The sequence below is a fragment of the Petaurus breviceps genome, unplaced genomic scaffold (assembly GCF_028583685.1).
Source record: "Petaurus breviceps papuanus isolate PSGF00001 unplaced genomic scaffold, PetGlider_PUasm1.0 90822, whole genome shotgun sequence".
Taxonomy (NCBI): domain Eukaryota; kingdom Metazoa; phylum Chordata; class Mammalia; order Diprotodontia; family Petauridae; genus Petaurus; species Petaurus breviceps.
The window spans coordinates 5,102,698-5,174,786 of record NW_027187351.1 but is presented as its reverse complement, the minus strand read 5'-3'; the positions used below and the strand labels follow the sequence as shown (position 1 = coordinate 5,174,786).

The following is a 72,089-nucleotide window of genomic DNA, read 5'->3' as shown; positions in this document are numbered from 1 at the left end:
AAGTGTCTGAGGCTAGATTTGAACTGAGGAAGATAAGCCTTCCTGACTCTAGGCCCAGCACTCTATCCTCTGCTCCACCTGGTTGTGGACCCTAACTAGCTACATAATATTGGCCAACTCACTTAACCCCTCTGAGCAAAGAGGCAGATTTCATCATGAGGTAAGGAAGAATTTCCAAACAGAAATAAAGTGGGCATCCTTGGGAGATAGTGGGGCTCCCCTCAGTGGAAGCAAAGACTGGGTGAGCCCTTGGATACACTGTACAGGGCTTCATCTTATAGATATGGATTGGCCTTGGTGGCCCACAGAGTTCCCAGCTCTGAAATTTTGTGATTCTACAATTTTATTTTTTAATACTTATAACACAATAGTTATTCTTGTTTACTCGATATTGGTTATTTACTGAGACCCTGCTGTGTGTCAAGTGCTGTTCTTAACACTGAAGAGAATATAAAAGTAGGAAACATGGTCACCGCTTTTAGAGAGCTTTATGTTCTGGTTGAGGAGACACGAGGGGATAGGCAGGGCAGTGGGTAGAACACTGGACCTAAAGTTAGAAAGACCTGCCTCAGGCACTTACTAGCAAAATGACCCTGGGCCAGTCACTTGACCTCTTTTTGCCTCAGTTTCCTCATCTGTAAAATGATGGTAATACTAGTACCTACCTCCCAAGGTTGGGTTGAGGACCAAATGAAATAATAATTGTAAAACACTGAGCACAATGCCTTGCTCATATTTGGTCCTATATAAATGTTAGCTATTATCAGTATTGTTACACAGGAGACAAATGTAACACAAAGTAGCATCAGAAAACACACAGAATGCTGTGTAAAAGAAAATATCTGTGGAAGCCCAAGAAAGAGATAAACAAGATTTGGGGTACTTAGAAAACTCTTCCTAGAGAACATTTATTTCTTGGTTCACCAAAGCTACCCCATAAATAGTTCATTAAAAAACAGAGATATTCTGATTATCCCTTTTTATATATAAAATGATGTGGGGTTTTTTGCCTTTGCCTTTTTTTTTTTTTGGTGGAGGGAAGGCAGGGCAATTGGGGTTAAGTGACTTGCCTAAGGTCACACAGCTAGTTTTGTATTAAGTGTCTGAGGCTAGATTTGAACTCAGGTCCTCCTGACTCCAGGGCCGGTGCTCTATTCACTGTGCTACTTAGCTGCCCCTAAAAGTATCTTTTTTCTCTCCTCATCTCACTTTTGCAAAACATTTTTGACTTTGAATACATTTCTTGAAGGACCATCAAAATGTATTTTTAAAAGAAAAAGCAGTAAGAGTTCCACTTAAAGTGGGCAGTGGAGATTGGTACCTGGCTTTGTTTTAGCCTGTATAGCATGGAGAACAAGTTTTCTCTAAATGAGGCAGCAAGCAGAAACTTTTAATGCTGTCAGTCCTTCAGTGGCTGCTGGTCTCACTTCATTGTGCTGGCCACAATACTAGGTTCTCTGAGCAATATAAAAATGATACTCCATTGCCTTCAAAAAATGAATCTTTTGGTTAAAAAAATATAGAAAAAAGCAATTGATTCTACGCAGTTAACAGATAGCAATGCAATCTATCCCAGTCAACATTTATTAGGCACCTATGGTATGCCAGACACTGTGCTAATAAGTGCATGGGGTACGATTAATAAAAACAAAGACAGTTCCTGCCCTCAAGGAGTGGGAGAAACTCCACAATGGGAGGCTAGAAGGGGGAGGGATTGGTGATGTAGCGGTACCTGGCATGGGAGCATCTTGTTCCATGGAGTTGAAGCCAGGCAGGACAGCAGATGTGAAGTGGGGTGAATGGAGTCCAGTTTCTACTCTCAGTAGAGGAAGGCAGTGGCAGGAGTCTGGTACTGGGACCTGCGGCTCTCCAGTCAGAGGGGAAAGGAGGCTGAAGGAGGCGGTGTCAAGGCTTGAGTTACCAGCATGGTGGGGAGCTTAGAAGTGGGAAGCTTAACCTGAGAGGGCTCTCTTGTTCTGTGGATTGAAACTAGGCAGGGCAGCAGATACAAAGTGCAGTGAGGAGAGTCCAGTGTCTGCCCTCAATAAAGGAAGGCAGGGGCCGCTAGGTGGCGCCATAGTGCAGCGAGTGCTGGGCCTAGTGTCAAGAAGGCTCATCTCTCTGAGTTTAAATCTGGCCTCAGATACTAGCTTTGTGACCCTGGGCAGGTCACCTAACCCTGTTTGCCTCAGTTTCCTCATCTGTAAAGTGAGCTGGAGAAGGAAATGGCAAACCACTCCAGTGTCTCTGCCAAGAAAACCCCAAATGGGGTCAGGTGGGGACACAAGTGAAACAAGGGAATGGCAACAGCAGCAAAAAAGGAAGTCAATGGAAGCAGACAGTTCTTAATAAGAAATTCTAGGGCAGAGGGGAGGATATTGTATGTTCTATTTCCTGATTAATTAGCCCAGTGTTCATATGGGCCTCTACACCAGATTTGTATGCCCTTGTATAAGTGATGATCTGAATTGTGCTAACTCAAATAAGGAAGGGGTAAGAAACTGGTTTTTCTAAAGCTGTAAGGAGTCATTTCTAACTTTGTGCTAGTTAATTATTTATGTCATTACAGCCTTCCATAGTTGGGAAATGATATATTATCCAAGATCCAATTATCCAAGATCGAGATAATAAGTCTAAGAATCCTCTTCCTCATTATAATTACATGCAATAGCCCCAGTCCTGTTTTTATTAGAAGCAGTATGGTATAGTAGACAGAATACTTGATTTGGAGGGAGAAAACCTGAGTTCAAATCCTGCCATCGACCACCCTGTGATCTCCCTTCTTCCAGCCCCATGTAAATAAACTTTCAAGTCTTTGCAGCTTTAAATCTTGTATCCTGGGTTTGTTGACGAGGGGATAGTGGTGACTGTGCAGCTTGGCATAGTGGATTGATTGTTAGACTTTGAGTCAAAGAAGCCAATTTCAAATGCTGCCTCAGATACTTAGATATGGGCCCTGGGCAAGTCACACATCACCCTGCACATGATAGGCACTTAATAAATGTTTGTGGACTTTACTTGACCTCTCAGCCTCTGTTTCCTCGTCTGTAAAATGAAGTTAATAATAGCACCAACCTTCTACTTGCTGTCTCTCTCTCTTGTGTTTTGTTTTGTTTTGTTTTGTTCTTTCTTTCTTGTTGTTCATTCCCTTGGTGATAATTCTTCTTTACAACTTGAGTAATGTTTAATGCGAAGGCATTTGTAGAACCTATATCGGATTTTATGCTGCCATGGTGGGGGGAGAGGGAGAGGTGGAAGGAAAGGGAAGGGGAGAAAATTTGGAAAATAATAGCACCAGCCTTACAGGATTGTTGTGAGGATCAAATGAGATAATATGTGTAAAATTCTTTGAAGACTTAAAAGAGTTATCTAAATGCTGCTTGTTATCATTAATAACAGAAATTAACTAAGCACTACGATGTGTTAGACCTTGTTCTAGGAACAAAATAGCCCTTGTCCTCAGAGTCTACTTTGTTCTAAGGGGAAGGGGGGGAAAGAGCATCAGCTCAGATAAGCAAATATAAAAAGAATAATAATTTGAGGGTGAGTGGGGAACACTAATAAATACTAGAGGTGTTCTTTTAATATTGAAGGTTATCTTTTCCCCCCTTTGTATGTTTACAGAAAATTCTGGCTGGCATGGAGCACCCAAATGGTGAAATTAAGCCAAAGAGTCGGAGGTGGGGCCATGCTTCCAGGTCAACAAAGGATTCTGATGATTGGGATGACTTGGACGACCTCGATTTCAGCCCTTCCCTCACCAGGACTGATCTAAAAAATAAGAAAAGACAGAGTGATGAAACTCTCTGTAGGCAAGTTTGATATTATTTTCTTCATTTTTGTTATCATTTATATATTTATATTATCATTTCTCTGAGTTTATGCATATGGTATACAAACTCTGGAAGATTCTCCCCAATTGGAAAGACTTCCAGAAATAATCCTGATAATGGATTGTATTTCTCTTTTGCCAAGGTCCAGTCTACCAGCCTAGATAAATTCAGAGGCTCATTGCTGGCCACTGGGCTGCAAAGGAATGAGTCTTCTATCCTAGCAGCTGGCTAAGGCCATCCATTGAGTGGTACAGGGGCTTTGATATGTATTTGTAGAAAGAGTGACCATCACAAAATCATAGATACCTGAAGTAATGATCTTGAATTGGTGAAAATCACTCTGTGAAGATCATTACTTTGGTGCTAAAATAAAGCATGTTCTCTTGTTACAGATTTGAGAGTGTTTTGGACCTGAAACCTTCAGAACCCTTAGGTACCGGCAACAGTGCGCCCACCCATACTTCCTATCAGCGACAAGACACCCCAACACTGCGATCTGTAGCCAAGCAGCATTACTTGAAGCACTCTAGATACTTGCCTGGTGAATAGAAATTTTTTACCTATAACACTATAGGCACTTAATAGATGCCTATTGATTGGTTGGTTGATAATAAATCAGTGATGTTCCTTGTCCAAAAAAATGTACTTTAGAAGGCAAGACGAACCTTTAGTGGACTGTGTAAGAGCTAATGAGAATCCTAGAAGAACAGCTGTTGGAGCCCATGAGTCATAAAGCCATCCTATGCCACCTAGTCAGAATAAGATAGAGAATTTGAACATGGGTACCTTGTGGAGTATTCCTACGACTACCCACTTGGATATCATCCTGAGCTGCCGTTTAAAGTCCAGTGAGCAGAAAATAAACTCAAATTTCCATTTCCCTGCTCCTAGATTTAGTCTTATATCTAAGTAGTCTTACATCTTAGATTTAGGTATAATGATAAGAATGTGGGGCTGTGTTTTTTAAGAGTTAATGATCATCTGTGCTTGAGAAACAGGGGAGAAGAGTGAACACATGGAATAACATTCTTAGAATAAAGGAAAGAGTTGTCTTCTAGTCAGTTTAGAAAAACCTTCAGAATAATCTTTTTGTTTGTTTGTTTGTTTTGCCTTTTGGAGGTCAACTGGGGTTAAGTAACTTGCCCAAGGTTACTTGGCTAGTTTTTTTGTGTGGGTGATAAGTGTCTGAGGCTGGAACCAAACTCTGGTCCTTCTAACTCCGGGGCCGGCACTTTACTCACTGTGCCACCTAGCTGCCCCAGAATAATCTTTCATTGTACACATACAAGCTGTCTGCCTTTCAACCTCCTGAGAAATATTATTTCAGTTGGGAAACAGTAATAGACATTTTTCTCATTCAGTCATTTTTCAGTCACCTTTGACTCTTTGTCATACCATTTGGGGTTTCCTTGGCAAAGATACTGGAGTGGTTTGCCTTTCCTTCTCTAGCTTATTTTACAGATGAGGAAAATGAGGCAAACAGGGTTAAGTGATTTACCCAGATCTAGTAAGTATCTGAGGCTAGAACTCCAGAAAATGAGCCTTACTGTCTCCAGGCCTAGCACTCTGCGCATGGTGCCACCTAGCTTTCCACTTATAGACATTAAACATCAGTCATGAGAATTATTATATACTGCTCTTAAGAAACTTTTCCATTATATGGATCAAATATAGGTTGATATGAGTGGTTTCCAATTTGGATTAAGTATATTGAGTCAGAAAGTCAGGCAGATAATCAAAGGCATAGAGAGATAATATGCATGGAAGGTCAGTCTTGGATTCAAGAAGATTCAAAGGTGTAACCTTTGACATATTAGCTAAGGGCTGCTGGGTGGCCCAGTGGATAGTGTGCCAGACCTGGAACCAGGAAGATGAGTCAGCCCGAGTTCAAATCCAGTCTCAAACACATACTATCTGTGTGACCCTGGACAAGTCATTTAACTCTGTTTCACTCAGTTTCTTCATCTGGAAAATGAGCTGGAGAAGGAAATGACAAATCACTCCAGTATCTTTTCTTTTCTTCTTTTCCAAGAAGACCCTAAATGGGATCACACAGAGTCAGACATGACTGAAAAATGACCAAACAATAGCAACTGCTATTTAACCATTGGCAAATCACTTAACTTGTCTATTTCTGTTGTGGCTCACTCTTTCTTACTCTCAATTTCTGTCTATTTTTATTGAATCCAAATATAATCACCATCCAGCAAGGCTTCTGTCTGCCCTGCATATCATTCTCCCATATTTCCTATGGCCAATAAAGTGTATATGTAAAATATGTAAATTCGTCCAAAGAAATATGGCGGAATTAAAAATTGATGAGACTTGGCAGCTTTCATGGTTGGTTTTATAGGAAGTGTTTACTTGTTCAGGTTTTATGTTATTGCTTTTCTGAACCTTGATGAAAGACTAAATATACACATTACTTTTTATTTGTTTCCTACTAGGGATAACTATTAGAAATGGCATACTTCCCAATCCAGGCAAGGATTTTCTTCCACCTAATTCATGGTCTGGGTCTAGTCTCTCTGGAAAATCTTCAGGGTCAGTATCAGGAATCAGCAGAATGAATTCAGGTGAGTAATAATGAAATGCTAAGTGGTAACAAAGAAATTACACTGGATTTAGAAAACTCATGAGAAGTGCCTCATGCAGTTAATGCTTTTGTTTTTGCCTTTTCCCATTTTACTGTGCTGCACTTAGCATTACTTTCTCCCTCTCTTATGTAGTCCATGGAAACTACTATGACAATATCCCTTCCCTTCCTACCTCAGTTGATTCCCCATCCAAATATTCTCTGCCTTGCTTTCCTTTCTAGTTTCTATATTTCCTCACATGAACATGTCTTCTTAATATAAAATTCTACTCTATTTCTCCTTTTGATTAAGATCTCCCCATAAAGGGAAATTTTCCAGTCATGAATTCTGTCCACCTATGAGTTTGAATTTGCTTACCAGTATTGGAAAGTCATAGTTAACCTCGTCATAGTATTTTATGCATATATGTATAAATATTTGAGATGATGTACTTTATTTCTGGCTTTCTTCTTGGGTATCACCGCCTATGAGTTATTGGTCCTCTCACTAATACATTCTTGGCTGATGGGTTGTTGTCCTTTGTTCTCAGGTTTCAGTGTGTCTGACTGTGGATGATCAGACCAATATGAGCTCAGAATGCTTGACCACAGGTTGGGCACAAGTAGTCCTTGTGAACATTTTGGGTTCTCCAAATTTGTGCATCCTGTGTTTCCTTTGAGCTGTTTCCATTCTATTTTGCTGATAGAGCACAGCACCTTCTCTGATGTGGGCATGGCATGCTGAGTGGTCCTATGCAAGTGTTTCTTATGTCATACACTCAATTCCAAAGTTCTTGAGAGGGACCTTATATCGCTTCTTCTGACCACCATGTGAACACTTGCCCTGTTTCTCCACAAAACAGTCTTTTTGGCAAGTGTATGTTTTGCATTCAAATGGCGTGCCCAGTCCATCAGAATTATATTCTCTGAAGCAGAGTCTGAATGCTTGGCAGTTTAGTTCGAGTAAGGACCTCAGTGTCTGGTACCTTATCCTGCCAGGTGATCTTCAGAATCTTCCTAAGACAATTCAGATGGAAGCGATTCAATTTCCTGGCATGGCACCAATAGACTGTCCAGGTTTCACAGGTATACAACAATGAGGTCAGCACAACGGCACTGTAGACCTTCAGTTTGGTAGTCAGTCTAATACCTCTCCTCTCCCATACTTTCCTTCGGAGCCTCCCAAACACTGAGCTAGCTGTGGTAATGTGTGTCAACCTCATTATCAATATGTACATCCCTGGAAAGTACACTACCAAGGTAAGTAAACATATCCACAGCTTTCAAAACTTCTCCATTTGCAGTAACCTATGATTCCACATATGGATGGTGTGCTGGTGGCTGATGGGGCACCTAAGCTTTCTTGGTGTTGTTAGGCCAAAATTAGCACAAGCAGCAGAGAATTGATCCATGCTTTGTTGGATCTCAGCTTCAGAGATTTTATTGAGTGTGCAATCATCTGCAAACAGAAAATCATGCACCATCACTCCCCTCATTTTGGTCTTGGCTCTTAGCTTTTTCAAATTTAAGAATTTACCATCAGTGCTGTAGCTAACCTTCATGCCATGTTCATCCCCATTGAAAGCATTTGACATCATGGCCAAAAACATGCTGAAAAGCATTGGAGTAAGCACAGAGCCTCGTTTCTCTCCATTGGTGACTGGGAAGACATAAGAGCACTGCCCATTATTTATGACCTAGTCAAGGATGCTTTCAAGAAATGTACACCACTTTTGTAGATCTGACCTTTGATATTCTTAGTCATGAGGTCTCATGGAAAATTATGTCAAAAATTTGGCTGCCTGGAGAATACATTCTTTTTCCTCTTTCATATCTTCTGGTTGTTTTTTTTGTTTGTTTTTGTGGAATCTGGCTTGGCAGATGTGCAAAAATAGTTTTCTAATTTCCCTTCTTTTCTTTAGTGTAATGCCTTCCTGATAAGATTCATGAGAACCTTAGATTTCTGACTGAAAGAAATTTTTTTTTCTTAGATTTAAGCCTTGGTCCAAAAGACTGAATTCTAATCTTAAATTCAAACTTCTATTACTGCCTAAAAGTTTGTCTTTCCTATATTTTAAGTGACAGGAAATCCAAATCTTGTTTTCAGATACCATCTTCTTTTAAATTTTTTTTTATTTTGCATTTTGTAATTCTCCTTTATTTTTATATCACTTTTATTGTGAAATATATTCCTCCCCTATCGAGTGAGATGTTTCTGTAACAAAGAATAAGAACAGAAAGAGAAAAACAAAATATTTCGGCTAAACTGAAACATTAGTTGAATCTGACAGATTATATAATCTTCTGCACTCATAGTGTCCTCCTTCTGTAAGAAAAAGTAGGGAAGTGAATTTTCTAATATCTTCCCTGAGTCCAGTTAGTCATCCTAATTCCACGTTATTCAGTTTCTTTCTTATTGTGGTTCTTTCCATATAGTTACTGGGTATGTTGTTTTCCTGGTTCTTTTGACTTTACTCTGTATCTTTCTACAAAAGTCTTCTAGTCCCTCTCCAAATTCTTTGCATTCATCATTTCTTATAGCATGGCTTTATTCAGATACCACAGTTTCTTTAGCCTTTCCCTCAGTTGATGGGAACCTACTTTATTTCTTATTCTTTGCTACTCTAAGTGTTGCCATGAATCTTTTGGTGTACATGGGAGGTTTCTGTCTTTGACCTCCTCAAGGGGTATGTTATCTAGTAATGGGATCTCTGGGTCAAAGATTATGGCCATTTTAATCACCTTTTTAACCTAATTTTAACACATACCAATCAATTGCCAAATCTTGATGTCTCTACACAATGCCTCTCACAAAACTTTGTTAGGATTCATATATCCACCACTTTAGTGCAGTTCAGCTGCCTGATCATCTCTTGTATAGAGTATTGCAAAAAGAATCTTAACTGAACTTCTTTCAGGACTCACTGTTACAATCTATATTCTACCTGTGCCCAAGTGATATTTCTTTTTTTTTTTTTTTGCTTCTTTTTGGAGGGGGTAGGGCAATTGGGGTAAAGAGATTTGCCCAAGGTCACACGGCTAGTAAGTGTGTCAAGTGTCTGAAGCCAAACTGGAAATCAGGTCCTCCTGACTCCAGGGCCAGTGCTCTATTCACTATGACACCTAGCTTCCCCCCAAGTGATATTTCTAAAGCTCAAGTCTCAACATGCCCCTCTCATACTCAGTAAATTCCAATGGCTCCCTATTACTTTTAGGATAAAATATAAGCTTCTCTGGTTTCAAATCACTTGTAGAGGCTCCTAAATAATTCTGCTAAAGTCTGCTAATAAGAAGTCTTAATACAGTTTAGCACAGTCTCTTAAATTTGGTTCTCCAAACATGAAACTTCAGAGAATTTCAGGTTATTTTTAATATACTTCATATACTTTTAATATACTTCATATTTTTATCTTTACGTAAAGCCTGTACCTCATATAAGAATCGTAAAAAAAATATTCATGGGAGGGCTAAGGTGGTGCAGTGAATACAGCACTGGCCTTAGAGTCAGGAGGATCTGAGTTCAAATTTGACCTCAGACACTTAACACTTACTAGACCTGTGACCTTGGGGAAGTCACTTAACCCCAATTGCCCTGCATTCTCCCCGCCAAAAAAAGCAAAAGAAAGTAGATATTCTTGAGGGTCTAACTTGTAAAATGAACTCTTCTGTCTTTTAAAATTATCAGATACTTGGAAAGTGGAAAAATAATTTCCCTTTCTTTGTAATTATTAATGCAATTTTTATGTAAAGCCCTTAATCCAATTTTTAAAACTTATTATGAAAACATAACCAAAATGAATTTTCATACTAGACACATTAGGAAGCCAATCATATACATTTGTATATAGTTCTTTGAAAAAGGAAATTTAATCCTGTTCCTTTCTTAAAATTTACAATTCCATTTAATTAGAAAACTTTTACATTATCTTTTTGTCTTATTACTTTGTCTAATTCCATCTTTATTGGATATTATGCCTATATTATACTTTGACAATAATTTCTGATTAAAATTATAACATTTTTCATATTTGTATCCTATTTTAGTAACTCAGAGATGTTTCAATATCATCTATTAATTAGTAGATTTAGTATTATATTTATAAAACTTCTACTGCTCACCTGCCCTTATTATAGAAATTTGCTATGAAAGGAAAAGGAGAGACATAGTTATAACAATGTCAAAACTCATCCCCTTGAAGACACAGACTGACCTAACATATCCCATAACAGGGAAAAAGCTCTTAGCTCTGTTTGATTCTAGGCATGAGTCACAGCTGATAGCCAGTCATGTAGTCACTGGGTATCAAAAGCTAAGGCTCAGGATTAACCAGGTGGAGAAATTTCCTGCTCAGCAAGGAAATAGCACAATGAGGAAATTGAGTCAAAGGGACTCATGCCAAGGTTATCCCCAAAACTCTTCCCAGGCACAGACATCCTCCTTTAGCAGTTCTTAGACTTCAGGACATGACATTTTCTAAATTACCATGACAACCATCAGACAACCATCCCTTTAATCAAAACTCAAAACAATAATAAATTATAGTCCCAAGAATTATAGTCCCTTCTACATCTTTGCTTTTGCTTCCCTTACAGTTGATATTTTTTTTATCCTTTACTTATAAATTAAAATAATCACATTCTGGGGTTTCAGAAATACATCAAATACCTGATAATTAACTCATATTAATATATTGAAGTTACATCTTTAAACCACCATATACATTTTCATAATTTTTATAAGTGATAGTCAAAAAGGCCTCCCTGCCTCAAAAAAAAAAAAAACAGATCCCATAACTTGCAAAGTATAGGAGTTCCAGTGGGATCTGTTGAAACTTCCTTTGACCCAGAAAATCTTGAAAAGAGTGTACAAATTTGGCCTGGGCCTTATCTGTATCTGCCAGAGATCTATGTGTTGAGCAGCCTCTAGCACATTGAAAGTAAGAGAAGCTGGCAAGCTGGTAAATTCCAGGTAAATTTGTCTCCAAGGGATAGATTGGTCAGGCTAACATGTGAAGTGGAGCTGAAGGGCAATCCATTTTGTGCCCCACCATGAGCTCACTCCACTGAGTTCCCATCTCCCCCCTCTTCTAAGTAGGACAGCCACAGGGTAGGAGGCTGGGAAATGTGGTTTAAGGAAAGCCAATCCCCTGGAGAGCATTTCTCTTTCTGTGTAGGGGAAGAATGGTGAAGAGGATTGAGTGCTGGACTCGTATCAAAAAAGACCTGTTGGGACAGCTAGGTGGCACAGTGAATGGAGCACCAGCCCTGGACTCAGGAGGAACTGAGTTCAAATCTGGCTTCAGACACTTGACACACTTACTAGCCATGTGACCATGGGCAAGTCACTTAACCCCAATTGCCCTGCCCTCCGCGCTCCAAAAAGCAAAAAATATAAAAGCAAAAAAAAAAGAAAGAAAGAAAGACCTGTCTTTGAATCCCGCCTTGGATGTTCATTAGCTCTGTGACCCGGAGCAAATCACTTAAGACACCTAACCTCAGTTTCCTCATCTGTAAAATGAAGGGTGGAATTCGATGGCCTCTAAGGTCTTTTCTAGGCCCAAATCTCCGACCCTTAGCCAAGGGAGATTTTCACACTATTGGAGGCGTGGGGGAACTGAGACTGATGAGGAAACAGTGCATGTGTGTCTCCTGTCATACCGCTCACAGAGTGGATGCCATTCACAATTGCTGGTGCTCTCACAATTGGTGTTTCTCTTTTCCTTTTCTTCTGAGTTCATATAATTGAATTTGAATAAGTTATATGTGTGTATGATGACACTCTACAGTGCACGCCTTCCCATCCTCTGCATTCTAAACACATTTTCCTACTTCTCTACACATAACATTTCATCTCCTGCCTTTGCTTTTGCACAGGCTTGTGACCCATACTTGGAATGCCTTCCGTTCTCACCTCTTAAAATTCCTTGTTTCCTTCAAAGCTGAGCTCAGACACCATCTCCTACATGTGACCCTTCCACATCCATCCAGCTCCAAGGGGCAGCTAAGGTGGCACAGTGGAGAAAGTGCTGGGGCTGGATTCAGGAAGACTTGAATTCAAATTCAGACATTTAGTAGCTGTGGGACCCTGGGCAAGTCACTTTACCTTTGTTTGCCTCAATTTCCACAACTGTAAAATAGGGATAATCATAAAGCTTACCTCCCAGGGTTGTTGTGAGAATCAAATGAGATAATTGTAAAGTGCTTGGCAGAGTAAGTTCTTTGTAAATGTTAGCTATTAGTAATAATAGTACTCTCTCTCTCTCTCCTTCCTTGTAGAACTTCATCTTTATTTACTTTTTGTATATTTACTTACTGTGTGCATGTTGTTACCTCCCAATGTAATATGGGCTCCTCAGGAAGTCCCACAGTTTACATGGCACCTCACTAATGGACTTCCTTTCCCTTGTTGCCTGCCAGTTGTCTCTGGCTATACAGGATCGGGTAGACTGACTGGTAGCTATCTCCCTTCATTTCTAAAAAAAGAAGTGGGTTCTGCTGGACAGAGAGTGCACGTTGCTCCTATTTCAGATCCTTCTCCTGGTAAGTTCAGTTACCATGGTGCATTAATTATGCATGCAGTATTCCTTTTATATATCCCATAACAGCTAAACAGAAGCCTCATTTCCCAACAGGGAAGCCTCAATATCCGTTAGCATTCCTGAGCACTGCCATCATCCCCCTGACCCCAAAAGGCTAGATGAAGAGAGGCAGTGGGGAGTGTGGGGTCAGTGAGGCAGCCAGGGAGAGCTGTGGCATCAGGCATTTCCCAGAACACAGTGCCTGGAAGTGAATGGTTGGGTTTTTGGAAGATAGGATTTTGCCATCTTCCCTGCCTTTCCTGATGCAGAAGAAAGTAGTTCACATGCTTCTTTGAGTGAATATATGTACAAGACAGATACATTGTTTTATAAGCAACTTGTTTTGAAGGACATTCACTCCTCACCTCTGAATCTTAGAATCTTTGATTTCCTTCAAAGCTACCTCTCACAAGGGGTCTTTCCTTATCCACTATGTTGTCTTAGCCAGCTTGGTGGCAAAGTGAATAGAACTCTGGTCCTAGAGTCAGGAAGACCTGAGTTCAGATTCAGCCCCAGAGACTTATTAGCAATGTCACCCTGGGTAATAATGCAGTATTGCAATAGAGGTGCTACTAGGTGGTAAGGTAGAGTGCCAGGCCTGGAGTCAGAAAGACTTCTCTCCCTGAGTTCAAATCTGGCTTCACACACTTACTGGCTATGTGACCTTAGGCAAGTCCCTTGACCCTGTTTGCCTCGGTTTCTTCATCTGTAAAATGAGTTGGAGAAGGAAATGGCAAACCACTCTAGTATCTTTGCCAAGAAAACCCCAAATGGGGTTACAGAGTCAGACATGACTGAAAAACAACCGAACAGGAGAGATGCAATTTAGGGCTATATGATATAGCATTCACTGACCCACCTGGCTATTTTGTGAAATGGTTAAGTTGCAAATATGGTACATTAGGCAAGTCACTTAGCCTCTGTCTGCCTCAGTCTCTTCACTATAAAATGGGGGGAATATAATAGCATCTATCTGCCAGGGTAGTTGTGAGGATCAAGTAAGATAATGTTTGTATTGTATTTATCACTTATGTTATTGTTCAGTCGGGTCTGACTTTCCATGACCCCATGTGGCATGGCACACCAGGCCCTTCTATCCTCCCCATCTCCTGAATTCTGTCCAAGTTCATGTTCATTGTTTCCATGACATTATCCATCTCACCCTCTGCCCTCCCCTTTTCCTTTTGCCTTCAGTCTTTCCCAACACCAGGGTCTTTTCCAGTGAGTCCCACCTTTTCATCATGTGGCCAAAGTATTTAAGCTTCAGCTTCACCATTTGACCTCCCAGGGAACAGCCTGAATTAATTTGTTGCCTAAGTTATAGTAGCCACTTAATGAATGCCTGCTTCCTTCCTTTCTCTCTCTCTGGAAATTACTTTGGATATACTTTGTATTCAGTCACTTGTGTTCATGTTGTATCCCCCCAGAAGAATGTAAACTCCTGGAGGCTAGGAACCATTTAGGTTTTGTCTTTGTATGCCCAGCACCTCCCACAAGTCAGTACTCATAGTAAGAGCTCAGTTAATGTTGTTGAGTACAAAGAGCCAAATAAAACCAGATTCCATTTCTTTTCTTTCTTTTGGATGGTCATCATTCACTTTGCTTTTTTTTTTTACAGGTTATGCTTCACTGAAGTCTGTGAGACCTCATCATAATCGACCCCTTTTCCATACCCAGCCCAGGAGTACACCAGGGTTATTGCCTCGGCCACCTGCAGCCCAGCCAGTCCATGGACGTACTGACTGGGTTTCAAAATATGCATCGCGAAGATGACAGACGCGAAGCATTTTGCACTAAAAAGCAAGAAACTTTTCATCAGATAATTATGGTGAAGGAAACTGTCTCACCTGCAATAAACATGAGAAATGATAAGCAAAGGCCTCTCCCCAACATATTATAATTATCTTCTGCAATCAAGATATTTCAATATTCCTTTTTTTTAGTTTTTTTTAAATATTCATTTGAAACCAATGTTGTACTTTTTGTACAAAATTATTTTGTTCTATAACTGGGTCCTATTATTTTCTTAAACAGCAGCATTTTGTATATAGGAAATTACGTTTTGGCATTTTATACAGGAACCTTTATAATGAACTTAAAAAAAAGACTTTTATTTGGGGGGGGGTGTCCAGGCAATATTTTATAAAATAGTGAAATATAAAAATACAGTGAAATTAATGCAGTATTGCAATATAGGTGCAATTTAGGGCTGTGTGATACAGGGGCATTCACCTCCGCCTTGTGGCTATTTGTGACATGGTTAAGTTGCAAATATGGTACATTAGGCACATTTAGTCTGCTCTGAGAAACCGGCTTGGTTTTAGTACTGTAAAAGTGATTCTCAGTTTTTTCAGATGCCCTATTTTCCTTGGTTTGGGTTTGTAGCCCTATGATTCCCCTCTCCTAAAAGTATTATAACATTTCTTGAATTTCATTTTGAGAATTTGCTAGCATCTTTTGAAATTATTGGAGACACCCTAAGGTATTGCAAAGTGAGGTGTGGAGATCTCTGTAAGAGACCTTTCTATTTCCCTTCCTACCCATTTTTGAAACAGATTAATCCACCAGGAGAGGTAGCCCTATAAATAATTGTGCACACACACAAAATTTATTGGATAGGCAAAAGCCTCTTTAATCTAAAGGCTAACACAGACAATTGGAGTCTATATTTCTGCCCCACAATAAGAGCTAAAAGGCATAATCAGTGGTATTTCACTGTGGCAGGGGAATTTTCCCTCCTCAAAATTCCAAGTGGAATTTTATATACATTGCATATCTCTGGGTCTGGTTAGGATCAGACAGCATGTAATCCCACTGTCCTTGCCAGATACTTCATGGCAATCTGATCAGGAACAAGGACTTGGGCTCTCTGATTTGTTGGGAAACCAAGTTAATAGTAATGTTAGTGTCAATAATGTATCACATTTGAACTTAACCATTAATTTCTCTCAAGCAAAGGGAAGATGAACTGTATTTGTCTGGCAGAGGCTGTTCCTGGGAGAGGAATGTTTACAGCAATATTAAAAATGACAAAGCTGGTTTGTATGCAGAAAACATAAAAAGTTAAGACCTATTCTTGACCCATCTCTGTAGGACTTTTCTGCTCCCTTAATGGGTTTCCCTAAGGGCAAAAGGGAAAGTTATTTCTAATGAAAACAAAAATATTTATGGTTATTTGGGTCCAGGACCTGTGATTTCCTCCTCATAAGGAATTCCCAGTGCAGAAACTCCCTTTACAGAGACAAGCAACTTACCTGCAACTCATAGTCACTAGGGGGGCAGATCTTAAATTCAGATCTTTCTGATTCAAAGGCCAGTCTCATCTGCCTTTAACAGAATGTAGTTATTTCTATAAGTTATTTTCTAAAGCATTTGAATCTTATTAACCTTTTAAAAGTAAGTGAACTCAGACTCAAAACCTAACTATTTCTTTTCAGATCTCCCAAATTCAAGGGTCCCTATTATAAATTGTCATTTTATTGTATCAAGTTGTGGAATGAAAAAATGACTATGACTTAAAAAGGTCTTTAATTTAAAACTGGGTGTATCTTATGCACTGAGAGTAATCTGACTCAAAATTTGTAGTCAGCTATTAACCAATCTTATGCCCTTCACTGAACCCAAGGGAGTAAAAAAAAAAACACACACACACAATTTTTTTTAAAACAGCACATAGTGGATATGGGTTTGGTCTTTGGACTGTTATGTTTTATTGCTGGCAAACTAGCAGCAAAATTCAAAAAGGAAATGATATCTTTATATATGCAAGCACACTTTGCATTTGCATTCATTCCTTTTATTGTATTGTGTTAACCATTGATTTCTTAAAGCAACATGAAATGTGTTCTCAGCAATGGCTTTTTCAGTATGCTAGCTAGCAAACATTTATTTTCTATCCTACGTCATTACAAAAATCCAGGTTACATGAAAATGAGCATATACAGATTTGGTGGGGAGAGCTGTTTTCACATTGTAAACACAGACCCTGGGAGATCACAAGTAAGACACATAACCTTATTTCCATCAGGTTCTTATTTATGTTGAATTCATTGAATCTTACCAATTCCAAACACTGGATTTGCATGTTTTCCAGAAGGCCAATTCTTATTACAGGACTATAAAAATTTTTGTATCATGTGTTAAGAAATATTTTTCCTTTGTTCTTTTTTTTTCTGTGTCCATCAGAAATCCCAGCACCTTTCCTTGGCAAAACCCAGTGGAGTTACCTGTATATAAAGGACAGAGCTGTTGCATAGAAGGGAAAACAATTATCATTTAGCACTTAGAGTGACCCTGTCATCTAACTGCAAACTTAAAGTGCTCTTGTATTTGCCAAATGCGTAAAGGGCAAAGTGTGTATTCCAAATCTGTGTAGCAGAGGCAAATGATGACTTACTTTTAAGTAGAAATGAATAGTTGCACATATTTTTAACTTTCATTTTAATGAGATTTATTTATGATTTAAGACACTTAAAAAAAGTGATGAGCTTAATGGTATTGATGTGTGACTATACCTCAGCTAATCACTTTGAAGGAAAAAGCACAGTGTACTATCAATAATGGTCGCAGATTTAGCTCTTGTGCTGTCTAAAAATGTCCAGCAACAGTTTTAAACGCAAATGCAGGCATACCCCTGCTTTAAGAAAACCCAACATGTGGAAAAACTGGATTTACTGAGAAGATGAATTAGTGAATTACTGGTAGTTGGGGTGTGTGTGTGTGTGTGTGTGTGTGTGTGTGTGTGTGTGTGGTGGGATAGGGTGGAAAATAGGGAATGATTTGTTTTGCCATGGGCTCTCTTTCATTAGCCTACCACACCTCATACACTGGGGTTATTTAGAGAAATTGTGTAGACAGCCTTTACTCATATTTCTGACTCAATCCCTCCCCTCTCCCATGCTTAACAAAATGAAAACCTGACCCTTGAATAATATTTCCATGCAATTCTTGCTTTGTGTGATTTATCATTCTCACTTTGTCTGAAAGCTCAAACATAGGTCATAACAGGAGGGCATGTGCTCTGTGCATCCTTTCTATACAAACTGTTTCCCTCATAGGAATTATACCAGTCAATCCTTGCTTCGTGCCATTTCTAAGAAAGAATGCAGACTGTTGACAGCTGCTCACCATGTGACCAAAAGCAATATGTCCACGAGAAAACATTTTACCATGCAAACCTTTTATATACTTTGATGCAAACTGTAGCCACTTGGATACCAATAGATGTTCTTGAGTTTTTAAGGATAATTTAAAAATTTTCAACTCAATGTACTATACTTTTGTATCAGTTTATGTGAAAACTTTATTGTAGATGGGTTATGGAAGCTGAGTCAAGGGTGAGCAACACATTAATCCAGAATATTGTTTTTCCCTGTCATTTTAAGCTAAAAAGCTGATATGATGATGTGAGTCCAAGCCTCACCTCAGTTACCCAATCAGTAAGACCATTGGATTACCTGCTGATATGCAAAAAAAATGAGTGAGATTATATTTTTAATGCAAATAAGAAATAGAGGAAGGGGGAAATGTCATTTTCTGGGAAAGCCCACAAAATCCAGTACCCCACTTTGAATAATGTGTTGTATGGCCACTTAAGAACACCCATTAACTTTGTGTAAAGAAAGTTCACTTGATCTGATTAAAGTTACTTTTAAGAAATATTGGTTTGAGGGTTTTCTGTCTGTATTTGCTTTCTACCATCCAAGGATGAGGCTGATATTTTATAATTTTACTCTTGCTGTGGAGTTCATCCATGATTTTATTATTCTCTTTCACACTGAGTACATTGACTCCTGTCACATTTACAAATGAAGTTGCAGCAATCTGCAGATGTTTCTCTTCTAATTTGAGAGTTTCATAATTTGATTTTTCATTCAATCAACAATAAATGCCTACTGCGTGCCTGGTATAGTTCTCGGGCATACAAAGAAAGGTAAGAGACAGTCCCTGCTGTCAAGCATCTCACGGTCCACTGGGGGAGACAACATGCAAACAAGATACATAAAGATAAATTAGGGACAAACAAGGAGAGGGTAGGTATGACCATTTAGGGGAAATCTGCAACATCTTGTAGAAAATGGGGGTTTAGTTGAGATTTTGAAGGAAGACAAATCAAGACATGGAGATAAGTAAGGAAAGCATGAACTGACTCTGTGAAATGATGATAATGGAGTGAGAAGGAATGTCTTATATGAGGAATAGGCAGGAAGTCAATGTCACTGGATTTCAGAATACACCAAGGTAAGGTTTAAGAAGACTAGACAGTAGGGAGGGGACTTTGTCTTTTAGGGCTTTGAAGCTAAATAGAGGATTTTATAGGTGGTTCTGGAGCTGCTGGGGAGCCACTGGAGTTTACTGAATATGTATGTGTGGCATGGTCAAACTTTCACATTAGGAAGATGAGACAGAAGACTTAAAAAAATTCTTATTTGTATATGTGTGTGTGTATACATGAGTATGTGCATATATGTGTGTGTATGTATATATGGGTGCATGTGTGTGTATGTAGATTGTGTGTATGTATTTAGATGTGTGTACATATATACATGTACTTTATTTTTTAATTCATTAAAATATGAGTTCCAAATTCCTCTTCTTCAGTTCCTTCCTCTTCCATTGTGAAGGCAAGTAATATAATATCAATTAGACATGTGAACTCATAAAAAACATTTTCATATTAGCCTTGTTGAAAAAAAAAGCAAGATAAGTAAAAAAAATTACTCTCCGGATATAGATGGCATTTTTCACTATGAGTCCCTTGGAATTGTCTTAGATTATTTGTATTGATTAGAATAGCTATATCTTTCACAATTGATCATCATTAAAATATTGCAGCTACTGTGTGCAGTGTTAACCTAGTGCTACTAATTTCACTTTGCATCAATTCCGGTAAGTAGAGGACTTTTTAAAAATCTGGTTCAGAAAACCTACTTTTTATACCTTCTACTATGTGTAGCCTGGATATTCCCTGAGGATGACTCCCTGAAGCTGTCTTTGTAAAACCATATAGCTCACAAGCCTTTGATATTTCCCTTTCATTCTGTTTAACTAGAGGTTGCATTAATTAAAAAAATGTATTTAATTAATTGTATTGTTCAATCCAGTCCAGCTCTTCCTAATTCCTTTTTAGGGGTTTTCTTGACAAAGATACTGGAGTGGTTTGCCAGTTCCTTCTCCAGCTCAGTATACAGATGAGGAAAGTGGGACTAACAGGGTTAAGTGATTGCCCAGGGTCCCACAGCTAGTAAGTGTCTAAGGCCAGAATTGAACTCAGGTCTTCCTGACTCCAGGTCTGGCACTCTATGCACTGAGCCACCTACCTGTCCCTAAATTAATTTAAATAGTATAGCAAGGTAAATAACAAGAATTCCCCTTGCTTCTTTCCCACCTTCCCTCCCCTCAGTAATACGGGGGCACATTGCCACTGATTCCCATGCCACTGGTAGGAAAGGAAAGAGAACACAGGAATTCCTGGGCAAATTTCTCACTCTTACCATTGCATCTTAGCTCAGATGTCTCTTCCCTCTATCTACCACCATTCCAGCTTTTCGGTTCTGGAACCATAATCAAATCAATCCTGACAGTGCACTAGGAAAAGGTGCAACAATCTACTCTCCCAGGGCTGCAATCACTTTCTCGGATAACTTTCTGAAGCAAAATTCTCCTTCCCTCACCCCAACCCATATGCCAAGCCTGGAGTCAGAAAGACTCATCTCCTTACATGACTCTTGACAGGTTACTTAACCTTTATCTGCCTCAGTTTCCTCATCTACAAAATGGCTAATAAAAATGGCACCCACCTATCAGGGTGGTTGTGAGGATAAAACAAAATGATGTTCGTTAAGGTGCAGTTAGATGACTCAGTGAACAGAGCACTGAGCCTGGACTCAGGAAGACCTGAGTTAAAATTTAGCCTAAGACACTCACTAGCTGTGTAACCCTGGGCAAGTCACTTAACTGCTGTTTGCTTTACTCTCTATCAGAGAAGGAAATGGCACAGCACTGCAGTATCTTTGCCAAGAAAACCCCATGGACAATGTTGATGTGCTGGGAAGGGGTCACTGAACTCACATACATACAATTATTATTCCACTTATTGCTCTTAAATTCTGTCCCTTAGGGTCAAGGAAAACGAGTCTATTTTGTCTTCCAAATGACATTTTAAATCCTGGAAGGCAGCTATAGCATGTCCCTCCTGAGCCTCCTCTATTCTAAGCTAACCATCCCCGGCTCCTTTTACTACCCTTATGTGACACCAGCCCCCCCTCACTGAGAGTGCACTTTGTTCACTACACTTCTCCAATGGACTGTCTTCTGGTCATCTGAGTTCATGTCACACTCCCTTACTAGAATGTGAACTCTGAGTGCAGGAACAATTTCCTGTCTAAACCTGGCAGCTGTCCCAGTCCCTCGGACAGGGAGTAGGTATGTGGAAACTAATCAAGGTTGAACTGAATTTGTTGTTGAAAAAAATGTTAGCTAAGAGATTGATATCAAGCTGGACAAAGATCATCAAAGTGCCTATCCTTGGTTCCAGGTTCAATATATATAGACAAACATATACATGTTAATCATTTACTTGGATGAAGAACACAGTGGGCATTTTTAAAGTTTACAGATGCAACAAAATTAGTAAGAATATTTAATGCCTTAAAGAATAAAATCAGGATTCAAAAATCTTCCCATAGGTTAGAATAGGAAGAAAATTGATATGAAATATAATAGGGACGAAGAGGAAGTCCTATATTAGGATTAAAATAAAAACCAACCGCATGAGTAAAAGAGGGGAGAGATGTAACTAGACAGCAAATTCACAAAGACTCAAATGTTTTAAAGGTTATATTTCTGACGTGTGTCCAGTGGGTCACTGCTAAAAAAGAATGCTGTCCTGGGTTTTTAAAAGAAGTAGAGTACCCAGAGTGATGAAGGTGATAATCTTTGCCTTGGAGCAAGAAGTCTTAACCTTTTTTACATCATGGATACCTTTGGCCATGTAATGAAGCCTATGGACAGACCTCTTCTCAGAATAAGATTTTTAAATAATTGAAGGAACTTCTAAATTTCAGTTAAAAGTTAAAGTAAAGATACAGGTTTTTTTCCCCACACTCAAGTTCATAAATGTCTTGGAATCTATTCATAGACCCCAAGCTAAGAACACCAGGTCTAGAGAATGTATCTACTTCTGAGTGATGCACTTTAAAAGAGATATTAATATTTGAGGAAAATCCAGAAGAGGGTGAACAGGACAGTGACTTTTGAAAGTGTAATATATTGTTGTTCAGTCATGTCTGAATGTTCATGACCCCATGGGTTAACTATTCATGGAATTTTCTTGGTAAGGATACTGAAGTGGTTTGCCATTTCCTTCCCTTCTCCAGTTTTATTCAGGCAAGGGTTAAGTGACTTGCCCAGGGTCACACAGCTAGTAAGTGTCTGAGGTCAAATTGGAACTCTGGTCTTTCTGACTCTAGGCCCAGTGCTCTCATCCACTTCAGTACCTAGCTGCCCCATATCACAGAAGGAATCATTTAAAGGAACTGGGGGAGGTCTGCCAAGAGAAGACTTAAAATAAGCATAATTCCCTTCTTCACTTACACATACATACTCCAGCCCCCAACCTCCATTTCTCAAAATTCTGTTCATATGTCAAAGCCTTGTTCAAATACTGAGCCCTCCACAAAGTCATATCTGACCGTAGACTTAGACTTGGAAGAGACCTTGGATACTGAATAGTATAAACCTTTCATTTTAGACTGGGGACCATAAAGAGAGAGGTTAAGTGTTTAAAATTTTCCTCTCCAATGATAAATTAGTGCCTTTCAAGTTTTGGACACTGATCAATGCATATTAAAAGTGGCAGAGAGGAAAGTAGATCCAGTTTGCAGATTTGTTTATTTATTTTTTGAAATCAACAAAAAGAGAATCATTATTGCAAAAGCATTTTTCCCCCTGATTGCAAAATAAAATTGAACAAAAGTGGCTTTGACTGCACTACATTTGGCATATTGTATTTCTTTTGCTAATGCCAAGTTTTTCCCTGAAACAAAATCTGACCTTATTATCATTTCTATAAAAAAAATCATGAACTTGACAAATATGAACATTTCTATATATAAAGAGAAATAGAAAATGATTTTATATGAAACTATGAATGTTTCATGGATTCCTTCCTTTCCCATACACACACATAGAAATAGTAGATATTGTGTAAGTGCATGTGTGTATATATGTATATACATATATATATATATATATATATAATTTGTTTATATATTATCTATTTACACATGTGTGTACAATCTCTTATAAACAAAGTCCTTCCACAAGCAAAACACAGGCTGATGGTACAGGTATTTTCCCATTATTTTTGGACTTACTTTCATTTTTTTATCCTCATGTAAACTCCTTCCTATGATATAAGTAGAGAAATTAAATCCAGAGCAAGTTAGGACCTTCAGTTCTTCAGAACTACACAGACGACATGCTTCTTTCCTTTCTTGCAGAACTCTTCTTCAAGTCAATAAAGCTGTTAATGATCACACTCTCCCTCAATCTCCTTTTTGAGGTAAACCACCTAGTGCTTTCAACCTTTTCTCTAATATTTTGGCTTTGACACTTATCTTTGCTACCCTCAGTATTCTCTCTAGAATGTGAACATCCCTTGTAAAGTGGGCCTGCACTTAGTGACTCAGAAGTAGTTTAAGAAATTCAAATGCAACGTGTAGATATCAAGTGGGGGAAGAACGAGAAACTCCAAGAGGGAAATAGGATAAGGAACAGAGAGCCTTAATCCTTTGATTTAAATGAGCATAATTTTTAGAGCCTAACGATGTTATTGAAAGTAGCTTTGAAAGAAGCTTACATCTGCCTCCTCGTGGACAAAGTCAGCTTCTGCTTTGAGTTTTTTTCTTGTTTTCATTGAGAATGTTAGTGATGCTCCCTCTCCCCCGGGGCGTGTATACGCGGTGTAAAAAGGAAGGCAGACTGCCACGTGCAGCGCCTCATTTGGATGTGTCTGGAGTCTTGGAAGCTTGACTACCCTACGTTCTCCTACAAATGGACCTTGGGAGCTTGTTCTAGCAGGGGAGCGCAGCTACTCGTATACCCTTGACCGAAGAACGGTACCGCCTCTATCGGGGAAGGTCGTCCTCTTCGACCGAGCGCGCAGCTTCGGGAGGGACGCACATGGAGCGGTGAGGGAGGAAGGGGACACCCGCCTAGCCAGCCAGATCAGCCGAATCAACCCTGGCGATCAATGGGGTGACAGATGTCGCAGCCAGATCGCCCTCACATCCAATGAAGCTTTAGGCGTGTTTCATATATGAAGCCGACAATTCGGCTTTCCTTACATGTGGGGTGACCATAAGCAAAAAAATTGAAAGAGAGAATCGTGAGGGGGCATATCTCTATAGATTTCTAAACTCCAGTTTGTTGGAACCTCTTCGGAAACTTAATAGCAGTGGAATTGCTTTGCAATTAGTGAAGTTTTTTTTCCCCTCCCCATGATACCTTGCAGCTGGGTTGGGCATGCAAAGCAGCAGAGTCACCATTGGTAGATTTCGCCCAAAGTCCTCTCCCACTTCGCATAACTAGGGCTCCAGTACGCTGTTCGCCCAGAAGCTGCTCCTTTTGGACCCCAGCTCAAGGCACTCTCTTTCTCAGCAGGGGACGGTGAGAATGTGCAGAACTCCCCGGACTCTTGCCCGCCTTTACCTCCCTGCTGCTTCGCTACCTGCGCTCTGCTTTCCCTGGTAATGGGGTCCCCGCATCCCTATCTCCAGAGGGTCTGCAGCGCAGTCAGTCCCCTCGCCTTCACTCCACCTTCACCACCTCCTCTCTCCGAGTTTAGGGCTCAATTCCAGGTGTGGGGAAACAGGCATCCTAATTTTATTGTGACATTTGACAAATCACTTAATCCCAAGGTGTCTTGGTCTCTGCATCTATTAAATAGATGTGATAGTAGGCGCTCAAAGGGCTGTATCTCTAAACTATTTTGAAAAATTGAGGTCCTGCTTATAGCACTGGCTGCCTCTGAAATTTGTCTTGTTGGGGATGCCTTGGGACAGATGGATTGACCTTTCTTTGGAAAGGAGTCCTGTCTGACCTGCCTGGGAAACAAGTAACTATTTCTTTTGAGAAAGGTCTTTCTAGTCTCAGAGGGCTGGACAACAGTTCCAAACCTGAAATTGCCAAAATAGTTTTTAAGAAACTCTTGGAAATAACCGTTAATCTTCCGTCCTAGTGAGATAATGGATTGAATATTTAGAATTATGAAAACTCTTTTCTCCTGGACAAAAGTGATAGAAGTGTTTTCTAAAGAATCAGAATGTTCTGATAACCAGGTACTGTGTGAGTGGGCTATCCCTGTCTTTTTTTTTTTTTTCCGTTAAGTAAAAATGGTTCTAATCCAAAAATTCTTGATAGATAGTGTTAGAAATAGTGGTTAGTTGGTCATGCTAGGCCAGCTCAACCGGTGAAAACTTGATTAACCTATAGTGTCCTTGAAGGAGTGACCCAAGCATTAACTTAGCAGAGCTCTAAGGTTCAACTCCAGAAAGCTGACCACCAGATGACTGGGGTGTGAGGAAGAAAAGGGGACAGGACAATTCTTGGAGTCCTGTCTACTAATCTGGGGGTGGACGGTAAAGATTTGCCAATCTTTTGAACTATTAAAGATATTCTTTCATCTGTAGCTAAAAGCTACGTTTGTGCTAGGAGGACATGAATTTTCTTTTCTTGTACCCTCTCTTCACCTTTCCTCCCCACAGCTGGCCCTGATTTTTTTGTTAATGGGGGGGATGAAGGTTTAAGACTGAGCCCCAGTGGTTTATTAACTTTCTGCCCTGCCATATTTCCATAAGAAAGGTATTTTGTAAGTGGATACAAATATTTGGTGTGTAATTAGTGTTCTGATAATCAAATACTTTGCTGACAGACTGTACACATCTTTTGAAAAAAATAATTTTAATCCAAAAAAAATTTGTTTCCTATGGAAATAGTGTTGGAAATAGTGACTGAGTGCCCTGGGGGTTGTCCACAGAAACTTAATTAATCCATCATCCATCATCTGTACATATGGGGTCTCTCTGAGCTGATCATTGCCTAGGTGTTCTGTATTAGGGAACAGAATGTACTTGGGGAAGGGGGCGTTATTGAGGGAGTGATGGGGATTCTCTTGTTAGACTCTCTCTGTACTGTTAATTTTAAATTATGGAATCATAAATAATATTCATAATCATAAATAATAAATGATAATAATCCTAAATGGAGTACAGAGAGTAACAGGGAAAGTGGGGAAGAGAACTGCCTGAATTAAGAATTGTGAAAATGAAATGGGGCCATTATTTGTCAGCCTTGGTTTGGGGTTACAGGTTATGGGAAATAAATTTCCTGGGTTTTTGAATAATGATGGAAAAGAGGCCTATCTCATTCTCACTAGAATGTAAATTACTTGTGACCAGATAATAATAACAGCTAAAATGTATATAGTGCTTACTACATGCCAGAGACTTTACAATTATTATCTCATTTGGTCCTCACAACAATACTGGTTGGTAGGTTCTTAGCCTGGGAAACTAAATCAGAGATTAAATGACTTGCCCAGAAACACTTAGCTGTTATCTGAGGCTGGATTTGAACTTGGGCCTTTTTGACTCTCTTTGCCTATCTCTTTCCACTCTATCACCTTTGCTTTCTAACTGCCTCAGAGTGTTCTTTGCATTGACAAGGTACTTAGTCATTATTTGGTGAATTAAATTAACTCAACACCTTAAAGTGGTCAAGGGCAGGATGCCTCAAACTTAATTTCCTTATCTGTGGGGAAAAAGCATTGGGCTAGATCCTTTCTACCTCTAAAAATCTTCAATCTTGAATCTTTTCAGAGCCCACTAGTCTATTCTTTCCCTCCATCCTCTTTCCCCTCTTGCCCTTCTCTTTTTCCCTGTATATGCCTTTCTGTTATTCTTCTATCATTATCCTTGTCTTCTTCTTACTCCTCTCCTTAGATAAGACTGAATATTTATGATCTTTATTAAAGGTGGTGTTTTTGTTGTTGTTATTGTTTTAACATACACCCAGTACCTTACTTTAAAAAGAGATTTCATTAGGAAGCAATGATCTCAGAACCCCAGATAACAGAGGGGCACACTGTAAGCAAATATTTTCTGGTTTTTGTTGTTATCTTAAATGGTACCTTTTTTTTTGTTAAGTGGAGAAAATAGCAGGATTAAGATCATGCATTTAGGGCTGAAAAGGACCCCAGATATCCCCTAACCCAGGTAAATGGAGGCCCAAAGTGACCTACCCTCTGAAGTCCATTCAGATAGTCAGGGACATTGGTTTATATATACTCCTTCTGCCTCCAAATTCAGTGGTCTTCTTTTTCTATCACAATCTTGACAGGTAATTAGATGTTTGTCTTGGATAATTTTCTATTTCATATATGTGACTGTCTTTCCACCAGCATTGCAAGTGGTATATCTTTTACAGACCCCTGCCTAACACAGTTGCTTATAATGAACCAATCTTCTTTAAATGCCTCTTAGCATACAAATCAGATCCAGCTTTCAAATATTTAATCAATCTCCAACTCTATGCATGGGATTATCCTGGGAACATGAAATCCAGTCTCATTTATGGGTCACTTATATATACATATATACATTTTTTGTCTTTTTCAGAAAACTCAGATCATCACAATGGCAAATAAACCATTCCTCCACTACTTTAATGGAAGGGGCAGAATGGAACCCATCAGATGGCTCTTAGCTGCAGCTGGAGTGGAGGTTTGTCTCATTTGGGGTGGGGGAACTTTCCAAGGAGATTTCATTGTTCTCAAGCCTCTTGCACATCTTAGAACCAGCTGTGGCCTAAACATCTCTAATTATTACACCCAGTCCCTCGCTTTAACCAAAAACTGTCTCCTCAAAGAGTTGACTTGTGCAAATTGATTTGTTTTGTACAATATTACTTTGTAATTGCTATTTGCTTTATAGTTTTAGATATATTTGATGATCAGTCTGGAGTTATAAGGCACCTCAGAGAGTCATTTCATCCAGTTCTCTCTTCTTATAGATGAGAAAACTAAGGCTCAGAGAAGTTAATGAGTTGCTGAAGGCCCTCAGTTGAGTATTTAGAGTGTAATATTTAATTAAGTATTAAGAGAGCTTCTTGTATGCAAGGAATGAATCAAAATTTAGGAGTGATGGACCTTAATGCCCTTAAAAAAAAGGTGAGGATTTGATTTGTTTGACTATGAATATTTGTTATAGGGATTTTCTTTTCCTTTTTTCTTGTTTGTTTTCAGTGGGGGGAGCAGTGAGAGAAAAGTCTTAATTTTTTTAAATTTTAGATTATTTTAAAAAAGGGAAAGAAAATGAGGCTCCCAGTGAAGCTGAAACTTTAAGCCTTCACTGTAACACAATTACTAAAATTTACTACTTAAAACATGGTTTGGATTTTTTTTGGGTGTGCTTCTCAAAAAACCAGTCTCTACATGTTACAGAGGGCAGAATTTTCTGACATTATGTAACAGGTACATTTGTAAAAAAAGTAGTATGAAAAATTGTCCCCTTGTGCATGGCACCCATGGCTTTGCTCTCCTCTGCCTACCTTGCCTTCCTCCACTCCTGTCCCAGGCCTTCAGAGTCTCTGCCAGGTATTAATGAGAAATTAATAAAGGGTATTTCACAAGCCAGTCAGTAAATTTATAAATGAAGTAGGAGAGGTCCTACAAAAAGACTTACTTATACTGCCCTTGTGACAATGGCATAATCCTTACTTCAAGATCTGTGATTTCCCTGGGGGGAGCTCACAAGCTTTTACTTGTATATTGTATTAGTTACGATGAAACCCTTCTGCAGCAGAGCAAACAGGTTTTGAGAATTGCAATAGCAAAATATATAATTCTTCACTTGGTGACCAGCCATAAGGGGATGAGCCATTCAGAGATTAGCTAGGCCAGGCCTTGGATGATAGCCATCCAGTTTGTCTATGAGCATGCAACCAAAACTTTTCTGGCTTAGTGGGATTTGACTAAATTTACAGGCATCCGAGACACCCAAGATCACACTCCTAAAAGTAATCAGTTCAAGAGAGTGAACAATCAGCAGGCATTTATTAAGTGCCTATGGCATTCCAGATACTGTGTTAGGCCTGTGGGGGATGTAAAGATAAGTCCAGCTTGGCCTAGCTTCCAAACCCTAAAGGAGATAGTATTCTTTCAGGGGAGACAACATGCCTACACAAACATAAGTATATGTAACATTTATAAATAGACTACTTCTGAATAATAATATAAACTTATGTAAACACACACTCTCCTGAATGGCCCATGACATTTCCTAATACCATTTTGTATTTCTGTTTTTGTTTTAGTTTGAAAAAGAAATTTTTAAACAAAAGAACAATTAGAAACGTTAAAAGCAAGTGAGTATAAAAATGCATTTGAAATTCTGGAAGGCATCATCATTCAGTGGAAAGAATGATGCCTTTGGAATTGAAACATCTTGGTTTGGATCCTGGCTCTGCCTGCCACTCACTATCTGTGTGACTTTGGACAAGTCAGTTAACCTTTATGGGTCTCACTGTCTTCCTCTGTGAACTGAGAGGTTGGATCAGGTGACTAGTAAGACCCCTTTTGCTCTAAATCCATGATTTTGCCTTTAGTTTTTATTTAGATGAAGGAAGCCGTCAAAAACTGTCCTAATAAAATTTCAATAGAAAGAACAAATTTTTAAAAGGAAATACTTTTAACTACACTACAGGATGCCTAATAATAGAAATGTAGATTATCTGTTCTGTACTCAATGTGATATACAAATTAACATTGAGGTATGGCTCAAAATGGGTCTGTTAGGTGGTACAGAGTATAGAGTTCCAGGCCTGGAGTCTGGAAGACCTGAGTCCAGATTTGGCTGTGTGACCCTGGACAAGTAATTTAACCCTGTTTGCCTCAGTTTTCTCATCTGTAAAAGGAGCAGGAGAAGGAAATGGCAAACCACTCTGCTGTCTTTGGCAAGAAAAACCCCAACTGGGGTCACAAAGAGTAGGAAATGACTAAATAACACCAACATAGCTCAGAGTCAAATACAAGCAGACATGAAGTTACTGAAATGCCTCAATCTTTCACTTTGGTGAACCTGAATAGACCCTGTGCATTTATTCATTAGACATGAATTTATTCATTAAACACTTACTATATGTTGGGTACTATACTAGGGGCTGCAGACACCATGTCAAAAATAAAAATTTAGTTCTCACCCTTAAGGAGCTTATGTATCACTAAGAGATACAGCATTCAAAGAGATATCTACAATATAATTTGAGGAGAGACAGGGGGCACTGATAACTCATCACCAGGAAACCTGTTTGGTTGTTAGTGTGTATTTCTGAAGAATTTCACAGACACCAGAAGTCCTCTCTACTTCTTTCCTAGGGGCCAAGGCTGCCTCTACTGCTAATTCCAATTCCCCTAAAAGCTGCAGGTTCTATTATACTGTGCTGCATGAGACATGGTAGCCTGTGAGGGAATGGGCACTCCTCTGAGAGGTGGGAGACCTGGATTCTGGTCTTCACTCTGCCACTAAATCACTTTGTAGCCTTTGACATGTAAGTTACTTCACTGCTCCAGAGCTCCTGAAAAGAAATACTGGACAAAGTAATCTCTGAGGGCCCCTTCTAGTTCTAATATTCTATGGACCTTTGTGTGTCCTTTGTAATCTTCTCTGACCTCTTATTGTCAGGTGCTTTTATATACTTGGTTGCTTCACAGTTTACCTAGTTGGGGTGATGGATTTGTATTTATCCACCCACATTTGATTCCCCTTTAGCAAGATGGCCAGCCTAGAGTAAGAGTGGTGATCTGTGACCAGGAAGGAGTCAGCCAATTAACATTTATTAAACACTTACTACTATATGTGCCAGACACAGTGCTAAGTTCTGAGGATGCAGAGGAAGGCAAGAGGCAGTCTCTGCTCCTAAGGAGCTCCCATTCTAATGGAAGCAAATATATGCAAACAACATACATACAAGATATATACAGGGCAAATTGGAGATGATCAGCAGAGGACAGGCACTAGACTGAAGGGGAATCAGGGAAGGCTTCCAATAGAATGTGAGATTTTAGTGAAACACAGTGGTTGGCAGGCTCTGGACATTAGCCAAGGTTTAAATTAGTCAGTGGCTTTAGCTTCATTAACTCAATAATCCAGCCAGTTAATAATATCCACATTAATAACTAGCATTTATATAGCACTTAAGATTTGGAAAGTGCTTTACAAATATCTCATTCTCCCTTCACAACAACCATGGGATGTTGGTGCTATTATCATTCCCCATTTACAGATGGAGAAATTAAGGCCTATAGAAATTTGACTGACTTGCCCAACTCACATGACTAGTAAATATCCGAGGCTACATTAGAACTCAGGTCTTCTTCAATCCAGGTTCAAGGCTGTATCCACTGTGCTACCTAGCAATTTCTGTTAAGTTCCCCATCTTCACATCAATGCTATAAATAAAAGTGTGTCTCTGTTCTCCTTAATAACTAAAAGGTCCATGGATGAGAACAACACTCCTTTTGCTTCTTGGTTCCATGCACAAGGTCTTCCATCCTTCCTTCATTTCCATATCTCCTTTTAATTGTCTTGCTCATTTGCTGCCCCAGGACCTGACAGTACTGTTTTGTAATGTGTGTCAGTTGACATTTAGGCCTATGCTTTCCATCCTCAGCTGTCCTGCTGTTCCAACAAGTGCCGATGGTTGAAATTGATGGGATGAAGCTGGTTCAGTGCAGAGCCATTCTCCCCTATATTGCTGAGAAATACAATCTACTTGGGAAGGACATTAAGGAGAGAGCAACGTATTGTAATGGTTCTGTTCTTGTCTGGGGGTGACTTGCCTAAGTGGTTGCTAGCCCTGTCCCACACAGTTGTCTTCCACAAACAGAATCTTGGTTTTTCTGTATGATATTGGTTTGAGCAATGAGCAAAGCCTAGAGCATCTTCAGGACCAACGTGACCTTTGGTTGTCTGCCTCCTTTTGGTTCTCAGGAGCTTTTTTGTTTTGGGGAATTTAAGGAAGAGGCTTAGAGTTCAAAGAAGCCCAGCCTTCCTTTTGTCACCCTCTAGTTTCTCAGTAGTGGGACCTTCCATCACATGTGGGGAAAAGTCTTTAGTTGCTTTTCTTCTTTTGGAGATAGGAAGCAGAGACTGGCTGGGAGAACTGGGAATGAATTACCCTCCCTGATTGGGACAACACTTTTCAGAGGGATAAAAAAAAAAAGAGTTCCTTAACTCTAGAAAGCACGTTTGCTTTGAAAGGGTTTAGCCTTAGGGAATGAGCAGGCTTGCAGGTACCCCTCATGTGGTTCAAGGATGCTTAGTTGGGGAAGCCAAGCAAAGGAAGCATTAACTGAGACACTACATACTTTTTTTCTTTTTTAAGGATTATCATGTACTCAGATCTGATGGAGCTAGTCATGTCATATCCTTACCTAAAAGGAGAAGAGCAGCCAAAAAGACTGACTGAAATCACTAACAAGGCCAAAACCAGATACTTCCCTGCTTATGAAAAGGTAAAAGACAGAGGAACTGATGCATTTAGAATGAAGAAACCAGAAGAGAGAGGGAGAGACAGAGAGAGAGGGAGAGACAGAGAGGAGAGAGCAGTTCTCTAAATGATTTTTCCTCTGCTCTATGTTTTTTATTTTTATTTTTTGTAAAATTAACCTTAGGGGAACATATTTTAGTTTGCTAAAGACTCATGGTAGGGCACTGAGAGGCAGTGTGGTATAGTAGATGGCAGCCTGGCCTCAGAGGTAGTAAGACCCAGGTTCAAGTTCTAGCTCAGACACATGTGAGCTATGTAACTTAGTCACTTGAATTCTCAGTACTTCACATTGCTACTACTATTATTATTACAGCTAAGTAACATTTACATGAAGCCAGCTAGATAGTTCAGTGGATACGTCATTAGGCAGGGAGTCAAGACAACCTGAATTCAAATCCAGTCTGAGACAATTACTAGCTGTGATGTTGGGCAAGTCACTTAAACTTTGTTTGCCTTAATTCACTGGAGGAAGAAATGTCAAACTACTCCAGTATGTTTGCCAAGAAAACCCCATGGACAGTATTGGTGTGATATGGTCCATAGGGTCACAATGAGCTGAATATGACTGAACAACAAAAATTATATAACACCCATACCAGTCATTGTGCCAAGTACTTTACCGTTATCTTGTTTTGATCTTTACAACAACTTATCCCCATTTTACAGAAGAGGAAAATTGGATATATAGAGAATGAAGGACTTGCCCAAAGTCACACAGCCAGTAGGTATCTAAGGCTGGATTTGAACTCAGGTCTTACTGACCCCAGGTCTGCTGCTATATCCACTGCCCCACCTAGCTGTCTCTAATTATCTAAGACTATTAGTTGCAGAGAAGGTTATTGGTAAGGGAAGTTCTTTACTAGGATCTCCCTAACACCCAGAAATTGTGAATCTTGTCCAAAAGGAACAAGAACAGAAAGAAAGAGGAAACACAGTTACAAAACCAGCATCCTCCTGCCTCACTCACTTACTACCTGGGTTTCTTTGAGCAAGACAGTTAATCTCTCTGGGCTCAGTTTCTTCATCTGTAAAACAAAGAGGTTGGACCAGAGGACACTCTAAATCCATAATCTGAAGATGTTCTGTCCCAGACCATCAGTAACTTTGCTTCTAACTGTGACCTTACTGGCCTCTGGTAGGTTAGTGCTTCCAAAGACCTAGCCCTGGAAACATCATGGACTATATGACCAAGAAGCTTTCCGCTGGGGCAGGTCATATGCCCTCAGCTGAAGGGGCTCCTCTGGCACAAAGCTGCCAGGATGGGTGAGGAGGGAGCAACAAGAATTAGGAGAAAACACCCACTATCAAATGAGATAACATTTGTTAAGCAAATAGTCTACGATGCCTCTATGAAGCATTGTAGGCAGCCTTGAGGCCTCACCACTGGCCTAGTATGTAGTAGGTACTTCATGAATGCTTGTTCACTTCCCCTTCCCTGCCAGCTTGACAGTCTCTAATTTTACCTAATTCTTTTTTCTTTTTGGAGGGGGGAAGGTAGGGCAATTGGGGTTAAGTGACTTGCCCAAGGTCACACTGCTAGTAAATTTTAAGTGTCTGAGGCCAAATTTGAACTCAGATCCTCCTGACTCTAGGGCCAGTGCTCTATTCACTACACCACCTAGCTGCCCCAATTTTACCTAATTTTTATTAACCATGGACTATGCTCTGTTGTTTCCATACTACAAAAGGATTGAACATTGTCATTACCCTTTGATTTTAGTACCTTGGGTCAAGATTCTGATCACCTTACCCTAAATAAAACTCCACAGAAAACTGGAATAGGAAGAGAAATTCTTTTTGTTTTTTCCTTTGTTCTTTCTGTTATCTATTTCCCTTTTCCTGTCCCCTGCCTCTTTATCTGGTCTTCTTTATCGGAACTGATTAGGAACACATATATTTAATTAAAAGAAAAGAAATGGAAAAAAAAATACAAGTTGTAGAGAAGGCCTGGTATTCAGGATTTTGCAAAAATTCTTCTTACTGTCCTCTGGAAGTTCCTGATTCTAGGAATGGCACATAACCATAAAATATAATAATGCCCTGTTGGAGCATAGCATTGGCACAGAGTGTCCCACACTACCCAAAATTCAGATGCTTATACTTGGTTGGAGACATTATCGGGCACATCCCTTCCTTGGATGACTGCTCTTCACCTCTTTCTTTCCTGCGATCAGCTGTGTAATCGAGGGTCTTAAAAAAGTTGAAAATAATCTGTGAAGTAAGCTAACTGGGCATAGAAAGCCAAGTGGTCATTCTAACGGGGAATCCAACTGCTTTGACCACTGGTTCCTTTCCTTAGTCCTGTATCATACTTAGCCTTATAAGCTGGCCAACCTTCATGGAAATGGAAGGGCAGGGAGGAGAGTTGGAAAAGGCACCCCCCCCCCACATTGAAGCCAGTTCATTTTCTCTGGCTCAGAAAATCTTAGAAAATTTCTACCCTAAGCCTGATAAATGGACAGTCATAGATACTGCATTTGGGGACCAACTTTGGGGCCCATACCAATCACCTGAAGTCCCTTCACACTTATCTTCTTTCCCTTATGAAAAAAATGTTTTTTGGATAAACTGATTTCCAAAGAAGTGGCATCATACAGTGGAAGGAACACTAGGTAAAGTCAGAGAATTTGTTTCAAATCTTGCTTCTATCACTACCTGTGTGAGTCACTTAACCACTTTGGGTCTTACCTTCCTCATCTGTAAAGTGAGAGGGTTGTACTGGCTCTAAATCTATGAATCTTTGGATTTATAATATATGGATACATCCCTTTAAACACAGGACATTTGAGAGGGGCAAAAGTCTGGAATTTAGTGGTGTGACCTCATTTTGAATTGGAATTGATAATTAATCAGGCTTTCCTTCTCATTCCCTCTTCTTGCTCCTTCATGATGTATGTATAGGGATTCTTGCTTGTCTTTCCATCAGCTAGACACTGGACAGTCTCACCCATTCCTATATATTCTGCAGCTAGAATCAATCCATCACTCCTCTGTCTGAGAAGTAACAAGCATCCTTACCATTCCTCTGTGCTTATGTCATTCAGGTTTTAAGGACTCATGGACAAAACTTTCTTGTGGGTAACCAGATGAACATGGCAGATGTGCAATTGATTGAAGTTATTTTAATGGTGGAAGAGACTGTCCCTGATGCCCTCTCTGGATTTCCTTTACTCAAGGTAATTAAAACAGGAAGTTTGAAAATTGACCAAGGACTTCTTCCTTAAATATCTGATGATCAGTTGACTTTCAATTTTAAATCTAGTCAGTAAGATTGTCATTAAGAGGATTCAGATTCAAGAACTGACTGCCTCTTACTAGCTAGGTGACTGGATAAATCCCCTCACCACTCTGGGCTTCAGATTCCTCATTTGAAAATGGATGGTTGGGTCGGTGTGATGGCACAGGCCTGTGAACCCAGCGACCTGGGAGACAGGCTGTTGGATCTCTTGAGTTCTGGAGTCCTGGGGTGTTCCAAGGAAATTTCCTACAATGCTGATTTATGAGGAAGTTTCCACATTATGAGTTCTTACCCAGGATGAAGTTATAGGTCTAGACAGAAAGGGAAAGAAAAAAATATATATGCATATACACATAGACACTTGTGTGTATGTATATAGACATATATATATATATAGACATATGTATAGGTACAAATACATATATTGTGTAGATTGAAGTAAGGATAGAGAGAGATTGAGAATTGAATTCCCAATACTGAATATTTCTACATGGTAAGATTGTTTATACTTAAAAATGATTTTTCTCTTTACTTTTCTCTCCTTGTTGAAAAATGTCCCAATGTTATTTATGTTTCTGAAACATAAATTTATCAGTCTCTTCTGCACAAGCTGAAGCACAGAAGAGAATAGAAAAGAGTCAGATCTTAAGATATTGAGGAGTTTCTCTTCTATAAATCTGTAAAGCCTCAAATTTAAAACTCAAGTCTCAGTACAGACTAGCTCTGGGGACCCCCAATACCACACCCCTGCTGTTGTTATGGATGGACCCTGTCTGGAGAGAGCAGCTTGGATTCTTAGTACAAACATCTGGCTCAATTTTATTTGTCACTTGGCCCACCTAGGGATTGTGTCAGGGTTCCTGGCAAGCCCAGCTCAACTTGGGTCACCATTTTACCATTCCTCCCTCTCCAGGCACATAAAGATATCTAGGTCCTCATTCTTTCCCCACGCTGTCTCTTGGTCTCACTGCCTGGCCAGATCCAGTTTCTCCCTCAAGACTGTTAGGATCAAATTCTTTTACAAAAATGCAGTTTCTAGTCAATCCCAGAATTCTCTTGATCTATCTGGAAATGTCAAACCACTCCAGGATCTTTACCAAGAAAACACCAAATGGGGTCTTGAAGAGTTGGACACAACTGAACAACAAATCTGTTCCTCCAGGTTATTCCCTGTAAATGTGCAGGGATCGCTTTAAAGTGTAGGTATTGTACCAAATTGAACCCAAATATTTTCCTTACCTAATCTCTACTCTGACAACTACTCTCTCAAGACCTCTCTAAACATGATCCCCAAAGCATGAAGACCTCCAGCTTTCTGGTCTTCTCTCCTTCAATGAGGCACCATGCACTGTATAATTTGGCTTGGGTCACATTGTGTTTACTGATCATTCCATGTGTAAACAAAGGCAGATAGCTTATCAGGTGCTTATACAATAAAGACAGGGTTTTTAGTGCCTTTTCATTCAGGATGTGTGATTTTCACTGATTTAGGGAATCCCTTTGTGGAAAGTTCTTCCAGCAATGCAGATCTTATCTACAACCTTAGAACACAGGTATTCAAACTTTTTGATGGGGGTACCCCTTTCCACTCTTAAAAATGATTGAGGGCCCTTGCCCCCCACTCACCGCAAGGGCTTCTGTGTTTGTGAGTTATATCTCTTGATATTTACCTCATTAGAAATTAAAATCTATTATCAAGAAAATAGGTTTTGACTTCACAGACCTCTGAAAGAGTCTGGGACAACCTTAGGGTTTCTGGACCTCACTTGAAAAATCATTGCTTTAGACAGTCACTTGGGCCCCAGAGAGGTTAAATGACTTTGCCTTGGTCCTACAGCCTGTATGGGTCAGAAGCAGAACTTACATTTGGTTTTTCTTGACTCCACGGGGAGGCCTATTATCCACTGTGACAAGCTATTCCTTGTCATGTGTGTTAAATATATATGTACATATGTATATGCATGTACATAGACACACGTATCATATTTTTGTTATAAATATAGGTAACATATATTTGTGACTGTATATACATACACACACACACAAATCCAGGAAGTAGAGTAAAACCTTATTAATTCTGATTTCATTAATGCCAAATTTTCCTATTTTAACTCTGGAGCTTATACTTTTAATCATTTGTGTGGGGCAACTAGGTGGCACAGTGGATAAAGTGCCGGGCCTGGAGTCAGAAAAATCTGGGTTCAGATCTAGCCTCAGACATTTACCAGCTGTGTGACCCTGGGCAAGTCACTTAAGTCGTTTGCCTCAGTTTCCTTATCTGCAAGATGAGAATAATAATAGCTCCTACCTCCCAGGGTTGTTGTGAGGGTCAATTGAGATAATAATTGTAAATTGGTTGGCACATAGGAGGCACTATATAAATATCAGCTATTATTATTGATTATTATAATGTGAGGAGGAAAAAAGATTTACTCGGCAAATTCAGGCTTAGGAAAGGAAATTCACGTTGAAAGACAGTTGCCTGTGCTGTTTAAGCAGATTGTCCCCAGATGCTTTCAAGTGGTGCATAGTTAGTTATGAGGTGTTTCTGTAACTATAAATCATGTTCTTGTGAATTCCTTTAAGGTTCTTCCACTTGGGTAGTCTACACTCTGTTTCACTGCTGTACTTGTATACATATAATCCTGCTGGTGGGGTAGGATGCCCTAAAACTATGTGGATGCAGCTCTGGCGTTTCATCAAACAGCAAGTGGGGTACAGTGGCTGCACTGACCAGTCATGGATGTGGGAGGGATCTAAGTGTGAATCCTGCCTCTGATGCTCCCTAGCTCTGTGTCCAGGCAAGTCACATAAATCCTCAGTTAATCCATCTTTCCTTTGTTCTAAGAAAAGCAAAAGACAATCTCTTGCTCTTAAGGGGCTTACAGTCTAATGGGAGGTAACAGACAGATTGTGTACACGTCAGCTATCTACAGGATAAATTGGAGATCATCAGCAAAGGGCACAGTGGACACTTCACTAGGTCTGGATTCAGGAAATGCTGAGTTCAAATGGGGCCTGAGGCACTTACTAGCAATGTATGACCCTGGGCAAGTCACTTAACTTGTTTGTTAATAGTTTCCTCAACCGTAAAATGCATCTCCCAATAACACCTACTTCCCAGATTTAGCAAGATGGTGTCTGTAAGCTGCTTAGCATAGAGCTAAACACATAATATTCAACCGTTCAATAGTTTTCAGTTGTGTCCAACTCTTTCTGATTTGGGATTTCTTTGGCACAGAGATCTCTTACTGAGGTAACTACTTCAATCAACAACACCCATCTGCAAGTGTAGGGTAACTTATGATCTTGAAGAGTTGCCTAAGGCATGCAGAGATTAAGTGAATTTGTCCAGGGCAACTCAGGCAGTAGGTATCAGATCTAAAACTTGAACCCTGGTCTTTCTGACTCCATGACTGGCTCTCTCTTAATGACTCCATCCAGGTGCAGGTAAAGAATAAAGCTATCTGTTTCTGGTCATATAGATATACAGGCTTATTGGGAAAAAAAACTCAGTACCTGTGGCACTGAGAATTACTCCTTCCTCATTATGACTATCTCAACAGCACCCCCCCCCCAACTACTTAATTAGGAAAGAAAGGGAAAAAAAGTCACATTTTTGCATCTAGTAATACTTTAGTAATTTAAGATTAATTTGGAAAAGGGAAGACCAGGATGAATTGTTAACAGCTGACAATTATATAGTGTTTCAAGGTTTTCAGGACATTTTACATACATTATCTTATTTGATCCTCAACCCAATACAAAGGGGCTACAGGTATTATTATACCCATTTCACAGATGAATAATTTGAAGCTCAGAGTTTATACAACATTTTCCCTGACTGCTCTGCATGCCTAGAATTCTCTCCTTCCTCATCTCTGCCTCCTGGCTTCCCTGGTTTCCTTCAAACCCCATGTAAAATCCCACTTTTGACAAGAAACCTTTCCTGACCTGCTAGGTGGTATAGTGGATAAAGGGCCAAACCTGGAGGCAGGGAGACTTTGTGACCCCATTTGAAATTTTCTTGGCAAAGATATTGGAGTGGTTTGCCATTAACTTCTCCAGTTCATTTTACAGATTAGGAAACTGAGGCAAACAGGATGAAGCGATTTGCTCAGGGTCACACAACTAGTAAATGTCAAAATTCAAAACCTGGAGAAGATGATTTTATTTGTAACCATAGTTGGCACTCACACTTACTCACTCTTACTGACATTTTCACATACTTGACTCACATTGGATTGAGAGTAAGCCCTGTGCTACAGTAGATGGATGAAGCAACCAATCAATAAACATTTATTAAACTACTATATGCCAGGCACTGTACTAAGTAAGCACTGGGGATACAAAAAGAGACAAAAGACAGAACCTATCCTCAAAGAGCTTACAGTCTGTTAGAAACACAAACATAATTGATACCGAAATTTGGGTAACAAAAGAAGATTATTGAGGAAAAGTTCATAGGAATTGAACACTTCTGGCCAGAAGCAGATTCCACCCTGAATATAAAAGGGAGAAGAGCTTTTTACTTTTAGTTGGCTCAGCAACCTCCTTTAAGATGACAGATTGGTCCATTCTCTTCAGGGTTTCAATTTTTGCCATATGCCCATGACATATTACTCTCAAGCATGATCCCTTCCTTTCATCATACATTATCAAGCATTCCATGTTCCATTAATGAGGCTTTAATTCTTTTCGAGGTGTGTCAGACAATATGCATGAGGTTTATTAAGCAAGCACAGGAATGATTTTGGAATACTACATCACTGATCATTTTAAACTAGATCAGTCCTTATCCTGATCTGAAGGTCTTTCTGATTGCCTTCTGTTTGGTCAGGTCCACCTGCTGTCTGCTAACTCCCTTCTATCAGTAACTTCAATAATTACTCTTTGCTGTCCCTCACAAGACTTTGTACCCTATGCAGCTCGTGTCTACCCACTGCTGATTATCTCCAATTTATTCTGTAAATAGCTCATTTGTACACAATTTGTCTGTATGTTGTTTCTCATATTACACTATAAGCCCCTTTAGAGCAAGGATTGTCTTTTGCTTTTCTTAGAACAAAGGAGAGATTGATTGACTGGTGATTTATGTGACTTGCCTGGGGACAACAGGTAAACAAATATATACCAAATAATCTATATACAAGATAAGTAGGAAATAATAAGCAGAGGGAATAACTAATAGACAGAAGACCCTAGAATGGAGAGGGGTTGAATCACAAGCCTTAATCTTGGCTCCACAATTTATTAGCTGTGTAACCTTGGATGAGTCATTTAACTGTAGTTTGCTCAGTTAAATATAGTTTTTGATTATTCATTAAGATAATCTTCAGTTTCAATCCTGAAACCCCTGAATTTGGGCAGTGGGGAGTATCACCATTGTCATTTGGACTTTGTCTCATGAGGTTTTTTGCATCAACTGACTTTCCTTTTAACCCTTTTTCCTCTAGGAATTTAAAACTCGAATGAGTAATATCCCAACCATTAAGAAATTCCTGGACCCTGGCAGCAAGAGAAAGCCTTTGCCTGATGCCAAGTTTGCAGGAAAGGTTATAAAGATGTTCCACTCATAAAAGAGCAAACACCCATGGAGAGAGAGATTCAGTGTGTGATTACTCTGTGATTCTAGGCCCCTTAATGTCAGACTCCAGCCATGCCAGTGCTCTGTGAGCCTTCTCTAGGTACAGCCCATGGTAGCTTTTCAGAGAAGACTAAGAAAACCAAGAAGGGCTTAGGAGGCAAGGGAAGGACCTTCTCTCTATTCTAAATCTCCTCTTTGCTGAGTCCTTCCTAAACACTTGACTTTGGAGCCCACGACTGAAGCGCTGATCTCTTGATTTCTTGCCCTTCTAAGAGGTTTCTCCACCTTATGTAAGCCCTCTCAGGTTCCTGTGGCTCACTCCCTAAGCTTCAGGGATATACATGTCCTAAGCCTAACCCTCCCCATCTGTTCCCGGACCTGAGGGAGACCTCCACCAGCTCTGGGCCTCTTCATCCTCCAGAAATGACCTCGGCAGGGAGGCCCTAACATAGCATTTGAAGTTGGATTACTCTAATTGTTGGAGCCTAATATATAGCAAAATGTTAGTTAATGCTACTGACCTAAGTCCCAATTACCTCTGTACCATGACAACAAATGAAATATATATGCATTAAATAAAGGCTTTCTATGCCCAGATCTGTGGTTTGTGTTCTAATTTTTGCCATTAGAACTGAAAATGGGCAGCCAGTCTGTGTTTATTGGTTTAGTGTGGATAGAATGAATGTTCTATGACAAAATCCTTCAGAAGACAGCATTGCTTTTTTTGGCGGGGGCAGGGGGTAAAGTAAGGTTTGGGAACGTGTGAATGATGGTCCTGTCTCTTCCCAAAGCTATGCTCATAATTTTTCTTTTAGTTTTGAGAATCTCAAAACTTGACTAGATAACAGTTCTTGAAGAATTTTCCCCTTATCAAGATGCTTGGTGTGTAGGTATGAGTATGTAAGTTTCAGAACAGGGATATAGTTGGTCTCCATCATGCCTGTCTCCCAAGGCCTAAATTTACAATAATATGAGACCATTCATTGACAACATGATTCCTGAAAACAAAGAAACAAACAAAACAGAAGCTAGTTGGAGGCAAAAATGAGCCCAGGCTTGAAGGCATATTTGGTATAACAGAAGTCAATCAGGAAAGGAGCCCCTAAGTTGAAGGGGTTGAAGCCCATGTTGTTCCCTGTGTGGCTTTCATCCAGTCTAGTAACCACTTACCTAGTGGAGAGGAAGAGCCAAGAAGAATATTTTGGTGCAGCAGCATGGAATAATGGATGAAACATCAAATTTGGAATCAGGATGACTTAGGTCTGGTTTCTGACACTTGCAAAATGTGTGACCCTGGGCAAGTCACTTAACATTTCTGAGTTTTATTTTCTTCCTTTGTAAAATGGGGGTGGGGATGTTGGATAGATAATACCCAGGATTCTATTTAGCTCTTAGTCTATTGTCCTGTAAGTGTCTATTTTTCTCCTCCTGTTCCTATTGGTCCTGGTAACATTCTGCAACCTACTCATCCAATGCACCAAGAACTTCTGTAAGGCACACATCACTGGCATTTGGCCAGAAAGCAATATATAGTGGAAACACAATTCTGTACATCTGCATGGTATAGTGGAAAGAACAGGGGCTCTAGTGTTGGTGGACCTGGGTTCAAATTCTGCCTCCGACATTACTTTTGTAATTACTTTATCTCAGTTGTTTCATCATCTATCAAATAAGGCTGTTTGATCTGGATGGCTTCTGAGGACCCATCCAACCCTAGAGTTATGATCTTATAACCTCATGGGAATGGACAATCAGTCACTGAAAATCTAGTAATTTAGACCAGCAGTTGTCAAACTTTAGTTTTGAGAATGCTTTACTCTCTTAAAAATTATTAAGGACCCCAAAGAACTTTTGTTTTTGTGGGTTATACCTATCAATACCTATACCTATCAATATTTATCATATCTGAAACTAAAACTAATAAAATTCTCAAATATGATTGTTAATAATAGTTTTATGATAAATATAATAATTTTTATTTTATTTATAATTATTTTAATTATTATATTATTAAATTATTTTATTAAAATAATTATTTAAATTATTATAAATTTAATTTATAAAAAATTAGTTTTATTATAAATATAGCTATTTATAAAACAAAAAATTTAGTGAGAAGAGAAGCATTGTTTCATATTTTTTTTCAGATATCTTTAATGCTGTGATTTATATGACAGCTGGATTCTCACATCTGTTTCTCCATTCTTCTTGTTGCGATATGTTGCTTTGGTTGAAGTATATGTTCAGCTCTGGTTTTTTCATCAAGAATGCCTGAAAATCGGAGTTGCTCGGGGGTGGAGTAAAGATGGGGGAGTAGAAGCAGGACATCTCCTCTGCCCTGGCTCCCACTTCCCCAATCCATGTAAAAAGGGGACTCTAAAAAAACTTTGGAGCTGCAGAACCCACAAAATGACACAAAGAAGCTAACCTCCCATGGAGGACATTCCCGGCAGGAATAGGCCAGCGCAGCGTTCTGGGAGCCGAGCCCAGGCCCACACCAAGACTTTAGCCCCAGGGCAGGCCTGACCAGCCTCCTGCCATAGGGACTCCAGATTAGCAGCAGCTGTGGCCGTTTCCAGATTTATCAACACATAGATACGATGGACAAAGTGAGAGGTCAGAGCAGTCTGGACTTTGGGACCCAGTAAGTGGGAGTGCATGTCTTTTGCCCCCAGGGCGAGAAGCCACTGAGAAGACAGCACAGCCAGCCAGCACCATGTGGCAGCTTCAGATCCTGGCCTGCAGAGTGTAGGGGGAAGAAGCAACCAGTCTGAGGGTAATCACTCTTGCTTTAACCTTCTTGAATCTGGATTGCAGTCTAGGGTGGAGGTCCTGGGATGTGTGTCCAGCTTGCCAAAGCATGTGGAGACCTCAGAGAGGGCACCCATCTAATACCTCCGGCAGCTGAGAAAACCCCAGCGTATGGGACGAAAGCTCCCTTGTCTGGTGGCAGAGTCCTACTGTGGCAAAAAAGCCCAGAGGTCAAGTGACTGAGGGGCAACATGACCAGGCAAAGGAAACAAAGCAGACAGAAGATTCCAACATTAGACTCCTATTCTGGGGACAAAAAGGAGCAAAGCATGGAGCAGGAGGAAGACAGTGAAGTTAGAACTCCTGCACCAAAAGCTTCAAAGAAAAATACGAGCTGGTTACAGGCCATAGAGGACCTTAAGAAGCAAATAAGAGAAGTGGAGGAAAAATTGGGAAGAGAAATGAGAACAATGCAAGAAAATTATGAAACGAGAGTAAACAGCCTGACTGAGGAAAATAATACCTTAAAAATAGACTAATTCAAATGGCAAAAGAGGCTCAAAAAGGCAATGAGGAGAAGGATGCCTTAAAAAGTCGAATTTGCCAGATGGAAAAAAAATCTCAAAATCTCAATGAGGAAAATCATTGCTTCAGAATTAGACTGGAGCAAATGGAAGCTAATGACTTTATGAGAAATCAAGATGATGTTAAACAGAGCAAAACAAATGAAAGAATAGAAAGCAATGTGAAATATCTCGTTGGAAAAATCACTGACCTGGAAAATAGATCCAGGAGAGATAATTTAAAAATTATTGTACTACCTGAAAGCCATGATCAAAGTAAGAACCTAGAAATCATACTCCAGGAAGTTCTCAAGAAAACTGCCCTGATGTTTTAGAACCAGAGGACAAAATAGAGGTTGAAAGAATCCACTGATCACCTCCTGAAAAAGATCCCAAAAAGAAAACTCCTAGGAATATTATACCCAGGTTCTGGAATTCCCAGATGAAGGAGAGAATATTGCAAGCAGCCAGGAAAAAACAATTTGAATATTGTGGAAATGCAATCAGGATAACCCAGGATCTGGCAGCTTCTACACTGAGGGATCAAAGGGCTTGGAATATTATATTCCGGAGGTCAAAAGAGCTGGGATTAAAACTAAGAGTCACCTACCCAGCAAAACTGAGTATCATGTTTCAGGGGAAAATATGGTCATTCATTGGAATTGAGGACTTTCAAGCATTATTGCTGAAAAAAATAGAGTTGAATAGAAAATTTGACATTCAGATACAAGAAGCAAGAGAAGCATCAGAAGGTAAATAGGGAAAAGAAATCATAAGGAACTTATCAAAGTTGAACTATTAACATTCCTGCATGGAAAAACAATAATTATAACTTATGAAACTTTTCTCAGTAGTTGAAGGGAATATATATGTCTATATATGAGGGTATATGGGCATATTAATACATATGTGAATGTGTGTATATATGTTTACAGGTATACATAGATAGAGGGCACAGGACCAATTTAACAGGAAGGGACAATACTTAAAAGGTGAAATTAAGAGGTGAGAAAGGAATATAATGAGAGGAGATGGGGAGAGACAGAATGGGGTAAAGTACCTCATATAGAACAGGTAAGGGAAAATGGTTACAATGGAGGGGAAGAATAAGAAGGCAAAAGGGAATGGGTCAACATTATTCCCATTTAATTTGGCTTGAGGAGGGAATGAAATACACACTAAATAGGGTATCTCACCCTCCAGGAGAGTAGGGGGGGGAGGGGATGAGAGGGGGGATGATGGACGGAAGGGCAGGCTGTGGGGGAAGGAAGTTGGAAGCACCACTTTTGAAAAGGGATGGGATCAAAGTAGAGAATAGAACAAGTAGGAGGTGGGATAAGAGGGAGGGAAATATAGTCAGTCTTTTACAATATATCTACTATGTTATTGTTTTGCATTAGCCAGACATGTACAACCTATACTGAACTGCTTATCTTCCCAGTAATGGTGGGTGACAAGGGAGGAAGGGAATGAATCTGGAATTCAAAGTTTGAAAATCAAATACATATATATATATATATATATGTATATATATATACACTATTATTAATACTATTTTACATGTAATTGGGAAATAAGATATACAGGCACTGGGGCATGGAGATCCACTGGAAAAGTTTAAATGGGTATGGGAGAAAATATGGGAGAGAGCAGATTGGAGAAGGGGATATCCTGTGGGACTGCTATTTTGGGGCGGTGGGTAGGGGAAAAACGGGGAGAAAATTTGTAACAAAATCTGGCAGATGTAAATCAGAAGTTAATAAAGCATTTGAAAAAAAAAAAGAATGCCTGAAAATCCTCTATTTCATTGAATATCCATATTTTCCCCTGAAGCATTATACTCAGTTTTGCTGGGTAGGTGCTTCTTGGTTTTAATCCTAGCTCCTTTGACCTCTGGAATATAATATTCCAAGCCCTTTTATCCTTTAATGAAGAAGCTGCTAGATATTGTGTTATCCTGACTGTGATTCCAAAATACTCAAATTGTTCCTTCCTGGCTGCTTGTAATATGTTCTCCTTGATCTGGGAACTCTGGAACCTGGCTATAATATTCCTAGGAGTTTTCTTCTTGGGATCTTTTTCAGGAGATGATTGGTGGATTCTTTCAACCTCTATTTTGTCCTCTGATTCTAAAACATCAGGGCAATTGTCCTTCAGAATTTCTTGAAGGATGATTTCTAGGTTCTTTCTTTGATCATGGCTTTCAGGTAGTCAAATAATTTTAAAATTATTTATCCTGGATCTATTTTCCAGGTCAGTGGTTTTTCCCATGAGATATTTCACATTGCCTTCTATTTTTTCATTTGTTTGCATCTGTTTTATAGTATCTTGATTTCTCATAAAAACATTAGCTTCCAATTGCTCCAATCTAATTTTGAAGGAATTATTCTCTTCAGTAAACTTTGAAATTCCTTTTCCATCTGGGAAATTTGGCTTTTTTAGGCATTCTTCTCCTCGTTGGCTTTTTGGACCTCTTTTGCCATTTGAGTTAGTCTATTTTTTACGGTGTTATTTTCTTCAGAATATTTTTGGGTCTCCTTGATTTTCATGATTTTCTTTCACCATTCTTATTTCTCTTCCCAGTTTTTCCTCCACTTCTCTTCCTTAATTTTCAAAATCCTTCTTGAGCTCCTCCATGGCCTATAATCAGTTCATATTTTTCTTGGAAGCTTTTGATGAAGGAGTTCTGATTTTGTTGTCCTCCTCCAGTTCCATACTTTGATCGTTTTTGTCCCCAAAAAGGATTGTATGGTCTGCCTGCACTTCCTTATCTTGCCAATTACTTGACTTTTTAGCTCTTTGACACTATAGAAATCTGCTTATACAATAGAGAGAGCTTTGTTCCAAATTGCTGGGTTTTTGCAGCTGCTGGAGCTATTAGTTGGATGTCCTCTCTACAGCCCCCACAAGTTCTCGCTCACTGTCTACACGCCTCAGGCTCACTACCAAGACCACGATCCACATCCAGGCAGGTCAAAGCAAGAGTGATTACCCTCTGAATGGTCACTTGGTCCTTCTACCATCTGCAGGCCAGTAGCTCTGAAAGCAGCCACACAGCATTGCTGCACCTCCACTGCTTCTCTCCCCAGGAGTTAGGGCCAGACCACATTGTTCTTTTACCCTTACAACATAGTTCATGACTGACCTTTTATTTTCTCTGTGGTGTTTATGGGTTGAGGAGTCTGGAAACCACCACAGCTGCTGGTGATTCACTCTCCTGAGGTCTTCTGTGGCCTGTCTGGGTGCTGGTCGAGGCCCCCTGGGGCAGGAACCATGGCTCGCTGGGGACTGCACTAGGCTTCCAGCACACTGCAACAGACCTTTCCTGTCAGGCTGCCAGGCTGCCTTCAGTGGGAGATTTGTTTCTGTCTCTTTGTGGGTTCTCTAGCTTTAAAATGTGTTTAGAGTCATTTATTTTTACAAGTATTGGAGATGGTTGAAGCCAAAGCCCACGCCAAGTTTGTGCTTTTCCTCCAATATCTTGGCTCAGCCCCCCTTAGTTGAAGTATATGGAGAAAACCAGCCTCACACAGATATGTAGTTGGAAAAGAGAAGAGTATTTTAATAAGCAAATAACATCTTAGCATTATTATGAATAGAGTTTTGACTTCAAGGGTCCCCCTGAAAGACTTAGACAAGGGTCTTTGGACCACACTTTGAGAATCACTGCTGCAGGCCTCTACTAAGAATCAATAGAATTGGTAGAAATTAAAATTAAAAGAATGAATAGAAAGCATTATCAGGTATGCAGCATTGTCCTAGATTTCTTGAGATAGTAAACTTCAGTACTCCAGTGGATATAGGATTTCCTAAGTGTAGGGGCAATAATGCAGAGCCCAAGAGATTCATGCTTTTCATTCTGTGTGATTCTTGTCCATATACTTTGATTACTCCTCTAGTCTCCAAACCTCTCTCAAGCTCACTTTCCTCACCTATAAAATAATAGGGTTGGAGTGGACGACCTCTAAGATCCTTTCCAGTTTTGGATCTATGAACTTCTTGTCCTTCCATTCTACCTGCAATTTTGATTCTTCCTGCTTCTTGTGTTTCAGCAAAGAATAGTGATAATTAATTACTTACATTGCCTATGGGGAATATGGGGAGTTCAGGACTTGCTAGCACTTCTGGTGTAAGGGCTTACCTAGCCCTTTTCATTCACCTTTGGTGTCCACCTTTCATCCAACTCTTCAAGTTGTGGCTCTAAGAAGCTGTGGCACATGCAGAGGCAAAGCCCCACTAAAATCTCATGGGCAGACAGGCTAAATTAGGTTAAGAGTGATGCCTAAACTAGGCTATCAAGGAGTTAGGAGAATGTCTACTCTAAGCATATGAAGACTTCCTCTGGAGAAATGGCTGGATGAAAACAATTTGTTCCAATGGCCATGAAGTCAATGCTGGCATGTTGGGTCCACTTTTCATCTATTTGTTGTCCTCCTAATTTCAGTTATAAATGCCTTAAGGATGAAAGAGATTGTTGGGTCTCATGCCAACCTTCCTGAATACTTTTTGCTTCCCAAGCTTCTTCTTGATGAATGAGGCAATACAGTTCATGATCTTCCAATATTTTCTTCTCTAGTGTTCACAATCGAGCTTATACTCTATTCTGTTGATTTTAGGCTGAGTAGGTCATAAATTCTGCTTTCACAATTCTTATTTCTCTTTTAAACTACTTGGTATTATAGTAATTGAAATTAAGTTAAACTGATGTTCAACTTATTGATAAGGCTAGTAGTTATCAATAAAAGGGGTCTTTAGCTTCTCAGCAAGCCAAAAGACCCTAAAGAGGGTTTTTCAAGACTTCTTATAATTTAGTGAAAGTGGATAAAAATAGAACAGCACACAGGCAGTATATATGATTAAGTTGTCTGGTTTCTATCAGTGGGAGGAATAAGATTTTCATCCTTGTTGCTAGGAAAAGCTGATTGATTATGTCCACCTGTATCTTTTCAAGGACACCTAGTGGTACAGAGATGACAGGTCTCTGTGACATAAAGATAAAACAGTGATTTACAAAAAGACTGAACTTCTGGACTTCTGAACTTAATTCTAAGATAAAGAAACATTGTGTAAGCACTTATAAAAAAGGTTGGGACAGAACATAATCAGTTACAAAATGGAATCAATTTGATTTTCTCAACATCTTCCTGCTTTTGGTTTTGAGCTCTCTTGGGAATCCACAGGGTCCCCTGCCTTTTTGGGTAGTGATTCATTTTTCTTTTTCTTAAAATATTTAATCACAGATATCTGGGCTTGTTTAGCTGATCTGGAAGCCACACTTCCTTCTGTTTTGATATCTATCCTTTTGGTTCCTCTGCTTAGTTTCAAGGTCATTGACCTTTTTTTTCTCCCCCTGAGCCATCTTCCATTTAGTTGCAACTTCTGGTTTCATTTATTGTGAGAATATTAATGTGGTTCAGTTCTTTCATGAATATATCAATCAGCTTTTTGGTCATTGAATGAAAGTCTTACTTTTAGGGTACCAATAGTTAAATTAATATTTATAGGTGGCCTGTGATTTCTTTACTGTAACATTAGGAATTATTCTTATTTCCACAAATTATTCTTTTTTTGTTTATTTTTAGTTTTCAACATTCATTTCCACAAGATTTTGAGTTACAAATTTTCTCCCCATCTTCCCACAACCCCCATCCCAAAATTGTGAGCCTATTAATACCCCTTCCCCCAATATGTTCTATCTTATATCTTCCCCCATGCTCCTTCTAATTTTCTAGTAGGACAAGATTGATTTCTATACCCCAGAGCCTGTATACCTGCATATCTTATTTCCCAGTTGCATGCAAAAAACAATTTTAAAAAATTTTAATATTTCTTTTTAAAACTTTGATTTCCAGATTCTTTCCCTTCTTATCTTCTCACCTACCCCCACTGGAAAGATAAGCAATTCAATATAGGTTGTACATGTGTAGTTATGTAAAACATTTCCCTTCTAGATATATATTGTGAAATGCTAACTATATTTCCCTCCATCTTATCCCACCCCCTACTTATACTATTTTCTACTTTGAGCCTGTTCCTTTTCAAAAGTTCCTTTTCAAAAGCTTCTAGGGATAGCTAGGTAGAACAGTGAATAGAGCACTAACCCTGCAGTCAGGAGGACCTGAGTTCAAATCTGACCTCAGACACTTGACACAATTACTAGCTGTGTGACTTTGGGTAAGTCACTTAATGACAATTTCCCTCCAAAAAGCAAAAAAGAAAAATGTGTGCTTCTAACTACCCTCTCCCCAAATATGCCCTCCCTTCTATCATCCCCCCTCTTATTCCCTTCCCACCTACTTTCCTGTAGTTATGTAAGATACCCAATTGAGTGTGTATGTTATACCCTCTTTAAGCCAAATTCAGTGAGAGTAAGGTTGACCCATTCCCTTTCACCTTCCTTCTCTTCTCCTCCATTGTAACAGTTTTCTCTTGCCTCTTTTATATGAAATAATTACACTATTCTATTTCTCCCTATCTCCTTCTTTCATTATATTCCTCTCTCACCTCTTAATTTTATTTTTTATATATCATCCCTTCCTATTCACCTGATCCTGTGCCCTCTCTCTATATATACATCTACACACATATACACACACTCACATATGTATTTATACACACATACACCCTCCTTTATAAACATATATATGTATGTATACACATATATATTCTCTTCAAATATCCTCATACTGACAAAAGTCTCATGAGTTACAATTATCATTTTTCCATGTAGGAATGCAAATAGTTCAACTTTAATAAGTTTTTTTTTTATTTTTCCTGTTTACTTTCTCATGCTTCCCTTGCTTCTTTTATTTGAAAGTCAAATTTCCTCTTCACCTCTGTTTTTTTTTTCATCAAGAATGCTTGAAAGTCCTCTATTTCATTGAATGACCATATTTTGCCCTGAAGCATTATTCTCATGGAATATCATATTCTAAGCCCTTTGATCCCTTAGTGTAGAAAGCTGCTAGATCTTGTGTTATCTTGATTGTGTTTCCACATTACTCAAATTGTCCCTTCCTGGCTGCTTGTAATATTTTCTCCTTGACCTGGGAACTCTGGAATTTGGCTCTGATATTCCTAGGAGTTTTCTTTTTGGGGTCTTTTTCAAGAGGCGATTGGTGAATTCTTTCTATTTTTATGTTGCCCTCTTGTTCTAGAATATTAGGGAAATTTTCCTTAAGAATTTCTTGAAGCATGATTTCTAGGTTCTTTTTTTGATCATGGCTTTCAAGTAGTACAACAACTTTAAAATTATCTTTCCTGGATCTATTTTCTAGGTCAGTGGTTTTTCCAATGAGATATTTCACATTTGCCTTGTATTTTTTTCATTTGTTTGGATCTGTTTTATAGTATCTTGATTTCTCATAAAGGCATTAGCTTCCATTTACTGGAATTTTGAAGGAATTTTTCTCTTCAGTAAGCTGTGGAATTCCTTTTCCATCTGGGAAATTTGGCTTTTTTTAGGCATTTTTCTCCTCATTGGCTTTTTGGACCTCTTTTACCATTTGAGTTAGTCTAATTTTTAAGGTGTTATTTTCTTCAGAATATTTCTGGGTCTCCTTTAGCTGGCTGTTGACTCACTTTCCATGATTTTTTTGTATCATTTTCATTTCTCTTCCCAATTTTTCCTCCACTTCTCTTGCTTGATTTTCAAAATCCTTCTTGAGCTCCTCAATGGCTTGTAAACAATTCATATTTTTCTTGGAAGTTTTTGATGTAGGAGTTTTGCCTTTGTTGACTTCTTCTGGTTTTATGTTTTGATGCTTTTTGTCCCCAGAAAAGGATTCTATGGTGTGATTGTGCTTCCTTTGTTTGCTCATCTTGCCAGCCAATTACTTGACTTTTGAGCTCTTTGCCACAATAGAACTCTGCTTCCAGAGTGCAGAGAGCTATGTCCCAAATAACTGGGGTTTTTGCAAATGTTGTCAGAGGTCTGAGGAGGGTGCCCTCTCTACAGCCACCACAAGCTCTGGCACACTGGTGTTTCTCACACCAAGAGCACCACCCAAGACAGCAACCCAGATCCAAGCAGGTCAAAGCAAGAGTGATTACCCTCTGGATGGCTGTTTGGTCCCCATACAATCTGCAGGTCAGGATCTCTGAAGGCAGACACATGGGAGCTCCTGCAGCTACTATACCTCCACTACCTCTTGCCCTGGGGGCAGGGGCTGTACCACAATCTTCTGTCACCTAGTTCCAACAGAGTTACCCACTAATCTTTTACTTTCTCCTTGGCATTTATGTGTTGAGAATTATGGAAGCCACCAGAGCTGCTGGTGATTCACTCCCCTTAAGTCTGCTCTGGCTGGTGTGGGCTGCTGGTTGGGGCTGCCCTGGGCTCAGCATGGCTCATGTGGGACTGCCTTTGGTTCCCAGCTTAGTGTGATAGACCCTTCCTCTTGGCCTGCCAGGCTGCCTTCTGCAGGAGATTTGTTTTTCTCTGGCACTTTGTGGGTTCTGTAGCTCTAAAATTTGCTTACAGTCATAGATTACAGGTATTGGAGGTGGTTGTGGCAGGGGCTGATGGAATTTCCTGCTTCTACTCTGCCATCTTCGACTCTTATCCACAAATTATTATTTAAGCTAAACCAAAAACAGAGATATGGACAAGTATAGAAAAATGACACAGGCATTTCAGGAATACCACAAGTCTCTCCCAACTCCAGTTCATCCTCTGCCCCACTGTCAGAGGGATCTTCCTAAACTGCAGGTCTGACCATGTCACTCCTCTTCACAGTAAATTGAAGTGACTCCCTATCTCCTCTTGGATAAAATAGAAAATTTTGCTTGGCATTCAAGTTCTACCATAACCTGGGCCCCACTACTTTTCCAGTCTTCTCATAGCTTACACAAAACCCCCCATACTGATTGATCTTGTGACCCTGGACTCTACCTCCCAAATCCAGGTGTTTTCACTGACTGTTTCTAAGAAGGGAATGCTCTTTGTCCTCATTTCTGCTTCCCAGCTTCCTTCAATTCCCAATTCCCTTAATACTAGTGTGTTCCCTCTATTACTAATTTCCAATCCAGTCTATAGCTTGTTTGTGCATAGTTACTTGCATGTTGTCTTTACTATTAAATTGTGAGCTCTTTCAGTGTACAGGCTGTGTTTTGCCTTCTTTTGTAACCCCAGTCTTTGCATAGATTCTAGTATATAGTAGGCCCTTAATAAATGTTTATTGACTGGTTGAGAGGCTAAGCACTTATTAAGTGCTAGACACTATTTTAAAAAGCTAGGGCTACAAAAACAAAAGTGAAATAGTCCCTGTCCTAGAGGAGTTTATAGTCTATGTAGATTCTCTATAAGGTCCCTTTCAAGGTCTAAATCTATGTGGATCTCAGCTATTTTAGTGTCTGGGATAAAAGAGAGAAAGCAGACTGTAGAGTAAGAGGCAGTTCCACATCATAAGATGGTATGACCTTGGTCAGAAGTAGAAGTTATTGTTCTGTAATCATACATGAAGCCTTTCCAGTTTGGTAGAGCCCACCATTGCTTCTGTTCTACTAGCATAGCTTTTAAGAATCTGGTGTCATCTCCATGCCTCAAAGAGACATCTGAGTAGGACTTTGCTGTGTTGATAATTCCTAATCAATCTAGCTCACAGAATTATTGGGGGATAAAGAAGAGACCCAGACCATATAAGATAGCACACGTAAAGCTCTTTATAAATTGTAAAGTGCTATATAACCTCCTCCTCCTCTTCCTCTTTCCCCCTTTTCTTCCTCCTCATCCCCCTCCTCCTCCCATCTGTCCCCTCCTTCACCTCCCCTCCTCCTCTTTCTCCTCTTCTTCCTCTTCTTTTTTTTTTTCTGAAGGACCTATCTGGGCCTCAGTTTTGGAAATTACAATTTAAATTGTAATTCTCTCTAGTAAACACATGAGGGCACCATAGAGCTAACCCTATGACTAGGCAAGAAGGTTACCTTCTATCTTTGAATCGAGCAACTAAAAGGGAGGAAATATAAGAGGCTAAGCTGTGACCCCAAAAGGATGGTTCCTATGGCTGTTTTGCTCACATTTTCCCCATTGGCTTAAATCTGGTGAATTGCATTTTCCTTCTTGGTGAATTGGCTTCTCCTCTCTTTAGGTCCCACTCTCTACCCTTGTATATTCAATTCAATATACATTTACCTTGGACATCCTATATGTAAAGCTCTGTCCTGGGCCTTGGAGATGAAAAGATAGCTACAAAACAGACCCCATTTGGATGATCTAAATGAGGGGAAAAGATGAGCACACAAATAGCCATGTTATGAGGGAGGGAGAGTAAGAGAAGCAGTATGAAGTGATGGCCTTGGAGTTGGGGAGACCTGGGTTCAAATTTCAGTTCTTCCATTTACTTGCTGTGACCTTGGATATGTCATTTAACTTTTCTGAGCATCAGTTTCTTCATTTGTCAAATGAGCAAGTTGGACTAGGATAATGGAATAATGGAACCTTTTATTACCTAAATATTTTGTGGAGAATGTATTATGTTATGGTATGTTAATGATAAAGAAAGCACAGATGTTCTAGGTTGATACCCCATCAATTCTTTGTAATCAAAAATTTTACCCTGAATTGTGCTGGATCTAAAATGTATTTAAACCTTTTCATTTTTCTTCTTCATCAATTAGAAATTAACTTCTAACTCCTTGTACAAGTTCACTAGTCTTAAGGGAATAAATGCTGTAACTGTATATTACTATTTGTTTGTCTCTTTTAACCAAACTTTCAGAAGGTTGACAGTTACGGTGCCGGTGACTTCATATTGAACTGTTTGATGGGATAGATTGAATGGCACCTCAATGCATCAAAGATAATGATTCAGGCACCTCAGGATTCATTTTTTCTGGAGTCTTAACCTTCATGGGGTTGAGTAAATTCCATATTTTTCAGCTTCCAAAGGACTCCAACTGTTTTGGTTGAACTCCGAAATTCCCATAAGCTAGTTCTGTGGTCAGAGATCATTTCAAGTTAAATCTCTCTGTACTAATCGGATCCCCTCTGGAGACTGATCTTAGGAAAATTATTGCCAGCACTAGTGCTCAGTTAACTGAAGATAGCCCAAAATTAGGTTGGCCACAAAAGGGTTCTTTTGGACCAGTCAGAGTTACTTTATCTTAAAATCAAATTAAGTTTAAATGCCAATAAATCTTCTAACCAGGAGAGGGAAGGTTTCCATTATTGAAGGCAAAGGAAGAACAAAAGGCAGCAGCCTCTTCCTGTAAGGCTTGCAAAGCCTCGGACTTCAGCACCAACCCTGGTAGTGACTAATTCCTTCTCTCCCCTCTTTCCCAATAACCTAGCCCATTCTTTTTCCTCCAACCTCTGCTCCTCCTCTATCCTATTGCTTGTTTCCTCCCTTCTTTCCCTCAAAGACTCTAGTCCTGAGGAGAGCAATTCTTGTTCCGCTGCCACAGCATCCTCTTCCCTGCCTTCCCCTCCCCTCAAAGGCCCTGGTTCTGAGGTGGACAGACACGCCTGGGTACTGAACCTAATTCCATTGGGGCTTATCCCTCTAAAACATCAGGGATGCCAATGCTCCCTTGCCCCAACAACCATAGCGGTGCTCCCAGCAAAGTTTGCCGTATCTGATCCCCATTCACTCCTACCCTGTCAGATCTTGAATCCTTGAATAATAAAAGCCAGTTTATAATAAGCCCCTAATTCACCCTCCTTTTGTTGCTAAATCTGGACTTTATATTTGTATTTGTACTGTCAGTTGTCTGTCAATCTGTATGCCTCTGTGACTGTATCATGTGTGAATGAGTGTGCTATCTTGTAAGATCTAAACTACAAAGATTTATAAAGGCTGCTTTTCCTTGTAGCTTCTGGTCTGGCCAACCTGGAATTACAATGAAAAGTTAGATATAGCTAAAAACATCTTAGCATATTCTGAGAGTTAATCATTAAGAAGTAGGGAATTTATTATATTGGGATTACTGGAGAGATTGTAGGTAGACAGTCACAAAATACCTACCCCCAAACAAGATCACTCAGCATTCCTCACTCCCTCCCCAGATTTAAGAGAGTATCTCAGTATGGGTTGTTTTTTTTTTTTACAGCCACACATTCTTGTTAACCCTTCTCATCCCAGATCAGATAAGAGAAGAGAATGCAGGAGAATTGTAGGGATAATTTTCGCAGACTGGCAGTAGTCCTAACTGTCTGTGTCCATGGGCACTTTGTAGTCCATCATTCTAGGCAAAGCTTGGAAATGTTACCTAGGTTCTGTATGTTCTGTCACCCTGGCCCTGGAGCTGCAAACAGCCCCAGGCTCAGTACATTTTGCAGTTGTAGGAAAGGGTGAGGTAGGTGGCTCAGGCCTGTGAGGAACATTCCCTAAACCTTGCCTTCAAGAATTGTCACCACTGGGCAGCCAGCCTCTGCTCCAGGAAAACTCTACACTTCTCTGTTCCAGTTACAAGAATGTATTTTATCTCTGTTTGACCTGTTCCCTGAATTTGTAAAGGGAAAAATTATAGTGGTTGTTAAGGGATCTGAATGGCATAATGATTGTAAAATGTTTAACATAATGACTGGCATATGTTGGATACAACATCATTGTTTCTCTTACTTTGAAGTGGTTTTTAAATGCCAGGAGTGATAAGATCAATTATTTTATAAGTCATTTGAAATTCGTTACTATATTGTTGCCATATTTTTAAAATTGTACTGTATTTCTAAAATCTGCTTAGCTAGTGAAATTTGAAAAAAAACATTTTGAAGTAGAAATGGTGTTACTACAATTTTTAAAAATCTGGATTGTGTTGCATGTGAATTAGGTTTTTATGTTATAAAATTGGATAATTTTAAGCTGTTTATATTTGGGTTACAAAGAGGCAGTAATAATACCACTGATATTTACTATGATAACTGATTATTGATTTAAAATTTAGGCTATATATAGTGATTTAAAGTTATAGTTTTCACATTATTAATGATGAAATGAATGATTCTCAGTGTAACATGAATTGGAAGTGTGTTTTGTAGAATTCTTATTGAGCAAATGAGAAACATATATATATATATATATATATATGTATACACACACATACATATATGGATGTGGTTTTCAAGCATATTTCATCTAAGGATGCATTTATATTAATTTGAAGTTTTATAGGTCACCACATTCACCATCTATGTGAGATTCCAGAATGTAATTTATTTCTAGTGATAAGTTGATTGGCTGGGTGGCACCGAAAAAGTTTTAGTTACCTAAGTATAGTTAAAAAGATGGCTTTATGTTTGTTAACTTTATGTAGAATATTACTTGGATGTGAAGTTTCTGTGTAAAACAATTTGAAAACACATCCACTAGATTGGTAACTAATTGGTTTGATATCAAAGTTTAAATTTAAGAACATGACAATTGTTTATGATACTGTTACTGGTAAACAGTTGTATTATCTATGTTGTAACAGAAACAGTTTCTCCTATAGTCTAAAAGCTGTTAAATTGAGAATTATGCTGTCAGAGGAACAGAATAATGATGAATGGGACACTCTGACCATGTCTTGTAATATTTTGAAGTGTTGTAATTTGGGAAATCATAAGCTTCCAAGTTTTTCTTTGTTTAAAAGGAAGTTTCAGTTAAGATTGTTTTGCTATCATTTATGAAACTTGTAAGAGTCTTAACCAAGTTATTTGGGGCTACTGTTTTAATGAGAAAACCTAAAATTGTGAGTTGATTACTGTATTGGAAAGGGGGAGAATGGGTGAAATCTTTATTGAGATTGGTTCTGCCCATTCAGAAAAGTTCTCCTGTATATATGGGAGTTGGCAAGGAGAGGCATCAGCATTAGCCCCTCCCTGGGGTCTATGTCAGTTCTCTTTATTTTCTGAAATTTCCAAAGCCCCTGGAAACCATATGTATAGGGTAGGTCATCAGCAACAGGAAAGGAACATGTTTTAGCCATGCAGTTCCTAAATGATAAACTGATTATGTTGCTGAGAAGTTGCAAGTCTATGTACAATAAGAAGAAAGGAATTCTGACAATTGGCTTTTACACCAGGACAAGTTTAGATTCAAGAAGGAAAGAGGTTAAATGGAATCTCTTATGTTTGTGAGACCTGGTAAAACTTTATTGCTTGAAGCTGCATGGATGCTGTGGTGGTGGCTGATGGAGTGAGCACCTGGGTTTCTTGTTGTTGTTAGGCCAAAATTAGCATAAACAGCAGAGAACTGATCCATACTTTGTTGCATCTCAACTTGGGAGGTTTTGTTGAGTGCACAATCATCTACAAACAGAAAATCATGCATTATCACTCACTCCATTTTGGTCTTGGCTTGTAGCCTTTTCAAATTGAAGAATTTACCATCAGTACTGTAGCTGACGATGCTGTGTTCAGCCTCATTGAAAGCATTTGATGACGTGACTGAAAACATCATGCTGAAAAGCACTGGAGTAAGCATACAGACTTGTTTCACTCTATTGGTGACTGGGAAGGCACAAGAGCATTGCCCATCATCTATGACCTAGGCGAGCATGCCGTCAAGAAATGTACACATGTTTGTAGATCTGACCAAGGCCTTTGATACTCTTAGTCATGAGGACTTATGGAAAATTATGTCAAAAAACTGGTTGCCTGGACAATGCATTTTTATTCCTCTTTTGCATCTTATTGTTGTTTTTTGTTTGTTTTTGTGGAATCTGGCTTGGCAGATGTGCAAGAATAGTTTTCCCATTTCCTTTCTTTGCTCTAGCGTAATGCCTTCCTGATCAGAATCACAAGACCCTTAGATTTCTGACTGAAAGAACATTTTTTTTCTTAGATTTAAGCCTTGATCCAAAAGACTGAACTCCAGTCTTAAACACAAGCTTCTATTACTGCCTAAAAGTTTGTCATTCCTATATTTTAAATGATAGTCAGGACATCCAAATCTTGATTTCAGATGCCATCTTCTTTTAAAATTTTTTATTTTGCATTTTTTAATTCTCTTTTGTTTTTACATCACTTTTATTGTGAAATATATTCCTCCCCTATCCAGGGAGCTGTTTCTGTAACAAACAATAAGAACAGAAAGAGAAAAAACAAAATATTTCAGTTAAACTCAGAAACATCAGCTGAATCTGACATATTACATAATCATCTAAACTCATAGTGTCCTCCCTCTGAAAAAAAAAATTGGGAAATGAATTTTTTTTTCTTTTTTCTTTATTTTGCTTTTTGGAGGGCAATTGGTGGTAAGTGACTTTCCCAAGGTCAAACAGGGAGTTTTTGTGTTAAGTGTCTGAGGCTGGATTTGAACTCAGGTCCTCCTGACTCCAGGGGGGTGCTCTTTCACTTAGCCGCTTAGGTGCCCCAGGGAAGTGAATTTTCTAATATCTTCCCTGCGACCAATTAATCATCCCAATTCTACATTATTCAGTTTCTTTGTTATTGTAGTTCTTTCCATATAGTGACTGAGTATGTTGTTTTCCTGGTTCTTTTGACTTTACTCTGTATCTTTCTATAAAAATCTTCTAGTCCCTCTCCAGATTCTTTGCATTCTTCATTTCTTATAGCATGACTTTATTCAGATACCACAATTTCTTTACCATTTATTTCCCTCAGTTGATGGGAACCTACTTTATTTCTTATTCTTTGCTACTCTAAGTGTTGCCATGAATCTTTTGGTGTACATGGGAGGTTTCTGTCTTTGACCTCCTCAAGGGGTATGTTATCTAGTAATGGGATCTCTGGGTCAAAGATTGTGGCCATTTAAATCACTTTTTTAGCCTAATTTTAACACATACCAATCAATTGTCAAATCTTGACATCTCTACAAAATGCCTCTCACAAAACTTTGTTGGGATTCATATAGCCACCACTTTAGTGCAGCTCAGCTGCCTCATCACCTCTTGTACAGACTATTGCAAAAGAATCTTAACTGATCTTCTTTCAAGTCTCACTGTTCTAATCCATACTCCACACAGCTGCCCAAGTGATAGTTCTTTTCTTTTCTTTTTTTTTTTAAAGCAATCGGGGTTAAGTAACTTGCTCAAGTTACACAGCCAGTTATTTCTGGGTGCAGTGCTAAGTATCTGAGCCCAGATTTGATCCCCAGGTCATCCCAACACTGGAGCTGGTGCTCTTACTTGCTGAGCCACCTGGCCGCCCCTCCAAGTGATATTTCTAAAGCTCAAGTCTCAACATGCCCCTCTCATACTCAATAAATTCCAATGGCTCCCTATTATTTTTAGGATTAAATATAAAACCTTCTGGGTGGCTTTTAAAATCCTAGGCAGTCTTTCCAACTTTAGGCCATTTCCCGTGTCTGAATTTTACTCCCTCTCACATCCAACTCAGAAAATTCCTCACTTCCTTCAAGACTCAGCTCAAGTATTACCTTCTACAAATAATACCAATTTTTCCCTTTGGTTTATGTGGAAGTAGACAACCCACTTTCCCCATGGATCACTCATCTATTAGCTAAATCTAAAAAGTTTTTCATATAGTCATAATCAGAATTTCTTAAGTCAGGATGCAGATCAAACTACTTAGAGGGCTCATAATAGATAATTTTGAGAAGTGTCACTAAAGTAACCAAGAGAACTTAAACATAAATTAACATTACATCTCCTTGTATCTTAGTCATCTATTCCCAATGTTCATTTAATCTGCACATTTTGAGTCCCTGATGTTCCAGTTAGTCATTTGGTCCTGGATATCTTCGCTTGTACATTTTGAAATTGGCTTTCATTCTTGAGGCAGCTGTGAAGGGAACTCTGATTCTCTGGTTTCAAATCACTTGTAGAGGTTCCTAAATAATTCTGCTAAAATATGCTAGTAACAAGACTTAATACAATTAAGCACAATCTCTTAAATTTAGTTCTCCAATAATGAAACTTCAGAGAATTTCAGATTTTTTAAATATAGCACTTCTTATTTTTTTCATTCAATACACCCTGTACCTGAGATAAGAATCTTAAAAAAATATTCATAGGATAGCTATGTTGCTCGATGAATAAAGCACTGGCCTGAGTTCAAATCTGAACTCAGACACTTAACACTTACTAGCCGGGTGACCTTCTGCAAGTCACTTAACCCCAATTGCTCTGCATTCTCCCCTCCAAAAAGCAAAAAAAAAAAAAAAATTCATGAAGGTAGAACTTATAAAATGAACTCTTCTGTCTTTTAAAATTATAATATGCTTTGAAAATGGAAAAATAATTTCACTTTGTTTGCAATTATTCATACAATTTTTTTATGTAAAAACCTCAATTCACTTTTGAAAACTTATTATGAAAACATAACTAAAATCTGAATTTTCAAACTAGACACATTAGGAAGACAGTCATATTCATTTGTATATTGTTCTTTGAGAAAAAAATATCTAATCCTGTTGCTTTCTCAAAATTTTCTATTCCATATTATTAGGAAACTTTTACATTAACTTTTTGTCTTATTGCTTTGTCTAATTCCACCTTTATAGGATATTATGCCTATATTATACTTTGACCATAAATTCAGATTAAAATTATAAGATTTTTCATATTTACAAGCAATTTTAGTAACTCAGAGATGTTTCAGTATCAGCCTATTAATTAGTATATATTACTATTATATTGTCAAAACTTCTACTGCCCACCTGTCCTTATTATAGAAATTTGATATGAAAGGAAAAGGAGAGACATAGTTATAACAATGTCAAAACTAATCCCCTTGAGGGCACAGACTGACCTAACATATCCCATAAGAGGGAAAGAGCTCTTAGCTCTGTTTGATTCTAGGCATGATTCACAACTGATAGTCAGTCATGTAGTCACTGGGTATCAAAAGCTAAGGCTGAGGATTAACCAGGTGGAGAAACTTCCTGTTCAGCAAGGAAATAGCACAATGAGGAAATTGAGTCAAGGGGACTCATGCCAAGGTTATCCCCAAAACTTTTCCCAGGCACAGACATCTACCTTTAGCAGTTCTTAGACTGCAGTATATGTCATTTTCTAAATTACCATGACAATTCAGACAACCATCCCTTTAATCAAAACTGAAAACAAAAATAAATTATAATCCAAAGAATTTTTAGGGGTAAAACATCTTTACTTATGTTTACCTTACAGTTAATATTTCTTTTATCCTTTGCATATAAATTAAAGTTTGTCACATTCTGGGGTTTCAGAAATATATCAAATACCTGATAATTAATTCATATTAATATATTAAAGTTTCATCCTAAAGCCACCATATACATTTTCATAATTTTTATAAGTGACAGTCAAAATTTTTTCAAGGTATATTTTAAAAAATCTTTAAAACTTTTTGTTATAGTAAACTCATTATGATCATCTGTTTTAAAACAATATACCTCATTAAATATTAAATAATTTTCAAATACCTATTTTTATCACATGCTTTTAAAAGGTCAATTTATAACCTAGATTCAAAGGGAAGTTAATGTTCAACAGAATTTCTGATAAGATGGTTTCCTGAATTATTTTATGATGTAGAATTTAGAAATACAACAATAGCATACACAATATCATGTGTTTAAAACACGAAACAAAATTTATTACCAGATTATATCAATTCAGGAAATGCATTTTCAAATTATTCTACATAGAACATCAATAATCTTTTTACCTTTGTAATTTTGTGCTAATCATATCTGCAATGCAGTATGCAATACAATCAGTTAAAGAAATAGTAATAATAGTCAGCATTTATAGAGTGCTCACCAAATGCCAATTACTGTGTTAAACCCTTTACAATCATTATATCATTTTGATCCTAGCAACAACCATGGGAGGTGGGTACCATTATTATTTTCCTCTTTTACCCATCATCAAACTAAGGCAAACAGAGATAAGATAATCTGCTTAATTTCACACAGCTAACAAGTTTCTGAGACCAAAATGCAAGTCATGGTTCCTTGCATTTTTTCAGCAGTTGTTGTTGTCTTTGTAATACCTTTCTTTGAAAACGTGATCTGAGATGAAAGGGGTTCCCAGGGTTGGAGGGGGAGGGTCTCTGAGCTGGGGTGGAAGTCAGAGAGGAATTTCTGAGCTTGGAGGGAAGTAGATTTGGGTGTCCTTGATCTAAACAACCTTTTCTCTTTTCATGGTCAATGAAGGGTTAACAAGCACCTATTTAAGTTTCAGATGAATTTGTAAATGCAAACCTTTTTATCTTTTTTCCCCTTCACTCTGAGATTGCTTTGAAACTAGTCACCTTGCTTCATTACACTAAAACAATAGCTTTATCAATCTTCAGGAGGGAAAATGTTCTATTTACCCCTTAAACTTTTACAGAATTTATGACAAAACCACGACCTGCTCTTCTAAAGTCTCTGTTCCTTTTCAGAAACATTATAATCTCTAACAATGCTTTTGGGCCACTTTTTTCCTCATGCCTGCACAGTCAGCTGCCAGGAAGTGGTGGCAGTTTTGACAAGGCTCATTCCATGCTGGATACACATGAAGGAAGACAACAGAACTCTCCCTTTTTCATGCCAGGGTGGCAAATGAATTCCTAAATGTCTCACAGAAGAGCTTCAACTACAGTTACTCATCACCTTTTGTCTTCCTTTGGATGAACAGAGATGAACTTTCTTATTGGATGAACTCTTACCTGGTGCCATATGTGGTTCTACCTCTTCCATCCTTAGAGCTCAGAAGGTCCAACTCTACTCTTTATAGGAAAAGTATTATACCTATTACTTAACTCCAAACACTTAACATATCAGTGATGTTAGACTTCAAGTCAGGAAGACCTGGATTTGAATCCTGCCTCAGACACTTAGTTGTTGTGTGTCCCTAGACTTTACCTCTCTGGTCCTCAATTTCCCCATCTGTAAAATGAGGTGGTTGGACTTGATGACCTCATAGGTCCCTGCTAGTTCTAAGTCTAAGGTTCCATGATCCATTTTTCAAGTGTCAGATCAAATCAGTAAGCATTTCTTTTTTTTTCATTTTTCAAATTCTTTATTAACTTCTGATTTATATCATTCATTTCTGCCATATTTTAAATTGCAAATTTTCTCCCTGTTTTTCCCCTACCCACTGCCCCAAAATAGCAGTCCCACAGGATATCCCCTCCTCCAATCTGCTCTCTCCCATAACTTCCCCCATACCCCCTTCGACTTTTCCAGTAGGACATGGTGGATCTCTATGCCCCAGTGCCTGTGTAACTTATTTCCCAATTACATGTAAAAGAGTATTAGTAATAATATATATATACATATATATATATATAATGTATATATTTAAATATTTGATTTTAAATTTTTGAATTCCAGATTCATTCCCTTCCTCCCTTGTCACCCACCCTTACTGGGAAGATAAGTAATTCAGTATAGGTTGAACATGTGTAGCTAATGCAAAACAATAACATAGTAGATATATTGTAAAAGACTGACTATATTTCCCTCCCTCCTATCCCACCTCCCACTTGTTCTATTCTCTACTTTCATCCTATCCCTTTTCAAAAGTGGGGGCTTCCAACTTCCCTCCCCCCCAGCTTGCCCTTCCTTCCATCATCCCCCACTCTCATCCTCTTCCCCCCTACTCTCTTGTAAGGTGAGATACACTATTTAGTGTATATGTCATTCCCTCCCTGAGCCAAATTCAATGAGAATAAGGTTGATCCATTCCTTTTTGTCTTCCTATTCTTCCCCTGCATTGTAACCATTTTCCCTTGACTCTTTTATATGAGATATTTACCCCATTCTGTCTCTCCCCATCTCCTCTCATTATATTCCTTTCTCACCTCTTAATTTCACCTTTTAAGTATCATCCCTTCCTATTAAATTGTTCCTGTGCCCTCTACCTATGTATACCTGTAAACATATATACACACATTGACATATTTATTCATATGCCCGTATACCCTCCTATATAGACATATATATGTTTCTATTCCCTTCAACTATTTTCATACTGAGAAAAATTTCATCACTTACAATTATCATTTTTCCATGTAGGAATGTTAATAGCTCAACTTTGATAAGTTTCTTATGATTTCTTTTTCCTGTTTAGCTTCTCTTGCTTCTTGTATCTGAATGTCAAATTTTCTATTCAAGTCTGTTTTGTTTCATCAAGAATGCCTGAAAGTCCTCTATTCCACTGAATGACGATATTTTCCCCTGGAACATGATACTCAGTTTTGCTGGGTAGGTGATTCTTGGTTTTAATCCCAGCTCCATTGACCTCCGGAATATCACATTCCAAGCCCTTCGATCCCTCAGTGTAGAAGCTGCCAGATCCTGAGTTGTCCCAATTGTGTTTCCACAATATTCAAATTGTTTCTTCCTGGCTGCTTGTTATATTCTCTCCTTAATCTGGGAATTTTGAAACCTGGCTATAATATTCCTAGGAATTTTCTTTTTGGGATCTTTTTCAGGAGGTGATCGGTGGATTCTTTCAATCTCTATTTTGCCCTCTGATTCTAAAACATCAGGGTAGTTTTCCTTGATAATTTCTTGGAGGATGATTTCTAGGTTCTTTCTTTGATAATGGCTTTCAGGTAGTCCAATAATTTTTAAATTCTCTCTCATGGATCTATTTTCCAGGTCAGTGGTTTTTCCAACGAGATATTTCACATTGCCTTCTATTCTTTCATTTGTTTGGATCTGTTTAACAGCATCTTGATTTCTCATAAAGTCATTAGCTTCCATTTGCTCCAATCTAATTCTGAGGCAATGATTCTCCTTAGTTAGCTTTTGAGATTCTTTTTCCATCTGGCAAATTTGGCTTTTTAAGGCATTCTTCTCCTCATTGGCTTTTTGAGCCTCTTTTGCCATTTGAGTTAGTCTCTTTTTTAAGGTAGTATTTTCCCCAGTCAGGCTGTTGACCCTCATTTCATAATTTTCTTGCATTGTTCTCATTTCTCTTCCCAATTTTTCCTCCACTTCTCTTATCTGCTTCTTAAGGTCCTCTATGGCCTGTAACCAGCTTGTATTTTTCTTGGAAGCTTTTGGTGCAGGAATTCTGACTTCACTGTCATCCTCCTGTTCCATGTTTTGATCCTTTTTGTCCCCAAAATAGGAGTCTAATGTTGGATTGCTCTGCTTGGTTTGCTTCCTTTGCCTGGTCATTTCGCCACGCAGTCACTTGAGCCCTGGGCTTTTTGCCATAGCAGGACTCTGCCACCAGGCAGGGGAGCTTCATTCCAAATGCTGGAGTTTTGTCAATTGCTGGAGGTATTAGTTGGGTGCCCTCTCTGAAGCCTCCACATGCTCTGGCAAGCTGGTCACACACCCCTGGACCTCCACCCTAGACTGCAATCCAGATCCAAGCAGGTTAAAGCAAGAGCAATTACTGCTCAGACTGGTCACTTGGTCCCCCTACACTCTCAAGGCCAGGAGCTGAAGCTGCCATGTGGCTGCAGCTCTGCAACAGCCCTCAGTGGCTTCTTGCCCCAGGGGCAAAAGCTGTTGCACTCCCAACTACTGGGTCCCAAAGTCCATACTGCACTGACCTCTCACTTTGTTCTCAGAATCTATGTGTTGATAATTCTGGACTGCCACAGCTGCTGGTGCTCTGGAGTCCCTCCAGCTGGTGGTTGATCAGGCCTGCCCTGGGGCTAAAGCCTCAGTGTGGGTCTGGGCTCGGTTCCCAGAGTGCTGTGCTGGCCGATTCCTGCCGGTGTGCCGAGCTGTCCTCAGTGGGAGGTTAGCTTCTCTTTGTCATTTTGTGTGTTCTGCAGCCCCAAAGTTTGTTTAGAGTCCCCTTTTACATGAATTGGAGGTGGTGGGAGCTGGGGCCACAAGGAGGTCCTGTTTTTACTCTGCCATCTTGACTCCAGCCCTGGAAAGCATCAGTTAGGATTTCTTAGCTTGCTATGAACCAGGCATTTTGCTGAGTTCTGCGAATACAAATATATGCACAAAGACACTGCTTGCCCTCCAGGGAAACTCCTGTGATCTCCTCATCCAAACATTCATTATCCCCTGTGGCTTTATCTTATGAAATATTCCTTCCTTCCCCTCAACTTCCTTGTGTTGGGAGAGAAACCTGCAGAGTCCCAGGAAAAATTATTATTATTATTATTAATTATTATTATTATTATTGGGGGGAAGGAGAAGGGAAGGTCCTCCCTGCCTCAAAAAAACAGATCATATGACTTGCAAAGTATAGGAGTTCCAGTGGGATCTGTCAAAACTTCCTTTGACCCTGAATATCTTGGAAAGAGGTTAAAATTTGGCCTGGGCCTTATGCATATCTTCTAGAGATCTCTGTATTGAACAGCCTTTAGCATGCTGAAAATAGGAGAAGCTGTCAAGCTGGTAAATTCCAGGTAAATTTGTCTCCAAGGGATAGATTGGTCAGGCTGTGTGAGATGAAAGAGTTCAGAGTCTGAGTCTGAGATCAGAAAGGTCTTTATTCTTTCTCATGAGAAAGGGCCCCCTGCCCCATTCACTTAACCCCAATTGCCCTGTCCTCCCCCCTCCAAAAAGCAAAAAATAGAAAAGCAAAAGAAAAAAAGAAAGAAAGAAAGACCTGTCTTTGAATCCTGCCTTGGATATTCATTAGCTCTGTGACCCAGAGCAAATCACTTAAGACACCTAACCTCAATTTCCTCATCTGTAAAATGAAGGGGTGAAATTTGATGGTCTCTAAGGTCTTTCCTAGGCCCAAATCTCTGACCCTTAGCCAAGGGAGATTTTCACACTATTGGAGGCATGGGGCAACTGAGACTAATGAGGAAACAGTGCATGTGTGTCTCCTGTCATACCAATCACAGAGTGGATGCCATTCACAATTGCTGGTGCTCTCACAATTGCTGTTTCTCTTTTCCTTTTTTTCTGAGTTCATATAATTGAATTTGAATAAGTTACATGTGTGTATGATGACACTCTACAGTGCACGCCTTCCCATCCTCTGCATTCTAAACACATGCTCCTACTTCTCCACATATAACATTTCATCTCCTGCCTTTGCTTTTGCACAGGCTTGTGACCCATACTTGGAATTCCTTCCATTCTCACCTCTTAAAATTCCTCCTTTCCTTCAAAGCTGAGCTCAGACACCATCTCCTACATGTGACCCTTCCACATCCATCCAGCTCCAAGGGGCAGCTAAGGTGGCACAGTGGAGAAAGTGCTGGGGCTGGATTCAGGAAGACCTGAGTTCAAATTCAGACATTTAGTAGCTGTGGGACCCTGGGAAAGTCACTTCACCTTTGTTTGCCTCAATGTCCTCAACTTTAAAATAGGGATAATCATAAAAATTACCTCCCAGGGTTGTTGTGAGAATCAAATGAGATAATTGTAAAGTGCTTGGCACGGTAAGTTCTTTGTAAATGTTAGTAATAATACCATTCTCCCTTCCCTTCCTTGTAGAACTTCATCTTTATTTACTTTTGTATATTTACTTTCTGTGTGTATGTTACCTCCCAATGTAATATGGGCTCTTCAGGAAGTCCCATAGTTTACATGGCACCTCACTAACCCACTTGCTTTCCCTTGCTGCCTGCCAATTGTCTCTGGCTATACAGGATCGGGCAGACTGACTGGTCTATCTCCCTTCATTTCTGAAAAAAGAAGTGGGTTTAGGGTTTCACTCCTATTTAAGATCCTTCTCCTGATAAATTCAGTTAACATGGTGCATTAATTGTACATGTAATAGTGATTTTATACATCCCACAACAGCTAAACAGAAGCCTCATTTCCCAACAGAAAGGCCTGGATGTCAGTTAGAATTCCTGAGCACTGGCTCCCTCATCCCTCCCCCAAAGGCTAGATGAAGAGAAGCAGTGGGGAGTGTGGGGTTGGTGAGGCAGCCAGGGAGAGCTGTGGCATCAGGCACTTCCCGGAACACAGCGCCTGGAAGTGGATGGTTGGGTTTTTGGAAGATAGGATTTCACCATCTTCCCTGCCTTTCCTGATGCAGAAGAAAGTAGCTCACATGCTTCTTTGAGTGAATATCTGTACAAGACAGATACATTGTTTTATAAGCAACTTGTTTGAAGGACATTCACTCCTCGCCTCTGAATCCTAGAATCTTTGATTTCCTTCAAAGCTACCGCTCATAGGGGGTCTTTCCTTATCATCTCTGTTGTCTTAGCCAGCTTGGTGGCAAAATGAATAGATCTCTGGCCCTAGAGTCAGGAAATCTGAGTTCAGATCCAGACCCAGACACTTATTAGCTATGCCACCCTGGGTAATAATGAAGTATTGCAATAGAGGTGCTGCTAGGTCGTGAGGTAGTGTCAAGCCTGGAGTCAGAAAGACTCTACTCCTTGAGTTCAAATCTGGCTTCATATACTTACTGTCTGTGTGACCTTAGGCAAATCACTTGACCCTGTTTACCTCAGTTTCTTCATCTGTAAAATGAGTTGGAGAAGGAAATGGCAAACCACTCCAGGTATCTTTGCCAAGAGAACCCCAAATGGGGTCACAGAGTCAAACATGGCCGAAAAACAACCAAACAGGAGAGATGCAATTTAGGGCTATATGATATAGGCATTCACTGACCCACCTGGCTATTTTGTGAAATGGTTAAGTTGCAGATATGGTACATTAGGCAAGTCACTTAGCCTCAGTCTCCCTCAGTTTCTTCACTATAAAATGGGGGGAATATAATAGCATCTATCTGCCAGGGTAGTTGTGAGGATCAAATAAGATAATGTTTGTATTGTATTTATCACTTAGGTTATTTTCAGTCGAGTCTGACTTTCCATGACCCCATATGCCATGGTGCACCAGGCCCTTCTATCCTCCCCATCTCCTGAATTCTGTCCAAGTTCATGTTCATTGTTTCCATGACATTATCCATCTCACCCTCTGCCCCCACCTTCCTTTTGCCTTCAGTCTTTCCCAACACCAGGGTCTTTTCCAGTGAGTCCCACCTTTTCATCATGTGGCCAAAGTATTTAAGCTTCAGCTTCACTATTTGACCTCCCAGGGAACAGCCTGAATTAATTTGTTGCCTAAGTTATAGTAGCCACTTAATGAATGCCTGCTTCCTTCCTTTCTCTCTCTCTCTGGAAATTACTTTGGATATACTTTGTATTCAGTCACTTGTGTTCATGTTGTATCCCCCCAGAAGAATGTAAACTCCTGGAGGCTAGGAACCATTTAGGTTTTGTCTTTGTGCGCCCAGCACTTCCCACAAGTCAGTACTCATAGTAGGAGCTCAGTTAATGTTGTTGAGTTCAAAGAGCCAAATAAAACCAGATTCCATTTCTTTTCTTTCTTTTGGATGGTCATTTACTCTTTTTTTTTTTTACAGGTTATCCTTCACTGAAATCTGTGAGAGCTCATCATAATCAATCCCTTTTCCATATCCAGTCCAGAAGTACACCAGGGTTATTGCCTTGGCCACCTGCAGCCCAGCCAGTCCATGGACTTACTGACTGGATTTTAAAATATGCAACGTGACAATGACAGAGATGAAGCACTTTGGGGGCAGCTAGGTGGCTCAGTCACTAGATCACGGGCCCTAGAGTCAGGAGGACTTGAGTTCAAATCCAGACTCAGACACTCAACACACACACACACACACACACACATATACACACACATACACACACACAAAACTAGCCATGTGACCTTGGGCATGTCAATTAACCCTAAATGCTCTGCCTTCCCCTACTCCAAAAAGAAAAAAAAAAGAAGTAAACCACTTTGCACTGAAAAGCAAGAAACTTTTCATCAGATGATTATGGTGAAATAAACATGACAAATGATAAGCAAAGACCTTTCCCCAATATACTGCAGTTTTTTTCGGCAATCAAGATATTTCAATATTCCTTTTTTTTAGTTTTTAAAAAATATTCATTTGAATCCAATGTTGTACTTTTTGTACGAAATTATTTTGTTCTATAACTGGGTCCTATTATTTTCTTTGCTTGTTTTTTAAGGGCAATTGGGGTTAAGTGACTTGACCAAGGTCACATGGCTATTTTTTGTGTTAAATGTCTGAGGTCAGATTTGAACTCAGGTCCTCCTGACTGCAGGGCCAGTGCTCTATTCACTGCACCACCTAGCCTCCCCTCCTATTATTTTCTTAAACAGCAGCATTTTTCATATAGGAGATTATGTTTTGGCATTTTATACAGGAACTTTTATAATGAACTTTAAAAAAAGACTTTTATTTGGGGCAGGGGGTGTCCAGCAATATTTTATAGAAATAAAGGAATGTAGTGAAACTAATGTATTTTTTTTTTGCTTTTTTTTTTTTTGGAGGGCAATTTGTGTTAAGTAACTTGCCCAGGGTCACATGGCTAGTTTTTGTGTTAAGTGTCTGAGACCAAATTTGAATTCAGGTCCTCCTGACTCCAGGGCCAGTACTCTATTCACTGCACCATCTAGCCACCCCAAGATTTTTGTGTTGCTTCGTTTTTCTGCTTTTTGGAGGGGCAATTGCGCTTAAATGACTTACCCAAGGTCAAACTACTAAGTGTAAAATGTCTGAGGCCAGATGAAAATAATGACCATTCACCT

The 72,089-nt window shown here is 39.3% G+C and overlaps 1 protein-coding gene and 1 pseudogene across 2 annotated transcripts in view; both read left to right on the top strand.

Moving 5' to 3' along the window:
- The window catches only part of CILK1 (ciliogenesis associated kinase 1), a 97,047-nt gene extending 78,403 nt beyond the window's left edge, over positions 1-18,644 (top strand). For both annotated transcript variants that reach the window (XM_069070618.1, XM_069070617.1), the window contains 5 exons: positions 3,625-3,812; positions 4,226-4,374; positions 6,281-6,409; positions 12,826-12,948; positions 14,605-18,644. In XM_069070618.1, coding sequence (XP_068926719.1) covers positions 3,625-3,812; positions 4,226-4,374; positions 6,281-6,409; positions 12,826-12,948; positions 14,605-14,759 — 744 coding nt within the window. In that variant the 3' untranslated portion in view covers positions 14,760-18,644. The remainder of the gene's footprint in view (positions 1-3,624; positions 3,813-4,225; positions 4,375-6,280; positions 6,410-12,825; positions 12,949-14,604) is intronic.
- A 5,939-nt stretch (positions 18,645-24,583) lies between these two features.
- On the top strand, positions 24,584-42,014 carry LOC138148000 (glutathione S-transferase-like; annotated as a pseudogene).
- Positions 42,015-72,089: the final 30,075 nt, after the last annotated feature.